This window comes from Juglans regia, chromosome 7 (genome assembly GCF_001411555.2).
Source record: "Juglans regia cultivar Chandler chromosome 7, Walnut 2.0, whole genome shotgun sequence".
Classification (NCBI taxonomy): domain Eukaryota; kingdom Viridiplantae; phylum Streptophyta; class Magnoliopsida; order Fagales; family Juglandaceae; genus Juglans; species Juglans regia.
The window spans coordinates 22,217,121-22,289,209 of NC_049907.1; the positions used below are offsets into that span (position 1 = coordinate 22,217,121).

A 72,089-nucleotide genomic window follows, 5' to 3' on the forward strand; every position below is an offset into this window, starting at 1 on the left:
GCAGGCCCATTATTGAAGACGTGAGCTATCAGAGCTTGGCCCATAGGTGTGCAAAACACGGCGTTAACAATGGCGCCATATGTAGGATTCGTAATAGGTCGTAATAGATCTTGTGTGTCCTTCTCATGCCTGCGACAACCCGTTCCAAACAACTCAAGAGAGGCATGGGAGATGCTATGGAAGTAAGGTTGAAGATTATGGAGGAATGGGTAACAAAGCTAATTGGTGAAGTACAAACACACTACAAGGAGAATGAGGAGCTCAGAAAACCCCAACAGGAGCAGGATGGTAGGGCAGGATCCAGTGACACTGAGCATGTGGGATCTCAAAACACGCAAGCGGGACTTAATAAGGAAGAGGAGCAGAATAATATGCAGGACGAGCTCCATAGCCTCAAAGGAAAATACGAGGAGATAGCAAGGAAGGTAGGTACGTCGTCTATGGTAGACCAGTTGTTCAAAAGCACGGGTCTACCCTCTACTAAAGAAGTAATGGTGGTGCCTTTACCACCAAAGTTTCGAGTATGCACTATGAAGATATCTGATGGAGGAAGGGACCCCTTTGATCACCTGGAAACTTTCAGAGCTCACATGATGTTGCATGGTTACCCCAGGGAAGTAGCTTGTAGGGCATTTCTGTTGATCCTGAAAGGGTCGGCACATGCATGGTTTGGGTCACTAACACCTGGATCGGTGGATAGCTTTGGCAAACTAGCCAGACTATTCCTAACTTAGTTCATTTTCAATCGAAAGAGGAGGCGCCTGGTTGTGTATCTCCTCACCATCCAACAAATAGAGGATGAAAGCCTGAAGTTATATCTATCTCGGTTCAACAAAGAGCGCATGATTACCGATGACTAAGATGAGAAGATAACTTTGGCAGTGCTCCTGGGAGGGGTCTGGCCACAATCCCAGTTTATAGCGGAACTAGCCAGAAGGACTCCCATGACATTGCTAGAGTTCATGGACCAGGCCGAAAACTTCATCAATGCGGAGGACTCCACGAAAAAGGGGGCGAATGTCCCAACCAAGGCCAAGCCCCACGAAAAATGGGCGAAGGACTCCCAAGAAAAGTGGCAGGAAAAAGTCTTGACAAAGGGACCCAGACCACGATATGACCGACCCACATTCCCCATTCAAAAGGAAGATGACATGGGGACAAATAAACACATAAAGTAGAAAAGAAAGGAAGAAAAGGAAACTAAAACTCAACCATGATCAACAAAACTGAAGGTATATTCATATACATATTTTTCAAATTACACTAAAAGCCCATGCATGCTTGAAAAAAAAATGGGAGCTAAAATTATGGAGGAGCATCGCGGAAGGCTAGAGGCATCTGTTCTTTGCCTAAAGTTTGCATATGGCAATAAGACTGGTGGTTTGGATGGAGCGTTGGAAGGTCAGTCTCGGGGTTCTCCTTCAGTTGATCTCACAGACGCTCAAGATCTTCCCTGTACCCATAAATCCAAGCATCATCAAGAAGGGCAGGAGCCAATTTGAGTTGAGACTGGATGAGATTCGCCTGCTCCTGAGCGGCATCTAGAGAAAACTCCAAATGGGCAGCTTCAAATTGGAGCCGCTGAGTAGAAGTCCTTAATTTCTCTCCTGACATGGTAATCCTGATATACTTGTGAAGCATTCGAGAACGAGCCTCACGCCGTGCCTCTTATCCCTTGCTGACATCTTGACCGCCTCTGTATGTCTGTTCAGCCCTTCTTGGACGGATTCTAGCTCACACTCCAACCTCACAACTTCTTCTGGGGAATTTCCATTCTCGGTAAGAAGAAGATTGACCCCTACTGAAGGTTGTCGAGCTCCTTCCTAGTGGATTGCAACTCATGGGCCTTTGAACCGATCTGAAGATCCTTCTCCTTGATCTCCAAATCCCTCAGTTGGATCTCTTTGCCCTTTAGCGTGATCTCCAGGTCCTTCATCTGAATCTCATGATTCTTCGGCCTGATCTCCCAATCCTTCACCTCGATCTCCTTCCTCTGAGCCCGTATCTTTTTACGATAGAATTCATTGTCCTTCACCAGAGAGTCACACTACACGGATAGGTCATGGAGGTCGTCACTCATCTTCTTTGCCTTCAGGTGCATGATGTTGTTCAATGCCATTTGAGCCCTAAGCTCTTCTTCAAGAAATTCCCAGTCCTTAGCAACCATCTAAGTAACAGAAGAAGAATACACTTACGTTGGCAAAGAGAGGCCTGAACTTCTAAACTTGAGCCGCGATTGACTATGTCTAGGCCATCTCAAAACCTGGCCCCATCTTCTGCTCCTTAGCTCCCCCAGAATGGGAACATAATCCTACACCCACCAAAGCCAAACCAATTTGGAGAAGTACGGACGGCGAGACAGGCTCCTCCCTACCTCAAAGACTAATAGATCGAAGGAGGAGGGACCATATTTGGAGCAGCCAGAAGGATCGGCTCAGAGACTAAACAAGGAATCACCTCTGTGATAGTCGGCTTTCCCAGCTCAGAAACTTGGGGAGGGGTCGGCTCCATGATCTCTGAAGAGGTCGGGACCTCTTGGAAGATTTGTTCCATAACCTCCTAGGTGGTCGGCTCAACCTCCTGGGGGGTTGGCTCCATAACCTATTGGGAGGTCGGCTCCATGACTTCTGGAAAGGTCAGCTCCACAATTTTCGAAGGAGTTGGCTCCACAGCCTTTAGAGGGGTGGCCTCCATAGCTGTTGCAGAAGATTGATCGGGAATGGTGCCAAGATCCATCGGCTCTAGGACCCCACCATCCGGCGGCTCATATCGGGGTACCTCCACCAGGCTAAGCATCTATTCAAATGAAGGAAAAACCCCCATCGTCGGACCGGACTCACGAGCAATCGGATTACAAAAAGTTTTGGAGAAAAGGAAGGCAATGGCAATGTCATCCTCCTTGTCTTCCCCTGTAGAACCTAAAAGAGAAAAAAGATTGACTTATAGAGCGTAACAAGGAGGGAAGAATGTCATAGTTTACCAAATCTCAACTATGTTACCTATTGGTGCGTCTGCCAGTGGAACTTGGCAGGCAGGAAGAGAACTCGTCGTGGGAGTAGCTCAGCGAGAACTACTCTCCCCCTTACAAGGGGCCCCAGATGAAGATGGACATGTGGAACTCTCAGAGGCCCTTTGGGCAGGAACCTGGGAACCTAAGCGAATGCCCTTGGGGGCCCTGTGACCTTGTGCTTTAGATGCCGAGGGAGGAGCACCACCGTACTCTCTAAAAGGAGACCCCGCTGGCGGGCAAAGTGATGAACCAGAAGGTTAGTCACGACTCTGGGCCGGTGGAGCAGTTTGGAGTGGCCTGGACGGACGAGAGTGAGGGCCCCCAGCCACAGGGAGAGTAGACCTAGGGGAGCCTTCGTCAGATCTTGGTCGCTTCTCCCAAACACTTTTCGGCGAAGAGGTGGCCAGGCGTTGTTCCTTATGGGGAGAAGGAGGAACCATCAAGAACTCCCGAACGAGCACATGCGAACTGTAATGAAGCATTATATAACGCCGAATATTAATGTCCATCAGCAACATATCAATTTCAAAGAGGGTGCGGTGAGCCACCGCCCAAGACGTCACGGTAACAACCCTAAGTTTTTCTCTTTCCGACAATTTGATGGAAAGAGATTTGGAACTTGGCACTTTGGCCCAGACCGCTAGGATTGGGAACTCCCGACCTTCCAACCCTTATTCCGGGAACTCACAGCTCGGAGCCAAAACAAAAAACAAATGTTGTTGCCAATCTTTTATCGAAGAATAACACTTCTCCAGGGAGACGAAGTGTTTCTTCGAAGATTGGGATTGGAAACTGCAGAGATTCCCATCAAGCTGAGTGATGCGGTATACCAACAAAATGCAACTAGCCATCATCAAGCGCTAGGCATTGGGATTGAGTTGCACCGGTGCCAATCTCAGGAGGTTCAGAATGTCCCTGACAGGGCGGCAGAATTGCAACCGCAGTTCGTTAGAGAACATAAGGGGATAAAGAGCAACTTGTGTCGCCAGTCCATTAGCATCCACCGCAGTGGTGTGAGGACCAGGAACCTCCAGAATGGTCTCCAGAGGGATGTTGTATAACCTACGGTACGCACAAAGGTCATCACTGGTCACGGTGGACAGCCATCGTTTCCCAGCAAGTAGTTGAAACAAGCTTCAGTATCACCTCGGTTAGCCATAGCGGAAGGAAAGAGAGGTTTGAACTATGAAGTTTTGAAAATGAAAGGGAAGAGGATGAAGGTTCAAGGAAGAAGACGAAAGAGGGGTCTAAAATGAAAAGGCGGTAGAGGGAAGAAAAAGAAGGAAGTAATGGGCTTAAATATAGAGGACGGCTGGACATCTGAGATGGCAGCACGAAATCCGAAGGGATGTGTCAGTTATGGGAAATCAAATCAACTATCACCAACAAGGCGCATACCTTACATAGGCCAACTCCGAACAACGCGTTCTGGCACGGGAGTCCATCTGAGGGAACAACTTCAATTAATGAGAGCAGGGACAATCATTAGCTCTACACAAGGGGAAGGTGATGCGTCCAGGGATTGTTTCGTATCCCAATAACCTGGAGAAGTTGAATGGGTAAATATGCACGTGCATATATCAATGTCCTCCATCATTCCGGCACGTGGCGAGGATTTCCATAAAAGCCCCTCGATTTGAATTCAGAGGAACACAAAAAATATTTTCTTCATAATTTTCAACTCCCAAAGGGTGCTAAAAATTCGCAGGATACTATGAAGGGAGTTATCCCTTAGTCTGACCCAGGCCCTAGCCCAAATATGGGGTCTGGGCCGAGCCGTGTAAACTTCAAAGGCCCAACTAAGGAAGATTGGTAGATAGGAAACCATGACAAACATATGGCAATGGAGACCAGACCAACAGATATAAATAGATGCCTCCTACAATCAACAAGAAGGCTAACATCTACATACATTTCTACTACTACTTTCTCTCTTGATCTCCAACATTGAAACTAACTTGAACGTCGAAGGTACCACGGACCCCAAGGTCCCCTTCTCCTCCTTCCAGAGAAGAGTCCAAGTTCTGCCAGCGTGGAGTTAACCAGACCCATGAAACACAGACATCCATAGGTAGGATTAAAATATTGCTCCCATGTGCATTTTTGTCGTCTTATTATTTTGAGGAATCACAATTCATCCCCAAAGAATAATTTCTTGCAATATGATCTCTAAAATGTAAAATTTATTTAATTTTCAACAGCTAAAATTGCAACCATACTCTTATTTTATTTCAATCCTGAAGAAGTACTAAAATAATGATAATTAATAGAGAAATGCTAAACCCACACATGGGGGTTCCCGACAGTAGTTTTTTCTTTACTTAGTGATTAATGAAGTATTTTTTAATGGTGTTGTGATTTTTTTTAAATATTTGAAAGTGATAAAACAATACATGAAAAAAAAAAAAATTGCACTGTCGGGATCCTCGGTGACCGGGTATCCCTCATATGTGGTTGTAGAGCCACTCTAATTAATATTAGTGCATAAGAAAGGAAAATAAAATATATTTTTACCATCCAACTAACAATAAATATTCTTATATCACTACTACATAATTACTTTTTACTGACGGTTGAAAAATTGTGACAGTCTTCAAACCGTCACTAAAAAGCATTTTCCTTGATGGTTTTTGGAAACCGTCACTAAAGACAGATGATATTTTTTTTACGTTCGAATGGAGGGCAAATTTACGTTCGAACATCACATATACGTTCAAACATTGTGGCTACTAATGTGCAAATGTGAATTGTTTTGGCACCGACATTCTAATGCTAGTAATTAATTGTCGAACGTTAATTGTAAATTTAAATTAAATATGACTCTAATTTAAAAATTATGTGATTTTTATAGTGCATAATTTATGAACAAGTCTAAAAAATTATTATATATATTTATATACTCGCAATTTGTAAAATATAATTATATATTTATATATATAAATATATTTATGTTTATATGTATTTGAAGTGCAGTTATTTAGTATTAAAATTGAAAAATCTAACATTAAAGAAGATTGAGAATTGAAATTAAAAAAAAATAGATATATTAAATAATATTATTCCTTACATATATTAAATGTAAAATACAAAATATGATAGAATTTCGTAAACAACCCTTAGACGAACGTGTTGTTCTCGAAATTTGTACTTCGTATCTCCTCAATCAAGCTATCTACCTTCTTGTTGATGATACCTACATGATGGGCTATATCGGTGGCAGATTCCTCTACAGTCACGATTTGTCGATCGTTAGCTGCCATCTCTCGCATATATACTCGTCAGCTGTTAACTACAACTCCTCAAACCAGGCCCGGGCTGCATCAGAGGAATTAGATCCGCTATAAGGGGTGGCTGACGTCAAGGATACCCCATCTTCTGTCCAATGCTACGTCAATGCATGCTCATGTCGAGGGGGATCATTTGATCTGTGACCCATGATTCAGCTAGAGTGGCACTCTCTGAGCAAGTAATAGCCGACTGATGATGACACTATATGAGTGGTTGTCCGTGGAGACGATGCTCGTCTGGTAATAAATCATCTCAAAGATGCGCAGTGGCAAATCAATGGGATCTCCACGTGCCACTTGTATAAAAAACTATGCCCGAGTTTGACTAAATGTGGTCTTATGTGCCATAGGATCCAGGTTTGTTACAACAATAAGCTGCAATATGCAGAAGAAATGTAGCAAATGTATTTGATTGAATGCATTCTTCCTCTCGATTTGCATGCTATCTCTTCAGGTGAGGATGTAGAAATCCTTGTCTCGGTCATAATCCCGAGCCTCACGGTCAGTACCCTCAGGCTCTAACCGATTTGCATCTCTGGTATCATATACTAGCTCAAATGGGCCAGAAGATGATTCAGAAGTGCCTACATCTGTATTGAGTGTGCCTTGTGCAGATGTAGATGTGCAAACCAAGGTTGTGTCGCCAGTCTGAGAGTCAGTTGTAGTCGATGTCTCAACTACTTGAGAAATCCCGAGGAGCTTGGCAATGAGATCCAGTGAAATCTCAAACGAAACACAGCGTACAGTCACGGTGTGAGATGATGCGTCCTGAGACATGGAGCACACCGCCATATAGAACTCCCGAACCATTGAGGGGTATACATTCCCCCTCAATGTGCAGATATTTCCTCAGTCTCTACTGATGAAGACATCTCTGAGGTTCGTCTGCTCCCATTTGAGCTCGTAGAACTTATTGATCAGGACCTCTTGCTCCACCATAACAGTACAAGCCCCGATTCGAACAGTGTCCTCAGTGACTCTTTCCCTCCCTCATTTCCTGGTATGCAAAGAATGTGTCATATCCTAAAAATAGAAAAGGAAAAAAAATTATCAGTACTATTGATGCATCTTTTGTATTAATTTTAAACTGTTCTGCATTAACGTTCAAATATAATATAACATATGTTCGAACATTTTATCTAAATGTTCGTACGTATGTGTTTAACGTTCAAACATAACAATTAAAGTTCAAACGTATAATATACGCGTTCGAACGTATAGGCCATAATGACTAAGAATTTTGAAATGCGTGTACGTTCGAATGTTATGCCTTCCACATTCAAACATATGTGTTTTACGTTCGAACGTAAAATATTGACTTCTGTAACATGGAACAGATAAATTGAAAAGTAGGACATTCGAACGTTAACATTCAACGTTCGAATGTAAATGCCACGGAAAGTAATGTTCAAATTTACAAAATATATGTTCGAACGTGGAAGGCATAACGACTATGTAATTGAAACGTCGTACGTTCAAACGTTTTGTCAAAACGTTCGAACGTTACAACACAAAATGGCTGAGTTGCATTCTCGAAAATCACGTACCACGGTTCTGAGTGGCCACATGCCATCATAGAAATGAAATATATACTTCAAAAAACTTTTCTGCGGTGATCATTTGGCCAATAGCAACCTGTGGTAGCCGGAAAATTGAGTTAAAAATCCGGCAATCACTAATGTTAGGTTTACACAAAATCCTACTAAATCTTTAAAAAACATGTAAGAGGACAAAAGAGGGATGCCTACCTTTTTGCGACGGTTGTGGCAAGGTTTGACTTCGGCAATGACGGTTTAGTGGTGGCGTGCAACGGTGGAGAGATAACGATTTATGGATGAGAATGACGTTCCCGTTTCGATTTTGGGTTTATATACACAAAACGTTTGAACGTCATTATGAGTCATGTTCGAACGTTAGGCAGTTGAATTTTCAAAAATATATTAATAATATATTATATTAATAATATATGTTATATATTATAATATATACTATAACATATAGCATACTATATCTAATATTATATTATAATATATATAGTATAATATAGTATATATATATAGTATACTATATCTAATATTATATTATAATATCTATAGTATAATATAGTATATATATAGTGCATTATATATATAATGTATTATATAGTATATTATATATATAACGTATATTATATATAGTTAATATATAATAATAAAATATTATATTTATAGTATATATAATAATATATACAATATATATAGAATATACTGAATTATATATATATATATAATATTTATACACAATACTATATATATAGTATTATATATACACTATATATAATGCTATATACTATATATAATATATTGTTGTTGTTAGTTTTATTAATTATAACCAAATGTCTATGTTATATATTAATTTGTTCCTCGTTAATTAAATATATAATGTTTTATTTCTAAATGTGGACATCATATTAATAATTTTAAATAAAGGAATTTATTAAGAATTTTAAAACTTCTGAAATAGTGTTAATAATGTTGGATAAATTATTAAAGTATAAAGTAATGGAATTAAATATTAATGAAATGAGGACTGGGCTGGACAGAGAGGTTTGAGCGAGAGAGGAAGGGATTTCAGATCAGAAATTCTGAATATCCTTCTTACCTCGTGAACCTCTTTATATAGACACTTAAACAGTAAGTCTAATAATACATGAATAGTACCAGTCGACACTAAAAACAAGAACAGTATCAGCCGACACTAAAGACAAACACAGTACATGACACGTAAACACAGTACAGCCGTCACTAAAAACAAACACAGTACATGACACGTAAACACAGTACAGGACACGTAATCTTGTATAATCTTCTGGAGAGATAATAGTCTTGATGATTTCCATCTGTCTTAATCGAAAAGCAATAATCTTTTAGAGTCACATATTCTGAGGATCGTAATTTACTAATTCAAGTTTAAATGGGTCTTGAGAATCCATCAGTTGCACTGGATGATAAGGTGAGTAATCTTGAGAGGGAGATGCGGCTTGGTTACTCTGGGAGGCCTGTTGAGAATGAGAGGCCTGATGAGCCGATGATAATGCGGATTGCTGTAATGGAGATAATCTAGCTGGATGTTGCGCTTCTTCTTCATCGTCACTGTCTGATACTTGTGACATTGCTTCGGCTAATTTTTTCAAATCTTTCTTGTTGGTAATGGATGCTAATTGTGCTTAAAATCTGCTTCTTTGGACTAGGACTTCCGGAGTTTTGGTGACTTTCGAAAACATTTTTAATACATGATCATAATTGTATTTTTCCCACCATTTAATAGAAACTTGACGGGCTAGAAACATAATGGTTTTGAGAGAGGGATGAGGTTTGATAACATATTCACATTTCATGATCCAATTTAATTTTGTTTTGAGGAAAAAGAGCAGAAGTGGAGAACAATAATTTAATGCTGGTGGATTGTCATTCTGTGAAATAAAATTTCGGAGACTTTCTTGAAGGGGAACAGGAAGGAGAAGAGTTTCAGGACCATAATATTCCCACCATAGTGAGAACCATCTCGGGAGTGTGGTGATTTCTTGTAATTTGTCAAAATGAAGGAACCATGAATGACGCAGGCTTTTATTTTGTTTTAGAAACATTTTTGTCCATGCTTGCTGGTAATCATAGTAATCATAATAGGGGGGATCATAAGGATGAGAGAACTTTCTTGTTAAATAGCGATTTTTTCCCCATTGTTCTAGAGTAAGAACCTGTTTAATGGTGACTTTATGAAAAGCAATAATCGGTGATGCAGGTGGAGAAGGTTGAGTTTGTAGAGAACAAGGAATTTCAGAGAGAATAATTGAGTCGGTATCTACTAATATGAATTCATAAAAATGCTGAGTTTTCTTAATGTTTTGCGGAATATAATGCCAATCTGGTAAAAGGAAGGCATCAAGTAATTTTTGGGGGTCAGACAAGTGTTGAATTTCGGATTCAATAGGAAAGACTGGATGCCAATGAGACTTGATGATAATAGGAGATGAAGAAGGTTGAGATAATAATGGAGGATTAATAATTTGGGAAGGAGAAGAGGAAGAAGGAGAAACAGCTTTGGAATAGGTTGGTAATTTTGGGGCTGCTAATGGTGAAAATGGATTATAGGAGGGTCTAATGTTTTGTGGTAAGGATCCCAATACTGTATATGGTCTTGGAGTTGCTGAGGGACAGGGTGAAGGATAAGGGGGAGATGGTGGCCTTGCATATGAAGATTTGGACTTTACTGTGGACTTTGAGGAAGACATGATTTTCCCTGTAAGAATTCTTGGGATAGAAAATCAGGAAGAGAATTAGATTCTCCTTTAATATGTTCAATATCAAAATAAAAAATACTTATTATAGCTTGCCATCTGGCAAATATTTGCTTAGCAGCCAGGTTTTTAACATATTTGATCAAAACTTCCTTGGCTGATTTACAATCTATTCTAAGTAAAAACTTTTGATTTAGCAAATCATCTTGAAATTTAGAAATACATAATACAATAGCTAGAATTTCTTTTTTAATAGTACTATAATTCTTTTGAGCAGGATTCCAACATCCTGAATGGAATCGAACAATTTGTTCCGAATCGTTTGATAATTTCTGTTTCATAATTCCTCCATATCCAAGATCAGAGGCATCTGTTTCAACAATTTTAAAGGTATGCGGAGATGGAATTCCTAGACATGGTAATTTCTTAACATGAGCCTTAATTTGTCTTATAATATTAGTATGTTCATCTGTCCAAGGAGGTGGGTTCTTTTTTAATCTTTTAAATAATGGCTTACATAATGGTCTGAGAGATTGATAGAAGTCTGCGACATAATTGAGACTTCTTAAGAATCTCTGTAATTGATTCTTATCTTTTATTTCATCTGGAAATTTATCGGCAAATTCTATAGCTCTGCTAATTGGTGTAATAGTTCCTTGATAAATCTCATGTCCAAGGAATCTGATTTTATCTTGAAATAATTTTATTTTGGGTGATGAAACTACTAATCCATTTTGTTTGATGATTTGAACAAAAGTATTTAAATGTTTCCAATGTTGTTCAATAGATGAAGAAAATATTAATACATCATCTATATAAACTATTGAAAATTGAGTAAAAGGGGTAAATATTTCATTCATAATATTTTGGAATTCACTAGAGGCATTTTTTAATCCGAATGGCATAACGTTCCATTCAAAATGTCCAAAAGGGACTGTAAATGTTGTTTTATATCGGTCTTTTTTAGCAATTTGAATTTGCCAAAATCCACTTTTCATATCAAATTTTGAAAATACTGTAGCATTATAAAGTCGAGATAATAGATCTTTTTTATTAGGAATTGGATATCTTATCCATTGTAATACTTTATTTAGAGGTTTATAATTGATGACTAGGCGAGGAACTCCTCTTTCTAATTCTGCTTATTTTTTAACATAAAAGGCAGCATGCTGATTTACTTTTTCTTTTTAACATAAAAGGCGAGGTTTATAGTTGTGCGCACAACTCCATGGTGATTTACTTTTTCTTATTAATCCTTTTGATCTTAAATCATTTATTTCTTTTTTACAGTATTCTAATAATTCATTATTCATTTGGATAGGTCTGGCCTTGGTTGGAATATTTTTTTCAAAAATTTTTTTTTCATATGGTAATTCAACTATATGTTGTTTTCTGTTCCAGAAAGTATTAGGCAGGTTGGAGCATACCTCATTTTCAATTATAGTTTTAAAATTTTCAATTTTTTGGGTTAATATAGGGTCTTTTAGTTGTTCTTGGATTCTTTTGTATTTTAATTCTTGTTTTAAAAAACTTAACTGGTTTTCTTTTGTTTTGATTCTATTTTGTGTTAAAAAATTAATTTCTTTGGTTAATGAGATTTCTTTTAAAGAGTTAATTTCTTTTGATACTGGAGGAAATAAAAATTTAAATTGGGTTTCTTGTCCAAGTATTTTAGTAGAGATTCCTTCTTCTGTTACAGAGAAAGGATATAGTAGAGCAAGGAAAGGATTTCCTAATATTACTTTAGTATTAATATTTTTTACTAAAATAAATGTTGTTTTAAAACAAATTCCATTATTACAAATGTGTGCATTGGATAATTTATAATTTATGTTTAATTTTGTTCCATTGGCTTGAGATAATGTTTCTTTTGTCTTTTCAAAATATTTAGAGGGTATTATTCCTTCTTGTATACAATTTAAATCTGCTCCTGTATCTAAGAGGGCAATTGTTGTAAAAGAAAATTCTTGGTTAATTGAAATTGTCACCTCAGTATACCATTTTTGAAAATTTATCGTTTCAAGGATATTAATGAAGTTATCTGTTTCGTCTTTTATGGTTAAAGTTGAGCATTCTCCTTGATCTTTATCATGCTCTTTATTTTCATTCTTCTCTATTTTTAATAGTATAATTTCTTGTAATAATTGTTCATTTGAAACTTCTAGTTTAAGATTTGATGTTTTTAAATTTTTAATCTCCTGCTTGATCTCATTAATTTTCTGTTGTATATCTTGTATCGTAATTTCCTTTTTGCTGGTTTTAAATCTTCCTATTATTTCTAGAAAATTATAAGGTGTAGCAGATGTCATTGCTGAAGAATTTTGATTATTAAAAGTATCTTTTAACTTTTCTAAGTAATCTTTTCTTTCCTGAGGGTTATTAATTTTGTCTATTAATTCTAATATAATGTCTTCTTGCTTTGAAAGTACATTAATAGTTTTATTACAGATACAATTATCTTTATTTAGACAATTACAAATCTGTACTTCATCTTCTTCGGATTCATTATCAGAGGATTGTTCTGAAAAACTTGATTCTTTTAATTGATAGATTTCTTCTTCTTCTGAAGAACTATCTTCTTCTTCTTCGCTTGAGTGTATTATAAAAATATTTAATAATCTATCTTTTAATGCTTCAGATATATCCAATTCATTAATCTGTTGTTTGACTTTACAATTTGATTTATACTGTCCAACTTTTCCGCATTTATAACAAACAATCAGTTTTTTCTTTTTACTAGTCTTTTTAGGATTTTTTAGGAGTTTATTATATGTTTGTTTCTCTTTAATCTTTTAATAGGGTTTTTTGTATTTTCGTCTTTTATTAGAATAATTCTTGTATACTTTTTTCCCTTTTTTATGTCTACTTGAAGGGGCTAATAATGGAGTATAACCAAATTGTTCACAAAATGTACCTAATTCTTTCCTAGCAAATTTCTTTTCTTTCTCCATTTGCTTTTTTAGTCTTAAATCATTGCACATGGTTAATGCAGTTCTATTAATTTTACTTATTATATCACCATATGTAAGATTAAGGAAATCAATAGTACCATCTGGTCTTAATAATGATTCTCGTACCTTTTGGGCAAAGTAATATGGAAGTCCGGCTATGAATTTTTCCTTCCAGTATGGCTGTTGGCAATCATGTCTGATCATAACTTTAGTTAGAAATACATCTTTATACCAACGGAAATCAGATAATTGGGGGCATTTTAAATTAATCAATGAATCACTAGTTCTTTCTTTGAACTGAACAGGATCACCAATAAAGTATTTGGTTAATGCATATATTAATGTGTTTACAGCATCTTCTATGGGTAAATCATTTTCAGTTTTAATTATTTGCATGTTTTCATCATATTTATAAGCATTTAATATCTGCGACTTTTGTTCGTATCAAAGATAGTGATCCCACCATCCTTTTAATTGGCCAGCAAACCCTGTGATAATAATGTGTGCTACTTGATGATCAGTCTTTCTATTACTCTTATAGACATTGGCAACCATAATCATTTCTTGGAAATGATTTAATATTTCATATTCAGATAATCCATCTATATTCCATTCATATAATACATCTGGTGCGAAAGCAGATCTCACTATGTGTTCTCTTTCTTCGAATTGCATATCAGGCGGAGTAGGCCTAGGATACCAATTTCGACTAATAGAAACATGTTGTTTAGAATCTCTAGCTGAATAGCTATTAACATAATCTCCTCTAATCTTATTTATTTGTAGGTCTTTAAATTGGTTTTCTATATTACTAATTTCAGAATCAGATAATACATGTGAGTCTGTCTTGCTTAATACATTAATATGGGGTTGTTTTGAGGTAGAAGCAGAATTACTAATAGTTAATTTTTCTAATTTACTAGAGATTTGTTCTAATAAATCTATTTTGTTTTTGGAAAAAGTAGTTTTTAGATGAGATGGAATCTCATGGGGAACAAACAAAGGGGTTTCTTTTTCTTCTTTAATAGTAGGTTTTATAGGAGATATTTGGGCTTCAATTCTTTCTAATTGTTTTCCCATAGTTTTTAAATATAAATTGGTATAATTGTTTTGTTGAATTATGTTATCAAGATTTTTATCAGTATTTGTAATATTGTGTTTTTTTATTGGTGAAGCTAAAATTTGAGTGTTTCTTTGATTGAATTTGATAACTTCAAAATGAGGGTATTCCTCATAAACAGTTTGGTTATTTTCTCCTTTAATCCATTGGTTAGTGGATCTATTTAGAGTAGATAATCGATTAGATTTATATATTTCAAACCATGTAAAGAAATGTATGTTAGTCTGTATTTTTTCTAAATCCTCATAATATTTTTCTTGAATATAGTCTCTTTCTAATTTTGTAAAAGTTGAGAAGAATATGATTCTTTTGTGACTATTTTCCTCTTTCATATAATCTTGTTTAAGGTATTCCTTATTGATTATAAAATCTTCTTTATTCAGGGTATATATTTGGGCATCATCTCCAACTACTTGTGAGTACGTTGGAGAAGAAGGTTCAGGTTCTTTTTCAAGATTACGAGAGGTGGATGTTTTATCAGGATGGTTAACAGTATATACTGGTGTATCTATAATGTTTCCAGGAATAATTCCCCGAATCTGTGTGTCAAGATTCTGGGATCTAGTATCAAAATTTTGAGATCTATTCCGAGAAATTGATGTAAATGCAGATTTGAGTGTCTGATAACTAGAGTGTGCTGGAGAAGAATAATGTGAAAATGATCTTCTAAATGGTTGAAAGGCTATTTGAACTGTTCCATCTGTTTTTTGTTCTATATACTCAAGATCATCTTTAGAATTATTTTCTATCTTAGGTAATGGAATAATATTCTCTAATTGCCATTCATTTGGAAGTGTAATTTGATTCCAATTGATTTGTTTAGGAATTTGTATACTAGAGTTTTGTGTAATAGTTTGCAATAATAATGTATATCCTTTTGGACTGGTAATAAGGGCTTGTGGCTCTAATGTTGTTTTCATTAATTTGTAGTGTATTCTGTAAACTAGTGTTAAAGGATGTGATCCTTTCATCATATGATAACCATTTGTTTTAATATTTAATATTAAAGAATGCAAAATATTGGTATCAAATAATGAAAGGGAATAATTGGGATAACAATTAAAATATACTGGTCCTTCAAACAGACTTGATTCTACCATTCCAAGTAAAGAATCATGAAAATTATAGTGCTTTCCATCTCTTAAACAGAGTAATACTGAGGTATTTAATCCACTTCTAGTAAGTGGTTTTATAGCCACTTGTACTAATCCAATATGTATGAAAGAGTAATTTTGTTCTTTGTGACGATTAATTGTTTCTTTTGTTAATAAGTGTAATGATTCATAATCATTGTTTAGACTAATAGTTTTCTCTACTGTTTTAATCGTATAATTCGTAAGGAATGATATTTTAGAAAAAGTAGACTGCTTGTATATTTGATGATTTGGAACATTAGGAATTGTCCAGTCTTGTAAATTTCTTTCTATATCTATTATACTATAATCTTCTTGGTTGATGTTATTAGGCTCTGTGGGAATAATATTAGTAGGTTCCTTAGATTTGAATAAAGATTTCATTGAAACAGGTTTTTAAGCAAAGATTTCCTATACTCAAAGAGGAATAAGTAGATTAAGAACTTGAGGGAACACCACCGGGACCACCCTTAAAGCCTTCTGCATATATGGGCTGACCATCGGTTTTTCATGGCTTACCAACACAAGCTTCTTAATATACTTCTTCTTCTTTAGTTATGGGTTATCTTTGTAAAAATCTGTATCAATGATTTTTTTTTTTTTTTTATAAAGCAAGAATAGTTAAATGATTTCTTACACTTTTAATTTCGTTTCTTAAAAATGTACAATCAGCTTCTAGATATTCTATTGCTGATTGTCTGCTTTGATATATATGATATTTTCTCATCATTAATGTATAATCTTGTCTCATCTCTTATTGTTGTCTTTTAAGGTCTTTTATGTTAATCATTAATATCTCCAATTCAAGTCTTAAATTATATTCTGTACATTTCAATTCATACAGATCACGATAACCAGTATTATGAGCATAATAATAATCCATGTTAAAATATTCAACAGCAATTAAGATAACAATAAAGCAAACAATAAAACAGATAGTAAAATAAAGATAGTAAAATAAAATATAATATAATCAAATTTTTTAAAAATGTAAAAATTAATTCCCAATAATTGATATTAGATTTTAAGAATATATTATGTTCTTAATAAGTTGTCAAAAATAACATTACATCAAAAACATTAACCGATTTAGCATAAATATGTGATATAATTATTATATTCATAAAATTATTATTGTTATTTTTATTAATTATGTTGTTTTGGCCATTAGCAAATCGTAATTCTCGGTTAGCTGTCTGATATTAATATTAATATTACTATATAGTATATAATACTAATATTAATATAGTAATTACATACTATATAATACTAATATACTAAAATATAGTATTACTATAAAGTATATATAACATATAACATATACTAAAACTTGGTGCTCTATCTCTCATCTTAAAGGCGTAATATTCCCAAAGGCGTAAATCTCAGGTAAAAAAATATGAGAAATGATTTGTACAAGCCCCAAATAGACAAGCCATATACAAACCCTTGTAAAAAAATAGACCCCACTTTAAAAAAGTATAAAAAAAACTATTTTTTATTAGTGGGATCCATTCTTTTACAAAAGGCTTGTATGAGACTTGTCTATTTGGGACTTGTATCTAGCATTAGTCAATAAATATATACTAATAATAGTTTAACAATAATAATAATAATAATAATAATAATAGGAGGTAAAACCAGCCATATGCATGATATCATATAGAATAGGCGGTATAACTGACCATATGCATGAGAAAGTAAATAATATAGAAAAGATATACAAAATAAACTTATTCATTAAAAACATAATACTTACAAGAAGGCTAATTCTCAAAGGAGTTGGAAGCAGAAGAAATGAAAAAATGAATGTTGGTTTACACAAGAGTGAGGAAGACTTAGAGTGAGAGATTTGGACGAGAGAAGAAAAGGCTTCAGAAGAGGGTTTCTGAATGCCTTTCTTTCTTTACAGACTCTTTTATATAGATACTAGAACAGTACAAAACAATAATTCTAATAATACATGAATAATATCAGCCGATACTAAAAATAAACTATCAGCCAGGCGACACTAAAAACAAATCGACATTAGAACAGTACATAACAGTAATTACACGAACAATATTAACATGTGAACTGGAACAGTATGTACAAAGCCATTTGTAGTTTTTCTCTACAATAATCTGTCATGAATAGTATAATAATCTTCTTGGGAGACAATATTCCTAACGACTTCCATCTGTCATGCTAACTAATTGAGAAAATAGTAATTCTTCTGGATCACATAATCTAAGGGTTATAATTTGCTAATTCCAGATCGAACGGGTCTTGGGAATCCATCAGATGTACTGGATGGTAGGATGAGTAATTTTGAGAATGAGAGGCGACTAAGTTACCCTGAGAATGGGAGGCCTGTTGATAAGGAGAGGCTTGATGGGTTGGTGATAATGCAGGTCATTGTAATGGAGATAATCTAGCGAGATGTTGTGCTTCTTCTTCATCATTGCTATATGAAACTTGTGACATTGCTTCGACTAATTTTTTCAAATTTTTCTTGTTGGTAATAAATGCTAATTGTGCCTGAAATTTGCCCCGTTGGACTAGAACTTCTGGAATTTTGGTAACTTTTGAAAACATTTTTAAAACATGATCATAATTGTATTTTTCCCACCATTTGACAGAAACTTGACAGACTAGAAACATAATGGTTTTGAGAGAGGGATGAGATTGATAACGTATTCTCATTTCATAATCCAAATTAATTTTGTTTTGAGGAAGAAAAGAAGAATTGGTAAACAATGACTTAATGCTGGTGGATTGTCGTATTGTAAAATAAAAATTTGAAGACTTTCCTGGAGGGGAAGAGGAAGGAGAAGATATTCGGGTCCATAATATTTCCACTATTTTGGTAGTGTGTTGATCTCTTGTAATTTGTCAAAATGAAGGAACCACAAATGATGCAAATTTTTATTTTATTTTAGGAACATTTTTGTCCGTGCCTGCTGGTAATCATAATAATTATAATACGGCGGATCATAAGGATGAAAAAACTTTCTTGTTAAATAGGGATTTTTTCCTTATTGTTCCAAAGTGAAAACATATTTAATGATAACTTTATGAAAAACAATAATTGGGGATGTAGGTGGAAAATGTTGAGTTTGAAGAGAACAAGGAATTTCAGAGAGAATAATGGAGTCGTATCTACTAATATGAATTCATAAAAATGCTGGATTTTCTTAATATTTTGCAGAACATAATGTCAATCTGGTAAAAGAAATGCATCAAGTAATTTTTGGGGGTCAGACATGTGTTTAATTTCATATTCGACGGGAAGAATGGGTGCCAATGAGTCTTAATGATAATAAGAGATGTAGAAGGCTGAGATAGTAATGGAAGATTAATAACTTGAGAAGGAGAAGAGGAAGAAGAGGAAATAGTTTTGGAGTATGTTCGTAATTTTGGAGAAGCTAATGGTGAGAATGAATTGTAAGACAGTCTAATGTTTTGTAGTAATGACGCCAATACCGTATATGGTCTTGGAGTTGCAGAATGATAAGGTGAAGGATAGGGAGGAGATGGTGGTCGTGCGTAAGAAGATTTAGTATTTACTTTTGACTTTGAGATTGACATGATTTTTCCTGTAAGAATTCTCGGGATAGAAAATTAGGAACATAATTAAATTCTCCTTTAATATGTTTAATATCAAAATAAAAAATACTTAACATAGCTTTTCATCTAGCAAATATTTGTTTAACAGCCAAGTTTTTTACATCTTTAATCAAAACTTCCTTGGCTGATTTACAATATATTCTAAGTAAAAACTTTTGATTCAACAAATTATCTTGAAATTTAGAAATACATAATACAATAACTAAAATCTCTTTTTTAATTGTACTATAATTATTTTGGGCAAGATTCCAACGTCTTGAGTGGAATCGAACAATCTATTCCGAATCAGTTGATAATTTTTGTTTCATAATTTCTCTGTAACCAAGATTAGAGGCATCTATTTCAACAATTTTTAAAGTATGAAGAGATGGAAGTCCTAAGCATGATAATTTCTTAACGTGAGCCTTAATTTGTTTTATAATATTTGTATGTTTTTATGTCCATGGGGATAGATTCTTTTTTAATCTTTTAAATAATAGCTTACATAATGGCCTAAGAGATTGATAAAAATTTACAACATAATTGACACTTCCTAAAAATCTTTGTAGTTGTTACTTATCTTTTATTTCATCTGGAAATTTATTAGAAAGTCTATTGCTCTGTTAATTGGTGTAATAGTTCCTTGATAAATTTCATGTCAAAGAAATCTAATTTTGTCTTGAAATAATTATATTTTTGTTGATGGAACGACTAACCCATTTTATTTAATAATTTGTAGAAAAGTATTTAGATGTTTCCAATGAAGTTCGATAGATGAAAAAAAATATTAGTACATCATCTATATAAACTATTGAAAAATGAGTGAAATGGGTAAATATTTCATTTATAATATTTTGAAATTCAATAGGAACATTTTTTAACTCGAAGGGCATAACGTTTCATTCATAATGTCCAAAGGGGACTGTGAATCATGTTTTATAACAATCTTTTTCAACAATTTGGATTTGCTAAAATCTATTTTTCATATCAAATTTTGAAAATATCGTAGTATTATATAGTCAAGATAAAAATCTTTTTTATTAGGGATTGGATATATAATCCATTGTAATTTCTTATTTAAAAGTTTATAATTGATAACTAGATGAGGAACTCTTTTTCCTAATTTTTCTTGTTTTTGAACATAAAATGCAGCACAACTCCATGATGACTTACTTTTCCTAATTAATCATTTGTTTAGTAAATCATTAATTTCTTTTTTATAGAATTCTAATAATTCATTATTCATTTGAATCGGTCTAGGCTTAGTTGAAATATTTTTCTCATAAATTTTTTTTCATAGGATAATTTCACTATATGTTGTTTTCTATTCCAAAAAGCATTGGAAAAGTTAGAGCATACTTCATTTTCAAATGTAGTTTTAGAATTATCAATTTTTTAGGTTAATAACGGGTCTTTTAATTCTTCTTGAATTCTTTTATATTTTAATTCTTGTTATAAGAATCTTATTTGTTTCTGTTTTCTTTTAATTCTGTTTTTTGTTAAAAAAATTAATTTATCTGGTTAATGAGATTTCCTTTAGAGAGTTAATTTCTTTTGATGCAGGGGAAATAAGAATTTAAGTTGAATTTCTTGTCCAAGTATTTTAGTAAAAATTTATTTTTCTGTTATAGAGAAATGGTAAAGTAAGGTCAGGAAAAGATTTCCTAATATTACTTTAGTATTAATATTTTTTTTGTAAAATAAATGTTATTTTAAAACAAATTCCATTATTACAAATATGTGCATTAGATAATTTATAATTTATATTTAATTTTGTTCTATTAGCTTGAGACAATGTTTCTTTTCTTTTTTCAAAATATTTAGAAGGTATTAATCCCTCTTATATACAATTTAAATATGCTCCTGTATCTAATAGGACAATTGCAGTGAAAGAAAATTCTTGATTAATTGAGACTGTTACTTTAGTATATCATTTTTAAAAATTTATCTTATCAACGATATTAATAAAATTATCTGTTTCATTTTTTATAACTATTGTTGAACAATCTCCTTATTTTTTATTATGTTCTTTATCATGAAAATTATTTACGTTTTTTCATATTTTTAATAATATAATTTCTTATAATAATTGTTCATTTGAAACTTCTAATTTAAGATTAAATGTTTTCAAATTTCTAATCTCTTATTTTATCTCATTAATTTCTTATTGTATATCTTGTATTGTAATTTTTTATTTTTCTGTTTTAAATCTTCCTATTATTTTTGAAAAATTGTAAGGTGCTGAGGATGATGTTACAGAAGTGTTTTGATTATTGAAAATATCTTTTAATTTTTCTATAATCTTTTCTTTCTTGAGGGTCACTAATTTTTTCTATTAATTATAATATAATATTTTCTTATTTTGAATGTGTATTAATGGTTTTATTACAAATACAATTATCCTTATCTTGACAATTGCAAACCTGTACTTCATCTTTTTCAGATTCACTTTCAGAAGATTGCTCTAAAAAACTTGATTTTTTTAATTGATAGATTTCTTATTCTAAAGAGCTTTCTTCCTCTTCACTTGAATGTATTATAAAAATATCTAATAATTTTTCTTTTAATGTTTAGATATATCTTGTTCATTAATCTGTTGTTTGACTTTACAATTTGATTTATAATGTCCAACTTTTCCTTATTTATAACAAACAATTTATTTTTTCTTTTTATTAGTCTTTTTAGGATTTTTTATTAGTTTATTATATGTTTGTTTATCTTTTGTCCTTTTATAGGGTTTTTGTATCTTCATTTTTTGTTAGAATAATTCTTATAAATTATTTTTTCCCTTTTTGTGTCTTCTTGAAAGGACTAATAATGGGGTATAACCAAACTATTCACAAAAAGTACCTAATTCTTTTCTAGCAAATTTTTTTTCTTTCTCCATTTACTTTTTTAATATTAAATCGTTGCACATAGTTAAACTAATTATATTAATAGTATTTATTATATCACTATATGTGAGATTATGAAAGTCAATAGTACTATTTGATATTACTAATAATTCTCGTACCTTTTGGGCGAAATAATATGAAAGTCCAGCTATGAACTTTTCCTTCCAGTATGGTTGTTGACAGTCATTTCTGATCATAACTATAGTTAGAAATACATCTTTATACCAATGAAATTCAGATAATTGAGGACGTTTTAAATTAATCAATAAATCACTAGTTCTTTCCTTGAATTGAACAGGATCACCAACAAAGTGTTTATTTAATGCATATATTAAAATATTTACAACATCTTCTAATGGTAAACCATTTTCTGTTTTAATCACTTGCATCTTTCCATCGTATTTATATGCAGTTAATATTTGTGTCTTTTGTTCATGTGAAATATGGTGATCCCACCAGTCTTTTAATTGGCCAGTAAATCCTGTAAAAATAATATGTGCTACTTGGTGATCAGTTTTTCTGTTATTTTTATAGACGTTAGCAACCATAATCATTTCTTGGAAATGTTTTAATATTTCATTCATATAATACATCTGGTACGAAAGCAAATCTTACTGTATGTTCTCTCTCTTCAAATTGCATATCTAGTGGAGTAGGCCTCGGATACCAATTACGAGAAATAGAAACATGATGTTTAGATTCTCTGGCTGAAAAATTATTAACATGATCTCCTCTAATCTTATTTATTTGTAAATCTAAATTTATAAATTGGTTTTCAATATTACTAATTTCAAAATCAAATAATACAGGTGAGGCTGTCTTGCTTAATACATTAATATGAGGTAGTTTTGAGGTAGATACAATATTACTAATACTTAATTTTTTAATTTATTAGAGATTTGTTCCAATAAATCATTTTTGTTTTTAGAAAAAATAATTTTTAGATGAGATGAGATTTCATAAGAAACAAATAAAGGGTTTTTTTTTTTACTTCTTTAATAGTAGATTTTATAGGAGATATTTGGACTTTAATTCTTTCTAATTGTGTACCCATGATTTTTAGATATAAATTGGTGTAATTGTTTTGTTGAATTATATTATCAATATTTTTATCAGTGTTTTTACCTTCTATCGTATTATTATGTTTTTTTATTAGTGAAGCCAGTATCTGAGTATTTCTCTGATTGAACTTGATGGCTTCAAACTGAGGTATTCTTCATAAATAATTTGATTATTTTTTTTAATTCATTGATTAGTAATCCTGTTTATAGTAGACAATTGATTTGATTGATAGATCTCAAACTATGTAAAAAAGGGTATATTAATCTGTATTTTCTCTAAATACTCATAATATTTTTCTTGAATATAATCTCTTTCTATTTTTGTAAAAGTTGAGAAAAATACTAACCTTTTGTGACTATTTTCTTTTTCATATAATCTTATTTGAGATATTCTTTGTTAATATTAAATTCTTCTTTATTCAGGGTATATATTTGGGCATCGTCTCCAACTACTTATGAATATATTGGAGAAGAAGGTTCATTTTCAAGATTATGAGAGGTGAATGCCTTATTCGGATGGTTAATCGTATATACTGGTGTATCAATAATATTTTCAGGAATAATTCCCCAAATTTGTGTGTCAAGACTCTAGGATCTAGTGTCAAAAGATCTGGTGTCAAAATTTTGCGATCTATTATGAGAGACTGATATAAGAACAGTTCTGGATATATGATAACTAGAATGTGCTGGAGAAGAATAACGTGATAAAGATCTTCTAAAAGGTTGAAAAGCTATTTGGACTGTTTTGTCCTTTTTTATTTATTTATATAATCAAGATCATCTTTAGAATTATTTTCTATCTTAGGTAATGTAGTAATGTTTTCTAATTGTCATTCATTAAGGAGAGTAATTTGATTCCAATTGATTTATTTAGGAATTTGTATACTAGAGTTTTGTGTACTAGATTGTAATAATAATGTATATCCTTTTGGACTGGTAATAAGAGTTTGAGATTCTAATGTTGTTTTCATTAATTTATAATGGATTCTGTATACTACTGTTAAAGGATGCGATCCTTTCATCATCCTGATAACCGTTTGTTTTAATAGTTAATATTAAAGCATGTAAGATATTAGCATCGAATAATGAAAGGCAATAATTGGGATAGCAATTGAAATAACATGGAGCTTGGAACAAGCTTGATTCTACCATTCCGAGTAATGAATCATGAAAATTATAGTGTCTTCCGTCTCTTAAATAGAGTAATACTGAGGTGTTTAATCCACTTCTGGTGAGTGGTTTTATAGCTACTTGTACTAGTCCGATATGAATGAAAGAATATTTCTATTACTGCTTGTCTACTCTGATATACATGATATTTAGACATCATTAATGTATAATCTTGTCTCATCAATTGTTATTTTCTCTTAAGATCTTTTATATTATTCATCAAGTTTTCTAATTCAAGCCTTAAATTATAATCTAGACATTTTAATTCATATAGATCATGAAAACCAACACTATGAACATAATAGTAGTCCATCATAAAATATATCATTCAAAGGAGAATAAAACAGAATAAAATATCAATATAACAAAAAAATATAATAATATAACAATATAATCACCAATGAATTTGATACCAAAGGCGTAAATCTCAGGTAATAAATAGATATTAATAATGGTTTAGGCGTAAATCATAATTTGCTAATTCCAGATAGAACATGTCTTGAGAATCCATCAGATGTACTGGATGGTAGGGTGAGTAATCTTGAGAATGGGAGGTGACTGAGTTACCCTGCGAATGTGAGGCCTGTTGAGAAGGAGATGCCTGATGGATTGGTGATAATACAGGTTGCTGTAATGGAGATAATCTGGCGAGATGTTGTACTTCTTCTTCATCATCTCTAATTGAAACTTGTGACATTGTTTCGGCTAATTTTTTCAAATCTTTATTGTTGGTAATAGATGCTAATTGTACCTAAAATCTGCTCTTTTGGACTAAAACTACTGGAGTTTTGGTAACTTTTGAAAATATTTTTAAGACATGATTATAATTGTATTTTTCCCACCATTTGACAGAAAGCTGGTGGGTTAGAAATATAATGATTTTGAGAGAGGGATGAGGTTGACTTAGAGTGAGAGATTTGGATGAGAGCATAAGAGGTTTCAGATGAGAGTTTCAAAATGCCTTTCTTTCTTTACAGAATCCTTTATATAGACATTAGAACAGTACAAAACTGTAATTCTAATAATACATGAACAGTATCAGCCGATACTAAAAAGAAACTATCAGCCAGCCGACACTAAAAACAAACCGACATTAGAACAGTACAGAAAAGTAATTACACGAACAATATTAACACGTGAACTGGAACAGTATGTACAAAGTCATTTGTCGTTTTTCTCGACAATAATCTATCATGAATAGTATAATAATCTTTTGGGGAGATAATATTCCTGACGACTTCCATCTGTCATGCTGACTAATTGAGAAAGTAGTAATTCTTCTGGATCAGATAATCTGAGGGTCGTCCTGCACCTTGTTTCTACAACTCCAAGGCCATATACGGTATTGTGGTCATTACCACAAAACATTAGACCGTCTTACAATTTATTCTCATCATTAGTTTCTCCAAAATTACCAACATACTCCAAAACTATTTCCTCTTCTCTTTCTTAAGTTATTAGTCATCCATTACTATCTCAGCCTTCTACATCTCCTATTATCACTAAAACTCATTGGCACCCAGTCTTTCCCATTGAATTTGAAATTCAACATTTGTTTGACCCCCCAAAAATTAGTTGATGACTTTCTTTTACTAGATTGGCATTATGTTCCGCAAAATAATAAGAAAACCTAGGATTTTTATGAATTCATATTAGTAGACACCGACTCAATTATTTTCTCTGAAATTCCTTATTCTCTTCAAATTCAACCTTCTCCACTTGCATCTCCAATTACTACTTTCCATAAAGTTACCATTAAACAGATTCTCACTTTGGAACAATGGGGAAAAAATTTCTAATAACAAGAAAGTTTTCTCTTCCTTATAATTTGTCGTATTATGATTATTATGATTATCAGCAGGTGTGGACAAAAATGTTTTTAAAATAAAATATAAATTTGCGTCATTTGTGATTCCTTCATTTTGACAAATTACAAGAGATCAACACACTCTCAAAATGGTTTTCACTATGGTGGGAATATTATGGACCCGGACCTCTTCTCCTTTGAGGAAAGTCTTTAAATTTTTACTTCACAAGATGATAATCCACCAGCATTAAGCCATTGTTCACCACTTCTTTTTTTTTTTCCTCAAAACAAAATTAAATTGGATTATGAAATGAGAATACGTTATCAAACCTCATCCCTGCTATTAATATATAACATATAATATTAAAGAAATACTATACTAATATATTATACGGTATAATGTTATAATATATAAAATAATATATTAAGTATTATATATATTATGGTCTAATATAATAATAACTAATATATTTGTATGTTATTATATACTTACTATACACTAATACTATATATTTATATACTATACTATATATACTAATACTATATATATTAATACGTATACTAATTAGTACTTATCCTAGTACTATTAGATATATACTAATACTATACACTAATACTATATATATATAATGGAAAACAATTCACAGTATGAATTTAATGTATGCATTTATAGCAAGACATATAATCATTTTTATAATCTTTTCGTAAACCATATTTTATTAACTATAAGTAATAATATAAGTAACAACATTAACATTTTTAGTAATTTCAAGTTTGTTAAAATTGCAAAAATTAATTCCCAATAATTGATATTAGATTTTAAGAATATATTATGTTCTTAATAAGTTGTCTAGAATAACATTACATCAAACACATCAACTGATTTAGCATAAATATGTGATATTATTATTATATTCATAAAATTATTATTGTTATTTTTATTAATTATGCCGTTTTGGCCATTAGCAATTCCTAATTCTTAGTTAGCAGTCTGATATTAATTTTAATATTACTACATAGTATATAATAGTAATATTAATATAGTAATTACATAATATATAGTACTAATATACTAATATATAGTATTACTCTATAGTATATTAATTATTTTATAAATGCTAATACTATATATAAATGCTATTAGTACATAATATATAATATTAAACGAATATTATACTAATATATTATACGGTATAATGTTATAATATATAACATAATATATTAAGTATTATATATATTATAGTCTAATATAATAATAACTAGTATATTTGTATGTTACTAGAAGCGTAATAATTATCCATCATAAAGTATTTAAAACAGAAATTAAAATAACAATATAATATTAGAAAATTATTTTCTTGCTCTACTTTACCATTTCTCTATAACAGAAGAAAGAATTTTTACTAAAATATTTGGACAAGAAATTCAATTTAAATTCTTTTTTCCTCAGTATTACTCTATTTAAGAGATGGAAGTCACTATAATTTTTATGATAAAAAACATAATAAAAAATAAGGAGAATGTTCAACTTTAGTTATAAATGATGAAACATATAGTTTCATTAATATCCTTGAAAAGATAAATTTTCAAAAATGGTATGCTGAAGTAATAATTTCAATTAATTAAGAATTTTCTTTTATGACAATTGCCCTATTAGATACAAGAGCAGATTTAAATTGTATACAAGAGGGATTAATACCCTCTAAATATTTTGAAAAGACAAAAGAAACATTTTCCCAAAATAATAGAACAAAATTAAATATAAATTACAAATTATCCAATGCATATATCTGTAATAATGAAATTTGTTTCAAAACAACATTTATTTTAGTAAAAAATTTTAATACTAAAGTAATATTAGGAAATAATTTTCTTGCTCTACTTTACCCTTTCTCTGTAACAGAAGAAGCAATTTTTACTAAAATACTTGGATAAGAAATTCAATTTAAATTCTTATTTCTTCCAGTATCAAAAGAAATTAACTCTTTAAAAGAAGTATCATTAACCAAAGAAATTAATGATTTAAGATCAAAAGTATTAATAAGAAAAAGTAAATCACTATGGAGTTGTGCTGCCTTTTATGTTAAAAACCAAGCAGAATTAGAAAGAGGAGTTCCTCGCCTAGTCATCAATTATAAATCTCTAAATAAAATATTACAATGGATTAGATTCCCAATTCCTAATAAAAAAGATTTATTATCTCGACTTTATAATGCTACAGTATTTTCAAAATTTGATATAAAAAGTGGACTTTGGCAAATTCAAATTGTTGAAAAAGATCGTTATAAAACAGCATTTACAGTTCCTTTTGGACATTTTGAATGGAACGTTATACCATTTGGATTAAAAAATGCTCCTAGTGAATTTCAAAATATTATGAATGAGATAAAATAAGAGATTAAAAATTTAAAAACATCAAATCTTAAATTAGAAGTCTCAAATTATATTTTGTACATTTTAACTCATACAAATCCCAAAAGCCAGTACTATGAGCATAATAATTATCCATCATAAAGTATTCAAAACAGCAATTAAAATAGCAATATAAAAGGCAAAATAATAAAATGCAACAATATAATCACGAATAGCTCTGATACCAAAGGCGTATATCCCAAGTAATAAATAGATAAATAGTCAGTATTAAAAGAAATGATAATAGGTGGTAAAACCGACCATATTTATGATAACAGATAGAGCAGGCGGTATAACCGATCATATGCATGAAGAAGTAAATAATATAAGAAAGAGATATGAAATAAACTTCTTCATTAAAAACATAATACTTACAAGGAGACTAATTCTCAAAGGGATTGAAGGTTGAAGACATTCGGAAAAGAAAATTGAGAGATTTACAAAGTGAGGAGGACGGACTGGAACAGAGAGATTTGAGCGAGAGAGGAAGGGATTTCAGATCAGGAATTCTGAATGCCCTTCTTTCCTCTTGAACCCCTTTATATAGATACTCAAACAGTAAGTCTAATAATACATGAATAATACCAGCCGACACTAAAACCAAGAACAGTATCAGCTGACGCTAAAAACAAACACAGTACAGGACACGTAAACTTGTATGTACAAAAATATTTGTTGTTTTGCTAGACAATAATCTGTCATGAATAATAATCTTCTGGGGATATAATATTCCTGACAACTTCCGTCTGTCATGCTGACTAATCGAGAAAGTAATAATATTTTGGAGTCACATATTCTGAGAATCATAATTTGCTAATTCAAGTTCAAACGGGTCTTGAGAATCCATTAGATGTACTGGATGATAAGGTGAGTAATCTTGAGAGGGAAAGGCGGCTTGGTTACCCTAGGAGGCCTGTTGAGAAGGAGAGGTCTGATGAGCTGGTGAATGCGAGTTGCTGTAGTGGAGATAATCTGGCTAGATGTTGTGCTTCTTCTTCATCGTCACTGTCTGATACTTGTGACATTGCTCCGGCTAATTTTTTCAAATCCTTCTTATTGGTAATTGATGCTAATTGTGCTTGAAATCTGCTTCGTTGGACTAGGACTTCTGGAGTTTTGGTAACTTTCGAAAACATCTTTAATACATGATCATAATTGTACTTTTCCCACCATTTGACGGAAACTTGGCGGGCTAGAAACATAATGGTTTTGAGAGAGGGATGAGGTTTGATGACGTATTCCCATTTCATAATCCAATTTAATTTTGTTTTGAGAAAGAATAGCAGAAGTGGTGAACAATGGTTTAATGCTGGTGGCTTGTCATTTTGTGAAATAAAATTTCGAAAACTTTCCTGAAGGGGAAGAGGAAGGAGAAGAGGTTCGGGTCCGTAATATTTCCACCATAGTAAAAACCATTTCGGGAGTGTGTTGATTTCTTGTAATTTGTTAAGAAATCAACACACTTGCTGGTAATCATCGTAATCATAATAAGATGGATCATAAGGGTGAGATAACTTTCTTGTTAAATAGGAGTTTTTTTTCTCATTGTTCCAAAGTGAGAGCCTGTTTAATGGTGACTTTATGAAAAACAATAATTGTGGATGCAAGTGGAGAATGTTGAGTTTGTAGAGAACAAGGAATTTCAGAGAGAATAATTGAGTCGGTATCCACTAATATGAATTCATAAAAATGTTGAGTTTTCTTAATATTTTGCAGAACATAATGCCAGTCTGGTAAAAGAAAGGCATCAAGTAATTTCTGGGGGTCAGACAGGTGTTGAATTTCAGATTCAATAGGAAATACTAGGTGCCAATGAGATTTGATGATAATAACAGATGAAGAAGACTGAGATAATAATGGATGATTAATAATTTGGGAAGGAGAAGAGGAAAAGGGAGAAACAACTTTATAATATGTTGGTAATTTTGGAGAAACTAATGGTGAAAATGAATTATAAGAGGGTTTAATATTTTGCGGTAATGACCCCAATACCGTATATGGTCTTGGAGTTGCAGAGGGACAAGGTGAAGGATAAGGAGGAGATGGTGGCCGCATGTATGAGGATTTGGACTTTACTTTAGAATTTGAAGATGACATGATTTTCCCTGTAAAAATTCTCGGGATAGAAAATTAGGAAGAAAATTAGATTATCCTTTAATATGTTCAATATCAAAATAAAAAATACTTAATATAGCTTGCCATCTAGCAAATATTTGCTTAGCAGCTAGGTTTTTAACATCTTTAATCAAAACTTCATTGTCTGATTTACAATCTATTCTAAGTAAAAACTTTTGATTCAACAAATTATCTTGAAATTTAGAAATACATAATACGATAGCTAGAATTTCTTTTTTAATAGTACTATAATTCTTTTGGGTAGGATTCCAACATCCTGAATGGAATCGAACAATCTGTTCCAAATCAGTTGATAATTTTTGGTTCATAATTCCTCTATATCCAATATCAGAGGTATTTGTTTCAACAATTTTAAAAGTATGTGGAGATGTGATTCCTAAGCATGGTAATTTTTTAACATGAGCCTTAATTTGGTTTATAATATTAGTATGTTTGTCTGTCTATGGAGGTGGATTCTTTTTTAATCTTTTGAATAATGGATTACATAATGGCCTAAGAGATTGATAAAAGTTTGCAACATAATTGAGACTTCCTAAAAGTTTCTGTAATTGATTCTTATCTCTTATTTCATATGGAAATTTATCAGCAAATTCTATTGCTCTGCTGATTGGTGTAATAGTTACTTGATAAATTTCATGTCTAAGGGATCTAATTTTATCTTAAAATAATTTTATTTTAGGTGATGAAACTACTAATCCATTTTGTTTGATGATTTGAACGAAAATATTTAAATGTTTTCAATGTTGCTCAATAGATGAAAAAAATATTAATATATCATCTATATAAACTATCGAAAAATGAGTAAAATGGATAAATATCTCATTCATAATATTTTGAAATTCACTATGAGTATTTTTTAATCCAAAAGGCATAACGTTCCATACAAAATATCCAAAATGAACTGTAAATGCTGTTTTATAACGGTCTTTTTTAGTAATTTGAATTTTCCAAAATCCACATTTCATATCAAATTTTGAAAATACTATAGCATTATAAAGTCGAGATAATAAATTTTTTTTGTTAAGAATTGGGTATTTAATCCATTGTAATACTTTATTTAGAGGTTTATAATTGATGACTAGGCAAGGAACTCTTCTTTCTAATTCTGCTTGTTTTTTAACATAAAAGGCAGCACAACTCCATGGTGATTTACTTTTTCTTATTAATCATTTTGATCTTAAATCATTAATTTCTTTTTTAGAATATTCTAATAATTCATTATTCATTTGGATAGGTCTAGCCTTGGTTGAAATATTTTTCTCAAAATTTTTTTTTCATAAGGTAATTCAACTATATGTTGTTTTCTGTTTCAAAAAACATTAGGTAGGTTAGAGCATACTTCATTTTCAATTATAGTTTTAAAATTTTCAATTTTTTGGGTTAATAACGGGTCTTTTAATTGTTCTTGAATTCTTTTATATTTTAATTCTTGTTTTAAAAAACTTATATGATTTTCTTTTGTTCTAATTCTATTTTTTGTTAAAAAATTAATTTCTTTGGTTAATGAGACTTCTTTTAAAAAGTTAATTTCTTTTGATACTGGAGAAAATAAGAATTTCGAATGTTATTGGTGACTTTCAAATATAATATATTTATATATTAGTTATAATATAGTGTATATAATATCTAATATAATAAAATATTATATAATTATAGTATATATATATATATATATATCTATAACTAGTAGATTAGTAAATACTAACTATTGAATAATGTCCTCCCTTCACGTTTGAACGTAAAAACTGTACTTTCAAACGTGAAAAAATGCAGGAAATTTCCCGCTCGCTTTCCTCAACTTTGTGATGAGTTTTCCACGTTCGAACATTCCAATTTAACGTTCGAATGTGAATTGATGAAATTTGAGAGGAAATTTATAAATGTTCGAACGTTAAATATTTATACGTTCGAACACAAGAAAAAAAGGTGAAAAATTTTTTGCTCGATTTTCTTAGCTCTATGATGAGCTGAAACGTTCAAACGTTCCAATTAACGTTCGAATGTGAATCAATGAAATTTGAGAGAAAATTTACAAACGTTTGAACGTTAAATTTTTGTACGTTCGAACATAAAAAAAAAAAAGTGAGAAATTTTCAGCTTGATTTTGAGCTCTGTCATAAGAAGTAATGTTCGAACGTTACAATTTTATGTCCAAATGTTTTAGTAGAAAATCCAGCTTAAATTTCTTTATGTTAGAACGTTTCATCTGAAAATTGGGCAGGATATGTTAACGTTCGAACGTACCATCAAATGAAATAGTTTTTGCATGATTACACGCACGGGAGGAAGCAGAGTCATTTCTGCTACTTCTCTCATGCACAAAAATAACCGAGAGAGAGAGAGAGAGAGGTTGAGAGAGGGTGTGGGTTAGAGAGAGAGAGCGTTAGAGTGAGAGAGTGTTAATATTTTGTGAACTCTCCATTGATTTTGATAACGAAAAACTCTTTCTTTTTTTTATCTTTTTGCAATTTTATGATATTTGTTTTTTAAATATATATATATTTATATATGTCTCTGGCAAGCTAATTTTGTATTTTTTTGAAGGATTGATTGTTTTGACAAGTTGAAAGTTTTTTATTTGGAAAAGGATATTGTGAGTGCTACGTATATTTCAAGACTTTAGTGTTAATATATTTATACATTTTGTTGTGATTTTATTGTGGATAATGGTGAATATGAGATGTGTATAATGTGAGTTGATTGTGGACTTTGATGAATTGGATATGGGTAGAATTTTGTGAGTTCAGTAGTGAATTTTGATTGTATATATATGGTGAATATGTATCAATTGGATATTGATGAATTAGAAGGAATTAAATTGTTTATATTGATGAATTAGAAGGAAATCTTTGTGATATAGATTGTGTAATATGATGAATTAAAATGAAATATTGTGTTTTGTTTATGCTTACTCTTAAAATGGAAAATTGTGTTGTGTTTATGCTTAGTCTTGAAATATTGTGATTATTGTTTGTGATTTTTGTAAATATTTTGTGAGTTTATGGTGTTTATTGATGAATTAATATGTTTAGAAATATTGTTGTGGAAATATTGTGAATATGTTGTGGTATGGATTTGAAATATTGTAATTATTGTTTGTGACACTTTATTGAATATGTTTATATGGTTAGAAATATATTCTGTTTAGTTTGTGGATTTATGTGAATTTTTTGATATAATCTTTTTTGATATTTTTTGAATTTGTTCTTTCTTAAGAAAATTATAAGTTTAGGAACTTAATTTAAGTTAAAATTAAAAACATTTAATATACATTTAATATGAGAATTAATATTTAATATTTAATAAGTATATATAATATATTCATACTAGTTTAATTAGAATATGATTATTATGCAAATTATAAGTAAATAACTTAACTATATAGAAGTATAATATAAATATAATAACTATAATTAATAATAACTTATGCTCCATATTCCTACCATTGTGAGATTCCAAATCATTATATTATTAAATATATATATATATAAATAAATAAAATAAAATACTCTTCAAGAAAGAAATCTTGAATCCATCAAATAAGTAAAGAGTTGGAATAAATAAATATACTTATTTAAAATAAAATAGAGAGTAAATAAATAAGGATCAACTAAATGCTTAATTAGAAATTATATACTTATTGTCTATATAAATAAATAATTCACTCAATTAAGTATAACAATTAAAATTATATAATAACAATTATAATAACAATTATATAATAACAATTAAAATTACATAGGTATCAATTAATAAGTAACTAAGATATTTAATAACAATTAAAATTATAATTTAGCAATAATAATCCGATAATAGTTAAGATATTGCGATATTTTCTCTTGACACATAGGTTGCAAAAACAATATGTGTAAGAAAACAAATCATGATATTTTGCATGTTAGATTTTGAAACTTTTAACTTTGGGTAACTTTTAATAAATATATACTATTTCAATTGTTAGATTTTGGAACAACGTGCTCATGATCTCGGATTAATTTTTCCTGAATTGTATGTATTGGCCCGTGGTCTCTCAAATAGAGTATTTCGATACATTGCATGCACGGTTCGAGGTTATAGATTCCATACTCTGAACCATGAACGTAATAGAAAGATTTAAAATTGTGGTGTGCTGGTCGAGTGAAGTTATGGAACAAATGATATTGACTATTATGATGTCATACGTGATATTATCGGATTGAAATATCTGGGTGAGTCTGTAACATATGTCTTTAAATGTGATTGGTGGGATCTAGGCGATGGTCTGGTTTCGATACATAAGGATAATCACTTTATGAGTATCAATACTGTATCTAAATGGTACGAAGATGATCCATTCGTATTGGCTTGTCAAGCTACCTAAGTCTATTACTTGATTGATCCAATGAAAAGTGTTGATGAAGATAGTGGAGAGATAACTTGGCGAGTCATACAAAAATTTATCCCTTGAAATATATATTAAGTAGGAATAAATACAGATTACGAGAATAGTGAAGATGAAGATGACACTCTGATTGTAGAGGTCTACAAGGAAGATGGAATTGGTATTAACTTGTTTGTTGACCTCGATGCACTCGAGTTGCTCCCCATGTGTAGAAATGACGTCCCACCCGTCCGTATTAAATGATCGTTCAATTCAAGTGAGGAAGAAGAAGAAGAAGACGAATCAGAATCCGAGAAGGAAGTGGATAAGGAGAACGAAGAAGAGGTTGATGATGATGACGAATATGTTATTGAGAGAGATTCTAAAACAAGTATGGAAAATACATCCGAAGATAAAGAATTAAAGTGCTAAATATTTTATTCATATAGGTAACTATAGAATATTATACTTTTCATAATTTCGTCTAATTAATTTTCTTTGATATAATTAATCATTTTCAAGGATGCCGCTAAAACGACAATGAAAAAATGTGCCTCCTCCGCCAAGTCCAAATCCCAAACCCATTGAGGACTCTCCACGCCAGAAATTCGCTCCTGAAGATCAAGTTAACATGCAAGAGAACGATAGACAATTGACACCTACCAGAAAGGAAATGTCGTTGATAATTAATTATATAATTAATACTTTTGTCTCAATAACTATATAACTATAATTATACTATTATCTATTAGTTGATGCATTCGCTCGTCGCAGTCATGGCTATACATGTGGCATCTCTCTTAAGAAAAATAGAAGGTACAGAAAACTCAAACTCATCATTCCTGATAATTCCATTGGAGGAGTGGATGATAATGCAGCAGCGTTTTCCTCCTATATTGACACAGTAATCCGAACTTATACTCCATTTTATGTGCGCTCATGGTGAGATATTCCGAATGAGATTAATGAGCACATTCGAAATCGTGTGTTGGTGAGTTTACTTTGAGAGTGCATTTTTTCTACCTAGATTAGTATATCATATTTTTGACCTAATTCACTTATTAGGATAAATTTGACCTCAACTTTGGCAGTAACGAGGACTGTGAATGAGTTGATGGCTACATTATTCCGTGTCACAATGGACGATATCATGACTACTTCAAGAAGTTTGAGACGTTGGAAGAGGTTGCATAGTCCCATTTCCAGCAGATGAAGTTAGACGATTGGAGAAACTGTTGTGATCTTTTTGCATCTCCAGATTATCAGGTATTCTAGATTTATATCTTTTAATTATTTACATTTATATTCGTTCTATATATTATATGTATATGTATATATATTACAATTAACATTCTTAATTAATTTTGTACAATTAAGTTCTACAATTGCATAGAACAGATCCGCTCTGATTGTCCACCATCGTACCGGTTCAAGGTTATTTCACCGTCTTGCTGAAAAAATGGTAATTAAAAATTATAGAATTTATTTATTTTTTTTATATTCATTTATTTAAGTACTAATATTATCTTTTTAAAATTGCTGATGTTGCTCTGTTAGAAACGTGATGATCCTAAAAATATTTTCCACATTTATATCTATGCAGCTGCTCACACTAATGAGCGTAGTGAGTGGATGAATCCTGTCGCTTAGATAATTATGTAAGCGGTGTTAATTTTGTTAAATAAATTATGCAACATGTGAATAATTTATTTTTTATTTATATTTCTTTGAATACGTTACTTATTGTGTGTTTTCTTTCAAATTGCAGGAAAAAATGATGGAGATGCAGTCAGTTTCTGGGGAATCATCTCCTAGTGACATAGACATATTCACACAAGTGCTCGAGCTACAGTCTAGTATGGCAAGATGTTTAAGACGATCTTTTAAGCATAGATTTAGAAGTTGCATGAAGCGAGAATGAGTATATGAGATTGAGACAGAAAGAGTTAGACTCTCACTTAAAGCGACAGTCTCATTTAGAGACTCGTTTGCAGGACCAACAGAGAGACTAGGAGGAAAGAATATGCAGTGAAGTCCAAGAGTAAATGCAGTGGGAGATGATGGTGTAAATGGAGTGTGTTATGTCGTTCCAACAGAATCACGGTAGGAGAATAAAGAAGAATAAATGAATTTTATCAATTTTATCAGTATATATAACTAATTTTAATATCTAATTTTAAAACTTTATAAGACATTGTTAGTTGTTAATTGATGGTGTGTAATATGATACAATTTGTATGTTTTTTAATTTTATGAAATTAATATTTTTGATCTGTACGTTTGAATGTAAATAAAAAAACGTTTGAATAATGGTTCACATTCGATCTAACGTTCGAACGTAATTATATAGAATTGTAACATAACGTTCGAACGTCCGACTCAACATTCGAACATACTCACCCTCAAATGAACAAAACGTTTGAATGTTTAAACGATTAACGTTCAAACAAATCTCTGAACATACCACTTGCGTTCGAACGCTTCTTCTTTAACATTCAAACTAATTTTCGAACATTATACCCATTACGTTCAAACATTAGTCAGTTAACATTCGAACGAATATTTGAAAATTTGTTGTAGTTAATGTTCGAACGTAAAAATGTTCAAACGTAAATATGATACGTTTGAATTATAATCAACAAACGTCAACTTTTGTCATTCTAATGCCAATTGGTCAGGTTGACATTCGAAAGTTTGATTAGACGTCCGAACGTTACTTTCTATGAAAAATCTCAACTGTAACAAAAAAAATGAAACGTTTGAACATTCCACCAAATGGAACACCTCCAACCGTCCCTAAAAATAGTGACGGTTCAACAATAAACCGTCATTAATTGTTTTTTATGACGCACATTAGGTGACGGTCGTGGTGATGGTTTCAAACCGTCACAAAATATATCTTTAGTGATGTTTTGGTTATTTTTTATGATGGTTTCTTCTGTCACAAAAAATAAATTGTGTTGTAGTGTATATATCTTCTCATTGAAAAAAAAAAAAAAAAGCATCCATGCTCATGAGCTTACAAACTCTTGACGTCTTCAGATAATTAATCATTTGAGCTTATAACACATGATAAAATAAACTTGTGAGTGTAAAACTCTCCCTCTTCATTTTGTGTAGTGTTTTTTTTTTTTTTTTTTTAGTTTCTAATTTGGAACATACTCAAAAGTGATTATAAAAAGGAATTGCTGAAGAAATTGCTCTGGAAAACGTGATACTGAAAAATTAGAATCTTCAATACGGAGCCTAAATTAGCAAATTCTTCATCAGCAAACATACGTAATCTTTTTAACAAAAACATCCTCCAATCTCCTCCACAAAAGCTTTAAGATTTTTGTATGAAGACCCACCTTCCTTGGCAGCTTCCCTAGCCAACTCCTTCCATTTCTTAGCATTCCTTCTCATTTCTTCCCCTCGATCCCCACCTCCAGCTACCAATTCCAAGCACCTCTTGATCTCATCACCTTCTACAATGCCATCCTTGTTTGCTGTCACCCTCAAGCCTGTTTTCCACACATCTTCAATCAGTTTTGCGTTTGTTCCTTGATCCGCCCACTGTGGGAAAGCAACCACTGGCACCCCAGAGACCAAACTCTCCAAACTCGAATTCCATCCACAATGTGTCAAAAAGCATGCCAATGAAGGATGTGACAGAACCTCCACTTGAGAACACCATGGCACTATCATTCCCTTTTGCTCCAATTCCTCTCTGCAACTCAATCTCTCTTCTTCTTTCTCTTCTTCTCCATTTTCCTTGGCTCTTATGACCCACAAGAAGGGACGACCGCAATCCAACAATCCGCGTGCCATTTCCTCCATCTGCTGCTTTGCTAGCACCGATATGCTCCCGAACGAGACGTAAATGACAGATGAGTTAGGCTTGGAGTTCAGCCATTCGATGTAGTAATCCTTGGAGCCTTGGAAAAGATCTCCGCCAAAAGCTTTATCGGATGGATCCTTTCCGTCCAAAAAGGCCGATGGAATCAGCGGTCCAACCGCAGTAAGATTAAGTTTTTCGATCAGTCTCAAGGCTTCGGGCTCTAATGCATCAAAGTTATTGACAAGCACTCTCGGGTTGCTTTCTTTTTCGAGTGCTTCGAATTGCTCTTGACATGATGGGAGTATAAAATTATACGTATTTGAATCAAGCAAAAAGGAGGGAAGGTCACGACCATAGAGCAACGGCAGTCCCGGAAATTGAAACGAGTACGAGGGATCAGTGCCGTTTTTCCTGATGTCGTCTCCATAGCCATTGAAGTAGTAGTAGTATATGTCTAAAACCGTGGCAGGTTGAGTCCAGAGAAGTGCTGACGGGAGGTGAAGTTCGCGGGCCACGTTCCCCGCCCAAGCCAGGAGAGGAGTGTACACTAAGTACTGAAAGGGGCGGCCCTCGTTTGCGCTGGACACGATGAGGTCGGTGAGAGTTTTGGAGGCACTGCAGTTGATCGCGGACATGGAGTGCTCTGCATCATCAGTTCCAGGCTTAAACATGTCGTCGTAGCCATCGGAGAAGGTAGCGAAGGACAAACCTTGAGGAGTAGGGGTTTTGGTCATGCGACGGTAGGCGGAGACGCTGGTGGCGAGGGTGACATGCGCCCCCAAGCGAATGAGGCGCTTAGCAAACTGGAGGCCAGGGTTGATATGGCCCTGCGCAGGGAATGTTACGAGGAGTACGTGGCGGTTCTTCTCCATGGTGGTGGTGGTGGTGCAAGGTGGAGCTTGAGGGTGAGGTGTTTGTGTTTGACAGTACTGCAGTCTGGTGGATAGATAGGCCAGGTCTGTGAAGTTGTGGGACATGCAATCTAAAGCCATGTGGGCAAGCTTTAATAGAAGATTGGGATAGGGGTTGTGACGTTTGTAGTGACGATTTGGAGGAAGCTAGGGGACTGTGCTTTGCAATTTGCTGACTTCGCCTTCGGAGGTGGGGAAAACGACAGGTTCATTTGAGAATGATTAGATAAACTAGACATCTCTTTCAACCCATAAAAAAAATATAAAAACACGACTATCATTTCCTTCCTCTTTCTCAAAGATCTAAGTTTTTCTTCTTTCCCTTTAGACCATAATTGGTTTAATGGATTGCTAGCCGCTTTAATTGATTACTTACTCCATAATTTCTCAACATGATCTTTAAAATTATTCGACTGACATTGTTGTTAATATATAATTCTTTCTTATCATTAACTATTTCATCACTCCACATTTTATATTTGATGAAAAACACACATACCATATAAAAAATACTCTATACTCTATAAAAAAAAATTATAAATATCCAATACAAGAATGAATAATAATTAATATATAACATTACTTTATTAATAATAAACTTGCACATTACCGCAAACTTTAGGCAGTATGTGATTGGAAACTTACGACATCTTACGTTATTTTATTATTATTTATAAATAATTTTTTATTAATAATAAATAATTTTTTATTATTTTATTATTATTTATAAATGATTTCAACTACTCTTAACATCTAAACGTTAGCTTCGCAGTCACCACCGGCGCAGACGCTGCACCTTTGGAATCTACCGCATCGGATCTTTCAAACGCTTCCCAGCCTCACCTCTTCCTCACATACTTGCGCCGTGCGTCATTATTGATGAGCAACCAATTTTACTATATATCCAACCTGACCAATCCTAACTTTCTGTGTAATGATTCTGACAAGCTTGTGGAAATGTAGTATGGACTGATGTTGTAATAGGAGTTGCGTATATATTGAATCAAATGGGTTATGTGAGAAAATGTAAATGGACAGGAAGTGTTTGATAGAAATTCAATGAAAGAAAACAGTGATTATATTAGGGTTCTTCGAGAGAATATCTTAAGAGAAATTCTATTTACAGTCTTGAAGTGGGGACTGCATGTGCAGGCACATGCTTAAATGAAAGAAAATATTATTTTATGAAGGATAATTTTGTAATTTTACAAAATTTTAAAGTTAATATCTTAACCTCCAAAAGAGCCAAATATTCCAAAATGTTCAAATAACCTTACAGTCCCTTTCCTGATCTACATATTCATGCAAGGATAAATGACTTGCCTAATGAAATTGCAACACGTGTAAAGTAATAACTGAATGTAAAATAATAATAAACGACGGACACTTAAAACGAAATAAATTGTAAACGACATACACAATAAACGACAACACTTATTTAAGTCTTCCGGCTCCATACAACGTTGTGCTTGCTTGACCCATGAAACGGTGAGTTTCATCCTCTCCCAAACACAATGTTGCGAGTTCATTGACTTAAATCCCTAACCCTTCCCTTCACTTCACTTCCACTTCTGCACTTCCTCGATACTTCTCATCTCTCTATATCCCCCATCGCCACCCCTTGCTTCAAAATAAGGGTGAACATCGATGTAGTTGGAGTTGAATTTTTCTATGTATAGATTCAGATTGGATTTTGACTTCGACTTTTTTTAAACTTTTCTTTTAATTTCATATTTAGCCTATTTTTAAAAAATATTTATTTTGGGCTTTCAAATTTTAATTTTTTTAAAAATTAAAAACTAAAACTAAATCATTCCGTACTAATTTACTTTTATACTAATTATCTAAATTGATTTAGACTTTGAATTTTTTTAGACTTTTCTTTTAATTTCATATTTAGCCTAATTTTAAAAAAAATATTTATTTAGGGCTGTCAAATTTTAGTTTTTTCAAAAATTAAAAACTAAAACTAAATCATTCCCTACTAATTTACTTTTATATTATAATGCATGTCTAATTACATTTTTTCATACTATAGTAATACATATTATTTCTAGTGTCTAATTACATGTTATTATTAATTATATAGTATACATGTTATTATATTATACTAGTGTGTAATTTATTTATAACATTTCTACACTAAACTTATTTCTAGTATCTAATTACATATTATTATACTTTAGTAAATTAATATTATGTGTTATTAATTTATTATACAAGACTTATTAATTATTTGTATACTAGTGTCTAATTTATTTCTAACTTAATCATATACTAGAATTTTTAGTGTCTAATTACATGTTATTATACTTTGGTAAATTAGTATTTTATGTTATTAACTTATTATATTAGCTAGGCTTATTTCAATATTAGTATCTAACATATTTCTATACTTATTGATTATATATGGTAGTAATATTATGATGTTTATTGTTTACCTATACTAAACTATTATTAGCTTATTTACATTACAATATAAGTATATTATTTTATAATAATTAGCTTATATTAGTATATTATTGAATTTAAATATAAAAGTTCTAGTTATATATAACTATATAAATATACTAGTATATATAATAAATACATATACTAATATTAAAAATAGGTCGGATCCGGAGGACAAAGTTTGATCGAATCGGAATCGATCCAGCGATACCTCCAACTCTAACTGAAAAATTAAAAAAAAAAATTAACTCTAACACCAATTTTTCAGAATCTGAATAAAGTCAAAATGAACTCGAAATGGAGTCGAATTTTCAGATTTTTTTATAGGCTAGCACCAAAATAAGCTTACCACATGAATAATCTATATATTTACTGCATGTTGCGGTTCGATTCCATCTGTAACTGCTTTGTCACATCCTCGAACCATTTATTATGATGTTCGATCTGTCCCATGCATGCATACTGACCCAAGGAACATATATAGAACCCAACTTGATTTATTATCATTTTCAACTTTCAGTTCATGCAGTCTGTAACACATATAGTGCCACCTACCTAGTACCTAGCTACAACAGAGCCCATTGATCATGCCATAATCATCCACAAAAGTGCTCCCATAAATTACAATGGGTAATGATACCCTTCCGTAATACTCTATTACTATCTTGTTACTACCAAAATTTATGTGATTTTATTTTTTGAAAAATGATAGCTATAGTCTTGTATAAGTGCTGTGTAATCATTTAAAAAAAATAAATAAATAAAAGATCTGCATAAATTTTCTTTTTTAATAATGAACTATATTCTTTTTTAAAACGACTATAAAATATTTTTACAGTACTCCACGACTGCATGTAGTATTACTCTTATTTTTTTCTTCAGCTCTACCTTTTGCCCTTCAATGATGGAGAGGAGGCTCCACCTAGTTCACGATGGAGATGAGAGGTGTGAAAATGTTAGGGTTTGAAATTATAGTTTTTAATTTTAAAAGGAAAACGAAACTGACAGAGAGATTTGAGTCGCAGAGGGGTGGAAGGACTGAGAGGCATGTTCCTAAAACTAAGATATTTGAATATCTGATAGTCAAATATAAAACTTATGATAGAAGACAGAGCAGAAGGGTAGAAGACAGAACAAAAGAAAAAAAAATCACGTAAGCTTAGGTTGCAAATAAGTAGTAGTAGAATAGTAAAAATAGTCATGTTCATGTTATCTAAGAATGGTAGGTAATATCTATTTTAGTGAAAGATTATTTCAAGATATATATATAGACCGTGAAGACATTCATAAAGCATTCAAATTCTCATAATTTCCACAACTAGGCCCCAAGTTATGTTGGTTGTTGTACTCTTAAATAGGGTGATTTATATTAATCACCCTACAAGTTTCTTCTCCATTCATGGCTAATCCATAATACAAGTTAATTAATTTGCAATAGGGTAGTAATATGGTTGCTACTATTTTACTATCTATTTATTATTTATAGTGTATTTATTTTTTTATTATTTTCTTTTAAGTATTTTTTTAACATCCTTAATCATTAAAAAAAATTAAAATATATATATATAATTTTACTAATATTTACTTTCTTAATTATTAAAAAAATTAAAAATTAAATAATAAATAATAATAAATAGATAGTAAGAAGACAGTAACGCTATGATCATTTTCCTTTCAATATTCGCTGCCCTAGTACTACTGATCCGAGGTTGCAGGTCTCATTCGTTAAAAACAAAAATAAGAATGAAAAATAATATTATTTAACGCCAATAAGTCATCATCTTAATAATTCTCGTAATCTTCTCATAAAAATTATGTAATTATAAATAATTATAAATAATCTTTTAATCTTTTAGAATAATATAAAAAAGTAATTAGTGATTAAGGGGAAGGAAATCTCGAAATACGTAACATCCATCCGTGTGTATATATATATATATATATATATATATATATTTATATTTATATATATACTAGTAGTGGTAAGCACGTTTACCACATATGTCAAATTAAAGAAAAAAATAAAATTTAATTTTAAATATTAAAATAGTCTAATATATAAGAGTAAAATTATTATTTATTTATATTCATTATTTATTATGAAATTTAAATTATATTAAAAATTCAAATTAATTAGATAGTTTTTTTCTCTTAAAAATATTCAGTAAAACTTAATCATTTATTTAATTATGAAAAATTAGTATTTTATAAATTAAAGTTGATTTTAAGTGTATGATAGTTTTTTTCTCTTAAAAATATTCAGTAAAACTTAATCATTTATTTAATTATGAAAAATTAGTATTTTATAAATTAAAGTTGATTTTAAGTGTATGATATAATATTATTCTCTTAAAAATGTTCAGTAAAGCTTTATCTTTTATTTAATGATGAAAAATTCGTATTTTATAAATTAAAATTAATTTTAAGTGTATAATAGAATATTTATATTTTAATTATCTATTTTATGTTAGTTTAAATCAATATTTAAACTTTTACCGTTAGATTAAATCTGAAGATTAAATATGAAGGGTTGGAATTTAAAACCCAAAAACTAACATTTTCTCCCACTTTTCCTTTCTCCCTATCTCTCCTTCGCCATGCACGTTTGCCTAATTTAGTTAATTAGGAATATTATCATATTTAAATTATGTTCAAACTCTAATTATTTATATGGTTTTACTTTCTTAAAAATATTTAGTAAAATTTTATCATTTATTTAATGATGGAAGATTAGTATTTTATAAATTAAATATGATAGTTTATGTATGATATGCTATTTATTTAGTTAATTAAGGATATTATCATACTTAAATTATGTTAAAACTCTAATTATTTATATGGTTTTAATTTCTTAAAAATATTTAATAAAATTTCATCATTTATTTAATGATAAAGGATTAGTATTTTATAAATTAAATTTGATAGTTTATGTATGATATTATATTTAAAGATTAATTATTTAAATTTTAAATTAGTTTAAATCAATGTTTAAATTTCTATTGTTAGATCAAATCTAAGAATTTAAAATGAAGGATTGAGATTAATTTCTTAAAAATATTTAATAAAATTTCATCATTTATTTAATTTATTTCAATGTTTTTAATTAAATTAATGTTTATGTATATTCAAATCAGTATGTTAATCTTTTACTGTTAGATCATTTTGAAGACCCCAAGACGAATGAACTGGGTAAACACCCAGACTCTCTTCCTTCTCCCTCACTTTTCCCTCTCCTCTCTCTCTCCTCCCTCAGCTCACGCTTACGCGGTACACTGCCCCTCTCCAAGTCGAATCTTCCTCTGCCCAGCCAGACACCGCCGTCCGCCGGTGAGCCTCACCGCCCCTTCCACCGGCACCACCTCACTCCGGTGAGTCCCCCCACACCGGTCTCCCACTCTCACGCTCTCTCTTCCTCTCTCTCGGCTGTGCACAACCCAAATGAGTTTGATGTTGCTGTGCCGCCGTGCACCATCCTTCGGCACCACCACCTCGACGGTAGCCTCCTCTCTCACTAGCCATCCGCCTCCAGCGAGCTCGGCCTCCATCTCGTTGCCGTTTGCCCCCATGAAGTCCACTTCTCTCTTGCATGGGTTCTCCACACCCAAGGCGGAGCTCCACCTCCTTTGGCCACCGCACCACCACCGGGACCTCCTTTGGCCACCGACCACCTCTCGTAGCTATCCTCACGTCCAGCCAAGCCACCATGCATGCTCACCTTCCCTCACGAACGCCCACTTCCCCTTAGGCTACCTCCACCACCGTACGCCGCCACCCACGACGTGTGACCAGTCTCTCCGGCATCCTCAGGCCACCACCGACCCATCCCAACCACCCATGGTCCCGATCTACTACTTATGCTCCCTCACTCTCTCACGACATCTCTCCCCCTCACACACGAACAGTTTCCCCTCCACCACAGTGATTTGTGTGGTGATTTTTTTATTTTTTGGTATTTTTGTGGTGATTTTATAGTGATTTTTTTAATTTATGGTATATTTGTGATGATTTTATGGTGATTTTATAGTGATTTTGCTTTGAGGATGCAGAGAGGGATGTAGAGATATAGTAGTTTTGCCGTGTTCACCACTGTTTACGATTATTGTTTACGATTCTGTTCATTACTGTTTACATTATAACTTTTTTTAAGTATAAAGAGATATATATTGAAAGACAAGGAGCTGTCCATTTTATCAGATTGAACATCAAGTACATAGTTGCTGGTCAAGGACATTAATAAGAAAAAGAAAAAAATATGGTTAGTAGTCTAAATTTAATTGAATTTAAAAATCGCAAAGAAAATATTTTTTTAAAAAAACAAAATAAAAGAAGATGAAGATGGAGAGAAAAAGAAGAGAAGAAGAAAAAACCGAAGAACCTCAAAGTAAGAAGAAGGATTTTGTCGTTATTTACAACAACAATAGTAGCTTTGGCCATTTTTCTGAAAAGATCTTTAAAGATTTGCTTGGAGAAAGGGTGAAGTGTGTGTTTTGAAAAAAAAATAAAAAAGCAGACACGTAAGTGTGCATTGCCACTGCTCCCTAAATTTACTCCATTAATAACGTTGGATGGCAAAGATGAGGAGGAGAAAGTAATTCAGACTTGCAGGACGAAAGCTGTCAATGGACGTAGCTGCTTGCAGACATTGAGTCGACTGCATTAATAACCCCCGTGAAGTTCTGCATGCATGCGTACGTGGCATCATTCACCATGCAGGGATATTGATCGATCGATCTGATCTGCGCATGATAGCTCCAAATCATGAGCCTCCAGGACATGAAATCGATTATATATGCCATGGCATTCGTCGGCCCGTCGGCAACCTCGAAACTATTATTATAGGACTGATTTAGATAATGAAATATAATAAGATTATATAAGATAATTTTAGATAAATAAAATAAAATATTATTTTTTAATATTATTATTTTAAGATTTAAAAAAAAATTAATTATTTATTATATTTTGTATAAGATTTAAAAAAATTATAAAAATGAAATGAGATAAAATAAGATAAAATGAAAATATTTTTATATCAAACGAGATTTATTATTATATTTTTTCAGGTCCATAACCCTACGTCCAACGTATCACTCTTTTGGGTGTCGCCTTTTTTGTCATTGCAATTTTATTAGACAAATCCTCCAATTATAAAAGATTAAATAAAAATAATTATATAAATTAATCTAATTTAATGTAATTTATTAAATTATAAAATTATTTTATTATAAAATAATTCTAATAGATCACATAAAACAACTTCAATTTATATATTTACTTTTATATAATTATTTTGTAGTTAGAGTACTCTTCATTTTATTATATATCGAGAGGAACGATTTCTAGATTCCCGGATTATTACTCGAAAATATTTCTAATTTATTGTTTTTGTTTATTTTTAAAGCAGGGAGAAGTATAATACAAACGAAAGTTATCTAGCAAATATTTATTTTGGGTTTGAAGTTTTTTTTTTTTTTTTTTGCTTATTTCTCCATTTATAGTAATTATTTATGAGTTTTTAAAATTTAAACTTCACTGAATTTGTATTTCCGTCAATATGGTGTAAATATTCATCGAGAGCGTCCCTCTATGACAAGTTAATATAAATAAAATAAATAAAAGAAGAAAAACTTGCTAACTCTGAATTAAGGATTAATATATTATTTATATATATCAAGTACCCGGTTGTACCCGGTTTTCGGATTCTGGACCAAGTCGGGATATTATGGGTAGGTTTGAATTCAGAAATGAGATCAGATAATTTTTTATAAAATATGAAAATTAAATAAAATATTATTAGAATATTATTTTTTAATATTATTATTATTTTAAAATTTAAAAAAGTTGAATTGAGATTTGAAAAAATTGAATTGTTTATTATATTTTTTGTAAAAATTTAAAAAAATTATAATGATAAGATGATATGAAACACTTTTTAAATTCAAACGACACTTACAACTTAGTCCAGATGATGAACACTCTTAAGTACTGATCTTCACACGATGGGATTGGATAAGTGATTTTTTTTGTTTTGTTTTGTTTTCATTTGATTTATTACTATTATTATTTAATTTCTTTACCAATGTAATGGACACTTTAATTTGTTTGTGAAATTAGAAGTAAAATAAAAAACTCTTCTATCTCATGCCTAATTTATTGAATAAATTTTGTTTGATTGGGATAGTAACTTTGGAAAATATTGTAAGCAGATCAATGGTTTAATTAAATTTGTCTTACCTGCTGGTTCTTAGTACACATGGCTGCGAGTAATGCGACATACATTCGTGAAGTATGCAAGTATATATTGTACAGTCATTTTGAAAAAAAGTAGAATTTATTATTAAAAAATTAATTTTTTTTTTCATGTGGATCCCATATTTATTCATTTTTTTTAAGTGATTGTGCGATACTTGTACACTCACGATTACAATTATCATTGCACGTGATATGCATGCAATTAATCCTACTCCATTGATTAAACTTTTGTATATGCAAGCATGCACGCACTTAATCCTACTCCATTTATTAAACTTTTGTAGCAAATTTAGATACATTTGACTCGGCATATCTAAATTTGTTACAAAAATGTATCAAATCAAAAATATGATTAAAATTAAATGACAGAATTTAAGTTGAAGAATATTATAATTTCTCAATACTAATAAACTAATAAAAATACTGGATACAGGCAGTATGCGTAACTGCTATGCAAATGGTGCCCAAGTGAAAAATGAAAATGTTCGTTTTGGGTTTGGATGAAACGGCTCATTTTCCATTCTCCCTCCCTCTGAATCGAGAGCTCCCATTCTCCCTCCCTCGTCTTCCCCATTCTACCCTATCTTTCTTTCAATCTGTTCTCCCCTGCAAATCGTTCCCTTCCCCAACTCTCTTCGAAGACCAGCTCTCTCCCTTAGACTTATCGTTCCTCACTCTTCCTTAATTACATTCCCTTTCACAACTCCTGCAAGAAAGTAATTGAAGAATTATATGAATGAACATGAGCATGATAGTAGATTAAAGGTGAAATGAGTCTACAATAAGGAGCCATGATTTCACTAGTTGTGACCCACTGATGTGAATTTTTTTGAGTAGTTTCAATATGGTCGTATGATGCATCATTTCTCTCTTAGTAAGTTAATATTGTAAGAGGGTTGGGAACACGGAAAAGCTAGAAAACAACAATGTAAAAGCAAGAAGAAGAAGACAGGGGAGAAAATACAAAGAGACTTTGCACATAGTTGTTGGGTTCAAACCTGGAAAACTTTTCAACTTCCTTGACTAATGCATGATGGGTACGTGTACTGACTCAATCAATGTATAGTCAAAGGAAAGCAAATGCTAGGAAGGATCCCTAGACGTTCCATCTTCCCGATCATATATTTATTTATTATTGTTTGTTGGTATTCCATTTTCCCCATGAAGAATAAATAGCTCGGAAGTCGAAATTAACATTAAATTTGAGATGAGATACAAAATTCTCATCTCATCATTATAAATTTTTTAAATTTTTACATAAAATATAATAAACAATTCAATTTTTTCAAATACCAATTCAACTTTTTTAAATTTCAAAACAATAATTATTTAAAAATGATATTGTAAACTTTCATCTAAAATCAAAAATTCTCATATCATTCTTCAAACCTTGCATTCCTGAGCTCTGGGTGGATGGCCTGGAATTACTTCCTAGCTTCTTCTACTTTGATGAACTATTTCCCTAAGCTGAACAACGATCTGGGTGCCATTTCAGTTCAAGTTTCTTATAAGTATTCCTAAACTCTGAAGCAAAAACACACGAAGTCAAAGCATAATGTGAACATGCTCTGAATCTTTTTTTGAAGAACAAGCCTCAGATCACCACAAGAACGCAAGATGGGTTTAGCATATTTCGTCTGCTTGAAGAACAAGCCAAAATTCATGTAAAAACCTCTTTTCAAAATTTTCTTTCCTGCATTTATTTTTTTCTTTTTTTTTTTTTAAATATAATGATTGGCGTGGCATAGCTGACCGCCCACCGTTTGCGTGGCCTGATTGTACGTAGAAGAATTAATAAATTAATTTCTTACATAAGACATGACTTTACGCAAATAAACAAATAAAAAAAAGAAAAAAGAAAAGAAATACAAATGAATCTCTTGTTTCTTGAAATAATGGTGTTCGTGTTTAATTTTTCAATAGAGATTTGACATGAAGTTAAAGAAGTTGGTTCAGTACATTGTTTCATATAGTTGTCCGTGTGAACAAAAATCGTCATGCATAACGTGTCATCCACTCTCAGGACTTTTATTCTTTTTTATTATTTGGTTCTGTGAATTGGAAATGGATTTGTATACCTTGTGCTTCAACGGTCCAACCTGTCTCTTCCAATTACCTTGTGCTTGAATGGTTGCTGTGACGTATACAGTAGTCTGACGGCTATTTTATCTTTGTTAATTGAGAAAGAAAATTTTTATTATGTGTATTTTTTAGTTTTTTTTATATAGATTTTTTTAATAATTTTTAATATTTTTAAAAAATAAAAAATTCATAATATTATTAAATAATACTTAATCAAGAAATAAAATAAAAAATATTTTTTTATAATTTTTTATTTTACTTTGTGATTAAGAAAGTATTTTTTAATAATTTTTTTATATTTTGATTAAGAAAGTGTTTTTAATGATATTCTAAATTTATTTTATTTTTTAAAATTATTAAAAAATATTAAAAAAATCTACATAAAAAATAACTTAAAAAAAACACATGTAAACACATGCTACAACTCCAGCGGGCGCCCCCAGCGGAAGCTGTAGCATCATCCATTGAGAAAAGAAAGTTACAGTCACGAGTGTAAGTACTGTGTAATTATTTTAAGAAAAATGAATGAATATGGTATATACATAAAAAAAATTAATTTTTTAATAATAAATCATATTTTTTTTAAAATGATTTCATGACACTTACACATTATGATTGTGTATAGCATTGAAAAGTAACACCTAGAGTCGAAGACGTGAACGTTCTCTGCATGCTTTGCTAGGGTTTACCATGTGCGGCGCGAGTCTTTGTGGGCAGTGATGAGCAGCCCTCCGATGGCCTTTGGTACCGGCTGGTTGGAAAAGATCCCGGTAGGGCCCCCTCTGGTGGGGCTGGAGCTTTTAGCCGGTAATGAGAACAGCGAGAGGCGTACGTTTGTGGAGGTGTTGCAGCGGCCTATCCCTCCTCCAAAATTTAAACTTTCAATCCGGCGCCTTGAGGTAATTAACGGTGATATTGGTCTCATTTTTTCGGATCTTGAGATGGAAAAGGCAGCCGAAGATTTAAAGTTTGCTTTAGTTCTTAAGTTTTTGTCCTCCAGACCTTCCATAGATGTTTTACGGAAGAATATTATCAAAACTTGGGGGTTTAGTGAGGTGCCGATGATCAGTTTTATGGATGACTTTCACGTTCTTTTACACCTTGCGAATGAAAAAGATTACTTCCATGCATGGGCACATGAAGGCAGGATGGTGGCAGGCGTTTCGTTCCGTTTGTTCAACTGGTCCGTGGGTTTTGATCTGAAAAAAGAGCCATCCATTGCTCCTCAATGGATTTTTTGGCCTGGTCTCCCTTTGCATCTGTATAGGTTGGACTGTCTTCAAAGTTTTGCCACACGTTTTGGGAAGTTTTTGGGAATGGACAATGCGACGGTATATAGAACTTGAGCCACAGGAGCACGGTTGTGTGTTGCAGTCGATCTCAGAGACGAGCAGATAAAAGGTTTTCCTATAATGTTTGGATCGCATCAGATATGGCAGTTGGTGGTCTATGAGAAGCCAGGTTTTTATTGCAATAAATGTTAGAGGCAAGGCCATACGGAGGTGGCTTGTAGAATGGGTCAGCGTGTAAGCCGTGTTCATGTCGGGAAAAAGAACAGGAACGTGGAAGGGAACAAGGATGATGCCAAAATGTGGAAGGAAGTGGGACGGAAGATCTCTGCCGTGGTGACAAATCAAGAAGCTGACCTTGCGAAATTAAATATTGAGACACAACCTGAGTTTACGAAAGCCGCATCCAGTAAGGCAGGGGAAAAAACAGAGGAGGGTGAAAAAGATAATGTCAACCAATCTCTTTTGATGGGAAGCAAAGAAGGGGCGTGTGTTAGTGGGTAGGGGAGATCATCTTCTCTTGTTCCTGTTTTCCCTGATGTGAACAACCCCCCATCGGATTTGATGAACAAACATCACGACATGTGCGACGCCCAGTAGGAGTCTATTATTCAACTTCCTGTGGAGGACATTGGGGTTGGTAAGTTACTCGAGGATGCTACTGCTGTTTTTCAAATGGATACTGGCCAGAAATTGAATGATATTAACGCCCAAGACAGTGAAGACGATTGTGAGGATGTTTGGTGTGATAGTGTTCCGCAGGTGCAGGTTGAAGGTGAAAAGGTGCAAGAAGAATTGCCGAGTTCGCATATGCTGGTTTTCCAGGGGGAAAGGGCGCGGTTCTATGATTATGAAAATGAAGAGGGTGCTCTCCCTGCTGTGATGGGAAAAGAAAAATGTTATGAGTCGGATGCGGATCATATTACGGCAAATGGGATATCAAATCCGAAGGAGGATAAGGCTCTGAGAAAATCAGAACGGGTTCATACCCGCTCCCAAAAGTTGAATTTATGACTGATAACATTTTTTTCTGGAATATTAGAGGGTTGGGCAGTGCTAGAGGAAGATTGAAGAAGCCGCTTTTTCAATTTAATGTTTCTTTATTTGCTATCTCGGAACCTTTTGTTGATGATACTCGCATGGCTTCTCTTGGGTGTTTTTTAGATTTTAATCACTATGCTTCAAATGCTAATCAGGGTGGTAAGTTGTGGGTGTTCTGGAATATTCCTAACATTTTTGAAATTGTGCTTTGTACGACCCAGACTGTGTCTGGTTGGTTCAAGTGGGATGCTCACAGCGTTTTTGTTACTTTTGTCTATGCTAAATGCTCGTATGTTGATAGAAGAGAACTTTGGCATGATTTAGAAGAGTGGACGGATATGGATCAGCCATGGTTAGTTTTGGGTGCTTTTAATGTTATTCGCATGGATTCGGAAAGAGATGGTGGGAACCCTCGGCCTTTTATTTCGATGTTAGAGTTCAATGATTGTATTGATCGTTGTGGTCTGTTAGAGACATCTTGTTCTGGCCGGCGCATGTCGTGGTGTAATGGACATGGGGGAGTGTCCAGAAGTTGGGCAAAATTAGACAGAGTGCTCATGAATAATTTTTTTGCCAGTCTCTTTCCTTCTATTCATTTCAATTATTTGAGCTGTAAATCTTCTGATCATTGTTCGATGGTTGTGTTCTCTGATCATCCACCTATTTGCTATGGCCCTTCTGCATTTCGTTTTTTGAATATGTGGTGTTCACATGATGGGTTTCTTATGTGTGTGAAGGAAGCTTGGAACCAGCAGGATGCAGTGTTTGGTCTTCTAAAGCTTTCTGTTCGTCTGGAAAGAACCAAGATAGCGCTTCGTGCTTGGAATAAAATGTTTTTGGTAGGGTGGATGTGAATATTCGTGCGCTGGAAGAGAGGTTAGATTTTTTGGAAAGCCAGCTTCAATCTGGTTTTTCTGAGGAGATTGAGGATGATTTTGTGGCTACTAAGACCGATATTGAAATATGGGAGAAAAGGGAAGCTTCTCGTCTAGGCCAAATTGCTAAAAAGAAATGGTTGATTGAGGGAGATCAAAACTTGAAGTTTTTTCATTCAGTTATTAACTAGAGGCATAACAAGGGGCTTATTAATAAAATGGTCGTTGCCGATGGGAGAGTTTTGAATACTGCTAAGAGGTTCATGAGGAGACTGTGGTTTTTTTTCGTAATTTCCTTTCCGATGTCTCTGCGGTGGAACATTGCGACTTGTCGAGGCTTATAGAGAAGAAAATTTCAGATGAAGAAAATCTTTGGTTATGCGCGGCACCTTCAGAATTGGAAGTGAAACAAACTGTTTTTTCGATTCCAAAGAATAGAGCCCGGGGCCTGATGGCTTTGGTTCGAGTTTTTATATGTCTTGTTGGGATATTATCAAAGAGGATGTGGTAGAGGCTGTTCGAGATTTCTTCAGGGGTGTTCCCCTATCCAGGTTTTATTCTTCCTCTTTTATTGTTCTTATTCCAAAAGTGCCTGAGCCTTCTGGTTTTGATAAATTCCGTCCTATTAGTTTGTGCTCTGTGGCTTATAAAAATTTTTCAAAGATTTTTGTTAATCGTCTTAATTCTGTGCTTGATAGTTTGGTCTCTCATGAACAAGGTGCGTTTATTCCTGGGCTTAGTATTTTTGAGAATATTACCCTTGCTCAAGAGATGGTTCAGTCGCTGCATAAAAAAACTGTTGGTGGTAATGTTTTGATTAAACTTGATATGGCTAAGGCATATGATAGGGTGAATTGGGATTTTTTATTGCATGTGATTCGTGCTTTTGGTTTTTCTGATATTGTTTGTTAGATTATTGCTAATTGTGTGCAGTCCCAGTGGTTTTCTGTTATGATGAATGGTACCTTCAAAGGTTTTTTCCAGTATGCTAGGTGTCTTCATCAAGGGGATCCTCTTTCTCCTTATCTTTTCATCCTCATGGAAGAAGTGTTGTCACGGCTACTTAGGAAAAATTTTCAGGATGGTCGGATTGGCAAATTTAGCCATCCTATTGGTGCTCCTTTGGTTTCTCATTTACTTTATGCTTATGACATCCTTATTTTTACTAATGGGGGTAAGAGGTCTATTAAAAATTTGATGCATACTCTTGATACTTATGAGAGGTGGTTTGGTCAAAAAATTAGTAGGGATAAATCTGTTCTTTTTCTTTCTAAGCTGATTTCTAATTTACGTAAGAGGAGATTGTTGAGTCTTACGGGTTTTAAGGAAGGTACGTTTCCTTTTATTTATTTGGGTGTGCCTTTGGTTTCTGGTAGATTGACAACCCAGGTTTTTGATTCGTTAATTGATAAAATCAAGAAAAAAGTTACCAGTTGGAAGTTTAAACTGCTATCGCCGGGTGGGAGATTGATTTTAATCAAGCATGTTTTAAATAGTATGCCTATTCACTTATTGTCTGTTATGTGTGTGCCTTCCATATCTTTGTCTCGTATTCAAGCTTTGTTAGTAAATTTGTTTTGGGGAGAGAATGATGGTAAAAGAAAATATCATTGGAGGTCGTCGAGAAATATCTGTTTGCCTACCAGAGAAGGTGGTTTGGGTGTGAAAGATCTTAAAGAGGTTAAAAAATCTCTTCATATGAAGTTTGCTTTCCGTATTTTGTCTTCTAATAATCTTTGGTCTGATTTTTTTCGTGCCAAGTATCTTCGTCATAGCCATTTTTCTACTTACAAGGTGAGGCCGACTGATTCTAGATTCTGGAGATCGATTGTAAAGATGCTGTCGGAAGTTATGGATAATGTGAATGTCCTTGTGCGTGGTGGTAATGCTTCTTTTTGGTTTGATAGATGATTGGCTTTGGGTCCACTTTCTATACGGGTGGAAGATGTTACTAATAACAGGCTGTGTCTTCAAGATTGTTGGTCCAATAATTTTTGGGATGAGGACTTTCTTAGGGAGCTGGTTAGTGAGAAGGTTGTGGAGGAAATTCTACAGATGCCTACTAATGTTACTCATGGTCCGGATTTGTTTGTATGGAAGCCTTCTACTGATGGCAGGTTTTCTACTCGTATTACTTGGGAGGTGGTGAGAAAGAGAGGTTAGGACTTACCTTGGCATGATTGGTTTTGGCACCATCTTCTTCCTAAACGAATTTCTATATGTTTGTGGAAAATTTGGTTGGATTGTCTGCCAGTGGACATTTGGGTTCAAAGTAAAGGCGTGTCTATTGCCTCTGCGTGTGATTGTTGTGATAGGAGGTGTATGGAAGATATTGACCATATTTTTTCTATGGGGGCAGTGGCTTTTGAGGTCTGGCTTTATGCCAGTATTGCTTTGGGTATTCCTTGTAGGCGCAGTCTTCCGTGGAAAAATAGAGTAGCTGTCTGGTTTTCTTATGCTAAAAAATCCTCCTTTAAAGGTACTCTTGTTGGTTTAATTCCTTGTATCATCACTTGGTGCCTTTGGAAGAGAAGATGTAAAGCTGATGGATGGGAAGTATGATTCGGCTAAGATTGTTTGGAGAAGTGTTCGGGTGTGGATTAAATCTTTGGCGAATAATATCAATTCAGTTAGTAATTTATCCATGCACGACTTGAACATTTTGGAAGATTTTAATTTAGAGAGACCTCACACTTATATGAGACCTAGTAAAATTGTTAAATGGTCCAGGCCTCATTCGGGATGGGTGAAGCTTAATTGCGACGGGAGTTGCGGAGGTAATCCTAGTAATTCGGGAGGGGGCGGCATTATTAGAAATTGGAATGGTTTGGTAATTGGGGCTTTTTCTGCTCATTATGGGGTGGGAATGAATAATGGCGCTGAAGTGAAAGCAATTATGGATGGTATTAGATTGTGCAAACGGCTCCATATGGTTAATGTGATTATTGAAAGTGATTCACAAATTGTTGTTGATTGGCTTTGTAAGGGTAAATGCTCTTTGTGGTATCTTTGGATTTTTGAGAGGTTTTGCGCAAGGAGTTTGAGGGGATTAATTTTGTTATGGCTCATCAATTTCGAGAAGGTAACAGTGCTGCGGATTTTCTTGCTAGAGAAGGCGAAATGGGTATGAATGTCACGTATAATGACAATCAAGATTTTTCCAGGTATTTAAAAGGTATTGTGCGGCTGGATTTTTTAGGCATTCCGTATTTTCGTCGTTAGTCTGTGTTCCAGGTCTGTTCTACTTTTTCTGTCTCTTGTTTTTGTTAGGCTTGTTTAGATGTTTTTATTGTTTTGATTTAGGCCTGTTAGTCTTTATTTTCGTGTTTATTTTTGTATAGGCTTGTTTAGACTGTGTTGTCTTTTTTATTCTTCTGTTTCAGTTCTTTGGTTGGTTTGTATTTGGGAGGTTTTTGTTTTTATTTCTTATATGTTAACTCCATTATACTTGGCTTGTAACCACGGTATTCCTCCGCCATAAATGAGGGTTTATTAATAAACTTGGGACAGGGCCACTACCATATGGCTACCGGCTCTTTAAAAAAAGAAAAAAAGAAAAAAAAAGATTGTGTATAGCATTACTCTTATTAATTAGTTCGCGTAATTTGGTCTAGATTCTGACTTATCTAAGATGATGACCAGCATCTTACTCATTTGATTTTGGCCTAAAGCTGGATTGAAAATATATGGAGAAATGATAGTTATAGTGGAGTATGCAAGTGTAATCATCTTAAAAAAAATGAATAAATATGAGATTCACATGAAAAGAAAATTAATTTTTTAATAATAAAGCTCACTCTTTTTCAAAATAATTGTACAACACTTGTACACTCTATAACTGTACGTAGCATTACTCTTTTATCTATGTTAAGTGGTTCGCATTTGCATCGATCTACATTTTGGTCCAGATCTGAATTTTGTGAGATGATCAGCATCTTACTCATGTGTAGCTGATTTTGGCCCACAGATGGATAGAAAATAAATTTTAAAAAATAAATAAGTTTAATTTTGATACTTATTCAATGAATAAAAGTTATTAATTTAATGAATATCTCAAAGAATAATATATAACACTAATATACTTAACAATTGCACAAAAATGAAAAACGTCAAACCTGATTATATATATAAAAAAGGCAATTTAATCTTAACAAAAAGAGTCATTTTGCAGTATTTATAATTTAATTACAAGTATCCAAATTGAACTTTTTTTTTTAAATTAACAATTACATAAAATCCATGCAAATACATACTATGACAAAAACATTATTTTTATTCATATAAAACTAAGGTTATAAATTCTTCCTTCTTTATCATTTTTATTTTTAATTTATAGAAACCTAAAACGTACATAACGAATATAAATAAAATTTTCCTCTTCATATTTTATTTTTCAAGTAAAAACCTAAAATATAGAAACAAAAAGGTTTCAAGACTAGTGCTTTACCCTCCATTGTGTAAGGGTGCCGTATCAACAAAGTTGATAAAAATGGCAGGCCTAGATATACTAGGTCTAGCCCATTAGTGGCTCATCATCAAGAGGTAAGTGAGAAAACGAATGAAAGCGACAAGACAAAATGGAAAAACAGGGTGTTAGAGAAAGAGGGAGAAAAAGGAAATGAGAGGAAAACAAGTTAGACACACAAGAGTAGACATAAAGCGGCCATCCATCACCACTCCCCAGAGCCAGAATAAAAGGAATGAGATCGGATGAAGAAGGCAATTCGAAACTTCTGAACAACGATTATGAGAACATAGAGGTCATCTTAAACCTCACGACGATAGTTCCAAAGAGATTATCTTCTCTAGGAAAAAGTTGTCTTCGACATCCATTCTACATAGAGGAATAAGAGTTCATGAGAGACTACAAAATGCTCATATGATAGTGAGTTTGCCCTCCAAACGACCCATGGACATAACCCTGTGCCGAACCATGTAAATATGTTTATCTTTATCTCTATTTACATTTCCAGTATTATTTTTCTATTTATTATTATGGATGTACATACGGGTACTGTATCAACGCCCCGAATTGCCACCATGGGCTTGAGATGACATCGATCGAGGCCCAGGTCACCACCATGACTCTTTCTCCCGTTTCAGTCTGTTGTCAAATTTTTGACATTAACAGTTGGTGCCGTTTGTGGGATCATCTTATCCTCTACACCAGAAGTGGAAGAATATTGATTTCTCGGCTTACAAAAAACAAAAGCAATCATATCTAAACGAGCAGATAAATCTACTCTCATATAAGTGTTCTCAATTTTAAATCTCTTATTTTTTAATACTGCTGCTAAAAAAACAAGAAGTGAGAACTGAGTTCACGCTTGACACTATTCGTGGAAGACAAGCACCCACTTTGCACGAGGTGAGAACCAAGTACATGGGCCGGCTGCCCGCCACCCCTTCTCTGGTGGTGGACAACCTATCATGGTGGACTGAAGTTCCCTGTTACGGCCTTGCTGCCGAACACCCTCACAGTGAGAAGAGCCACATCTAGCACCCTTTCGCTCACGGCGAGCCACCACAACCACCGTCGGCATTTTTTGTCATGGGCAAGGGAGCTCTAGCCGCAGAGGCCTTTCCCAACATATTCTCACCGCTAGGTTCCTACACCCCGTGATGGCTGGGAGCTTGAGAAACTGTCTACGATTGCTTAAACAACCATTGCCAGAATCGCCTGCACCTGTTGGCACCTTCCGTTACCATCGGAGGCCTTGCTTGGCGCAGACTCCTTGCCATAGCCACCAAAGCTCGCCACCTGAGCTGCCCAAGCCCCAATGTGCCTATAGAATCGGCCTAGCACAAAGTGCCTTTGAAGGCGGACGATGGGAATTGCATCTCGACTAACGGCATTTTCTACCGCCAAAAAACGTGGTCCAAGATAGCGAGGGCTCCTCCATCGCAAAGATTCTTGCAACTACCACCGAAGCAAGCCACATGAAACCAATGAAACCTCTGCCCAACCGTGAGCTCGTGGAGCCACTGGCAACCACTAACTAACCCGCATGCATCTTATGTCACAGGCGTGGTAGGCCTCGACCACCGAGCCTTACTTAGCCACAACGCTCCTCGGTCACACCGAGTTGCTCAGCCAGGAGTTCCTTAGCCACAAGCTTTCCTCGGCCTCAGTGGTTTCCTTAACCACCTTCCTCAGCCATGAGTTCCTTAGATACCACTTCCTTGGCCATGAGTTCCTCGGATAACACTTCCACGGCGTAAGCGGTTTGCTCAACCACCTTCCTCGGCCACAGTGACTTCCTCGACCATGAGTTCCTTGGACACAAAACTTTGCTTGGCAACAATACTTTGCACAGTCACAAGGAGTTCCTCAACAACACCTTCCTCAAACACAATGACTTCCTCGGACATGAGTTCCTCGAACACCACTTCCTCAGCCTTATTGGTTTGCTCAACCACCTTCCTCGACCACAGTCTCTTCCTCGGCCATGAGTTCCTTAGACCTAAAAATTTGCTTGGCTAAAGGTGAGTCCTTTAGCCACAAAGCTTTCCTCAACCGTAGTACTTTGCTCGGCCACAGGTTGCTTGTCCACAAATTGCATGGCCACAAGTGAGTTCCCTGTCCATGGCGTGTCACTCGCCCACTGCCGATGCTCACCCATAGTACGTTGCTCACCATGATTAGTCACCCACCACTGTGCCACCAGTATTGACTTGTAGTCATGGCCCACGGACCTACCGATGCCACCTAACTAATAAAGCTTGTCGGCCGTATTTAGCAAAACACCAAGGAAATTAAAGTTATGTGAACAATGTATTTCTCCCAGCAATATCATTCAAAAAAAAAAAAAAAAAAGAGGACGAGAAACACCATGCAAAGATCCTTCAGCAGCGAACAATCTCAGTTGGGAAAACTAAAAAACCAGCAACAGACAATCTCAACCAAGCAGAAATTGGAAACAACAGCTTGATGGATCTGGTTGGCCGATCTCATAAATATTATTTAAATTTCATTTACACTAACAAATTTGATTTTTGTGGGAACCCCTTAGAGTAGTTGAGGTTTGTCTCCCGCTGCAACAGTGCGAACGAGCTCTAACTCCCTCAAAAGCAGCACAGTCGAGCCCTGACTCCCGCAACAGCAGTCTAGACAAGCTCCTTCTCCAGTCCCAGCAGTGTGGTCGAGCCCTAACTCTTGCAACAACTACACGGTCAGGCACTGTCTACAGTTGCTGTAGTGCGGTTGAGCCCTGCCTCTGGTAGCAGTTGCGAGGTCGAGCTCTGTCTCCCATCGTAGCAATGCAGTCAAGTTCCATCTCCAGTCACAACAACGCAATCGAGCACTCTCTCTCATTCCCGTAGTGCGGTCAAGCTCTATCTCCAGCCAGAGCAACGAGGTCGAGCATCTCTTTCAGCAAAGTCGAGTCCCTTGACTCGCTCGAACATCGGACAATGACAGTCCCTTAATTGCCCGGCCTTCATGCAAGTGAAAAACCCAAGTCTCTTGACTCACGACAAACAACGGTGATGATAGTTCCTTGATTGCTTTGACCCTTGCGCATGAAGTTGAGTCCCTTGACTTGCCACGAACTATGGGCGATGAAAGTCCCTTGAATGTTTGGCCCTCTCTCACGAAGTCAAGTCCCTTGACTGCTAGCCCTCATGTAGAAAGCCAAGTCCATCTCTTGCCTAGCATCTTCTCCTGCAAATGCCGAGTGTTGACACTTGTGCCACAACCGCTGCTAGCGGGTTACTTTTGTGAACAAGCTTTTGAGCTATATAGCCGCCTCGTGTGGGTTACCTTTAGAAGCAAGGCGATGGGCTCAACAACTACCTAAGATGGACCCAGCGGGTCGACAGGCTCCCTGATCATTTAGCACAGGTTACAAAAAATGAGCTCTAACACCAATACCAAAATGGAAACAACAACAGAAAATTACATCAAGGGCCAACACCATAAAAAACAGAAGCGTTGGGAAGAATATAAAATCTTTGCTAATGATAAATAGTCTCATCCAACCAATCAGACAAACATTAATGCAAACAAACTTCAAGCTAAGCTCCGTGCTCGCAACTAGCATAGCGGAGCACATCTCTCGCCTTCCTCACCAAGACGAGCTCCGCACTTGTAACTAGTGTGATCGAGCACATCTCTCGCCTATCTCTCCAAGCCGAGCTCTGCGCAAGCAACAAGAGATCGACAACATTTCCCCTACCTCTCCAAGCCGAGGTCCGCGCTAACAAATAGCACAGTTGAGCATATCTCACGCCTACCTCTGCACTCGCAACTAGCGTAGTCAAGCACATATCGTGCCCAGATCTCGAACCTAAACTCTAAGCTTAGAGATCTTCATTGCTAACCACTAACAAACAGAAAACAAGGGACTAGTTCCTAGAATTTATTTTTTTTACAGTTTTCTATAGACTATCTCTATCACGATTGACTTGAAAATTCTCAAGCTCTACTTGTTGGGAAAAGTAACTTGAATAATCGCGAGCAATTAAATGTGATAAAAATAGCAAGTCCAGATATACCAGGCCCAGCCCATCAAATGACCATCAAAAGGAGGCAAGTGAGAAAATGAAAGAAAAGGACAAGACAAAAAGGAAAATCAGTGTGTTAGAGAAAAAGGAGAAAGGAGAGGAAAGCAAGTCAGACACACAAGGGAAGACATAAAACTGCCATTCCTCACCACTCCAAAGGGCCAGAATAAAAGGGATGAGATCTGACAAAAAAGGTTGTTTGAGACTTCTAAGCCACAATTACGAGAACACATATGTCATCTTCAACCTCATGATGATAACTCTAGAAAGATTATCTTCTCCAGAAAAAAGGAGTCTCTGACCTCCATTGTACAAAGAGGAATGAGGGACCATGAGAGACTGTAAAAAAACTCATATGATAGTGGATTTGCCTTCCAAATGACCTAGGCATGTAGGTCCTGTGTCGAATCAAGTAAATATGTGTCTCCATCTCTATTTACAGTTTCAGTATTGTTTTTTCTATTTACTGTTATAGATGTATGTACGGACACCATATCAACACCATGAACTACCACCATGGGTTTCAGACGATACCAATTGAGGCTCGAGTCACCATTGTGAGCTGAGAATGACTTTCTACGGTTTAGACTTGTTATGCAATTTTTGGCACTAACAAAAACCATATTGATCATCCATTGTCTAGCTCTGACCTAGTGGGTTTCCAGTTTTCCATCACATATGAATGTAGTAGGGAATCTAATTCCAACACCAAATTAATGTTCATGCCTGAGAACCACCGCATGAAGTTCAACGACCAATTGATTGAACAATCTTCAATACACACTGTCTTTCTCCATGTATAATTGTACTTCGAATACTCTTTTCAATTGTAAAAAGGAAAAATTAAACAATTTTGATATTGTTGAAAAACATGTTACCCTAAACAGCCTTATCCACTATTTTGTAGAGTACTGCAGCAATCTCTTATTTGCAGAACTTTTATTTAAGAAATCCTGAGTAAGCTTAGGGCGCACAAGCCTCATACAACATTATTGAGAAAAGTAACTCTAGTCCTACCCAAATCATTTTTCAAAGATGATTAACTAAAGTCCAAGGTATAGATACAAATTATGGGTTGCAACTTTGAGACATGTGCCCCTTTTCAGTGGCTTCTAGCTACCAAAATACCCTCCACTACTACCCTATGGCAAATGGTAGATGACACTTCCATATTATAATATAGCAACATTAATTTGAATAAAATTCGTAATAAAATGAGAAAAAGAGAATATTTCATTGTATTCTCTTTGTTACCACAATAAACCTTTCATTGTATTGTCTTTGTTTCCACAATAAATTGACTTAGTGTTTTTCACATTAAGATTTAGGGATACTTGGCCAATAACCATTTGTGCTATGTCTTGACCTGCTAGTTATGATTGTTAATTCAATAGAAAGGAAATAAATACTTTTCATCTTATAATGGTTATTGATTTCTCATTGCTCATCACTTTGGCTTTCCCACCACTTAACCCTTCTACCATAGAAAGATTATTCATCTCATTATAGCTATTGTGTGAGGACCATGCCCTTCAAATGAAGGAGCTCACTTGGATGGGCTAGATAAGACTGCGTAAAAGATTCACAAATCACGAGAGCAAAGGAAAGGACCTGACGAACAATAAAGACAACAAAAACCTATGGCAAGTAATCTTGAGGTAATCATAACCTTGTGCAAGCAAAGGTTCAAGTTAAGGAAAGATAGTGTAAGGAAAGGCTTAGGCATGAGTGAAATGGTTAATGCATCATCTAGGTGAGTAAGGGTGTAAGTCATGAGCAATGGTAGATAAGCAAGATGGTGTTTCGTGTGAACAAAGAGGCGGCCAAGCAAAGAATAGGAAAGTGAAAAAATGTACGAGCAAAAACGAATATAATTGGCGAGCAACGTGTAGCACGTACACATGATAGGGCAAACAAAAAACAACACGTTGTGAGGATAGTTGGGCGCCCAAAGAACTGGAGAGCCCAGAAATAGCATGGGAGTGCTTAGAAATGATGTCTCAAACCACAAAATGCCATCTAAATGAAATCGAAACGAAAGAAGGATTCACTATTTGCTAACCATGAGCAATGACATTATTGTCAAGTGGACAACATTCAAGTGCCGCAGTCTAGGAAGCCAACCCATGGCTCTGTCACTCACCAACAAAGCTTCTGAACTCTGGCAAAGCTAATCACTTCAGAAGTTTTCCACCGTCCCAATCCGGCATACACTAAGACCCCTGAGGAACCACCGACCAACAGACCAACCCCACCAAAAGCTACAGAGAACCCATGAAAAAATTTCTTCCAATTTTTATTCTCCCCACCAGAAGTCACCTTCACAAACTAAGAACTCTCTCTCTCTCTCTCTCTCTCTCTCTCCCTCCTTCCCTATTTTCATGAACCCTAAATTTCTAGAGATTCAAACGCATGCACGCACTCGGAAGATAAAAGGGTACCACTAGGATTCCTACATCTCAACGATGACCAGACTCATGAGGGGTTTACGCTAAACTAGCAAGTATCCGCCTTACCAATACATACAAAATGGATGGATAGAGTAGTATGGAAGATAGGGGTGGCAATATGTGACCTGAGCAGTTAACCCAACACAAACACAACCCAAAACTAGTGGGTTTGGGTTTGATGTTAACGGGTTCGGGTTAAAACGGGTTGACCTATTAAGACATGATTCATTAACAGGTCAACCTGCATAACCCATTAGTGACCCATTTAGACCCGTTAAATTTTTTACCAAACATGACAATTATATCATTTTTGACCTAAAAAAAAAATAACCTAACCCTATTTCGTATTTCCTATCTCTCTCTCAGTGCTCAGTTGAGGTAGTTCTCACGAGTCACGACTGCCTCCCACACTTCCTCTGGATTGTAATTTTGGTGTTTTTATTGTTTGAATTGTAATTTTAGACTTATGTAGTTAGTTTTGTATTTTTTAGAGATACTGCGATTTTAAATTTTATGTGAAATTATGTTAATCAAGTCAAATGGATTATTTGGGTGAATACAATCCATTTACATAAACAGATCAAAATGGGTTGTGTCATGTCGATATATTTTTAATTAATTCAAAACGGGTTGTATCTTGTCAACCCATTATTTTAATGGGTCATGTTAGGGTTTGGAAATTTAACCTGTTAAGTTTAACGGGTCATGTTTGGGTTTACCCATATCTTATAATATACACGACTTGACACGACATGAACATGATCCGTTAACACGATTTGTCATTCCTAATGCAAGCCCTATGTGTATGTGAAGAAGAGTCCTCATTACCCCCTGTGAAGAAGACATACAACCCTACTCATGGGCCGTCATATAGAGATTTGTTTATGCATTTTCATAATTTTCTATGAGAAAGCTTTTTATTTGGATTTCCTCCAAAATGTTATATTTGAGATTTATTAATTCTCTCTACAAGAAGGAAGTAGATTGCTTTGTTAGTTAAAGTTGCTTGTGAGTTCGAGGTCAATAATTAAGAAAATATTTAAATAATAAAATAAAAATTTTACAACTAATAAGTAGAACGTTTATTGAATTAGAAAGTTGTAAAATTTATAAATAAGTAATATGTAACTAGTTGATGTTTATCCATAATAATAATATTTTATATGCCTATATAAATTACTAATACATACACATAATATAATATTATATATCAATATTTCATATAGCTAAGAAGTGTATTCAAAATATAGGCACAAGTGACTAGGTATAAGTAATTTGGTTACATACTATATACACATATTCTCGCTGGTGGTCCTTGCAAAAATTGAGATTCCTTCTAATTGGACTCTTGTTTTTTAGTAACTTTCCTGTGGTCAAATTTACTGTTCACTACTGTTAATTGTAATTGTATTTACTATTCACTATTGTTAGCTATTGTCGAAATAATTGTAAATGTGTCTCCTTGATCTATAAAATGAGAACCTGACAATATGCATATATTTATCAATGTATGAATAAGTTTTAATCGATTCGAGCTAAGAATTCAACTTGGGAATAAACGAGCAGGCCTTAATAAGGCTTAAGCGAGTCGAGATCATATTTAGTCATGTATGTGTCATTTACAAATTGAGCGAGTATCTATTTTCATGGGCGAGTTTGTTTTTTTTCACGAGTTGAGTTCGATTCGAGTTTAACCAGATGAGTATCGAGTATGCAATTGAATCGACTGATTCATTTACAGCCCTACTTGAAGTGTGACGTAGAGAGCTAGAGTGTCTTAGTATAGAGGAGACTGTGGCACATACATTAAAAATGCGTGTTTAAATGATGGATGAGTAGAAGTGCCTCAGTCATCAGTGATATTTGTGGCTAAATGGAGGACCTGACGTTATCATATTTATGAAATTTTGGAAATATATTTGAAGATTGGAATATTCAGATGGCTTACTTCGTTGAAACATTTATTAATTAAGATTGCTCAAAAGTTTTTACATGATATTAAATCCAATGCTTGCCTTTTCAAATTTTTAGAACTTATGAGTTACGAGTAGTATTACTTGGTTTCCTAGACTTATTGGAATTTAAAAGTATACATGTGAAATTTTTTTTTTGCTACTCGGGATGTTGCTTTCCCCAACATAAAGTACTGGATGCTAGTTTCTGTTTCTCGATAAGTTGGCCTCTTTACCCAGTGATTATCATTTTCCTGTATGTTTTATTATTGAGATTTTTCGAAATCTCGTTGTGTAGTCCCACCACAGTTTCGCTGCTCAAAATTGTAAACTTTAATCCAATGAGTAGCATGGGTAAAGCTCTAAAATTTCAAACTAAGCTTTGAGCTACCTTAAGTTGAAATTTGTTGATACAAGTGGTATCGACCAAATTAAAGCTCTCTGACTTTAGTAATTAGAGCATTAGCATCTACTAATTTTCCATCCCAATAGCTAAAGTTCGCCTAGTAACATATATTTTGCTATGACCTATCTCACTCAAAACCTAATCTTTTTTTGGATTGTTTATCTAAATTCTATATAATAGTAAAATATTATTAATTTTAGACTTTTTGAATGAAAAATTCTATTCATCATCTCTCCACACCACACACCACACTTTTTATTTTTATTTTTTCTCTTACCAAATATGTGATGTATGGATGATGAGTAGAAGAATTCAACTAGTTTAAAAGAACAAAAAAAAGTTAAAATAAATTAAAATAAGTGTGGTGTGTGGGGATGATGAGTAGCAAAGCTCTAAAATATATTTTGTATTAAGTTTCATAATTTATAATGTGCACATTTTTTTATGGTATTATATTTGATAACAAATAGATACTTCGTTCATTATAATTAAATTAATATCTACATTTTCCATCTAACTATTTTTTTTACCAACATTTCTTTTATCCAATAATCATATCTATAATTTTATTTTCACTTCTTCTTATGCCAAACTTTCTTTTAAGTAGCTACGTATAATTTTTGTCTTGGCAAGTTGTCTCATTGGAAGTTTATAAATAGATCAGGTGCCCTAAAAACAACTTATTAATTGGAAAATCCAACAAAAATATCCATAACAACAACCAATGTTTATACCATAACATCATGATCGAAAAACATAAAATCGAAACCATAACAACAATACCCAAATCAAATCTTGTTTAATTTACACTGAACCAAAACCAAATGCACAACAGGACAAGAGGAAATCATTTACAATACACAATATTTATGTAACATTTAGAAATTAAATTCTCCCAACCTTGTCAAATGTTTATAACTGAAACCAACAAACACTGTAGTTGGGAAACCCTCAAACCATTCAGGCATAACCAATCTATTTTTACTATTTGGATTGGAAACCACAGTTTGAGATTAATAAAACAAAGTCATTTTGTACATTACCTAGCTTGAACATGATTGGAATCGGTACCCAAGTTAATGTGTTTGCCTCGGCACACAAAAAGAGAGAGATAGAGAGAGAGAGAGAGAGAGGGGGAAATAAAACAGTGCGATGCTAATAAGAACTATCGTGTGCTTAATAATAAGCGTGGCAAAGCTGCTACGGGATCACAACGACAAAAAAGGATGTTGGCAAAGGAGGGAGGGAGAGAGAGAGAGTAGCTGACTCACCAGCAATGGCGGTGTGAAGCTCTGTGCAGTGATGCAACGTGTATTAATCGTGCACAAATGGTCTCTATTTATAGACCATGAGGAACTGGTTATCATATTCTTCAAATTTTGAAGATTGGGATTACCAATCCAATGCCAATGTTCTAATAATTTGAGTCAGAGTCTCTAAAATGAAAGTTCTAGTAGATCACAAAGTATTGGTTAATGGTTAGAGAAATATTATTTTTCTACAAAGATTTTATCATATTTTTTAATCACACCCGTTGACTATACATTTAAAAAAGAGCAATGCTACATACAATTTTAGAATATGCTAGCCAGTCACTCCCTTTGAAAAAAAAACTTAAGTCAACTACTAAAATATAATTTTTTTTTTTTTTGTGGATCTTAGATTTATCCATTTTTCTCAAAGGAAGTGCATAGGCTTACATGGGACTTGCACTTTTTTTTTTTAAGAGTTAAGTAGTTAAATTGGGAGATGAAAAGGCCTATCTTAGACATTGATCTCTCAATCTATTTTCTAGTCAACTTTTAAAATGTAATACAAGTTCTGAAATTGTGATTACTTATCACTAAGAAAGCAAGAAAAAGCCTTCCTAACTATTGTATTCAAGAAAATATTTTAGGAGACCACACACATCACACTCTGTTTTCCAATTCTCTCCTCCAAAAACTAAACATAATTGCAGGTAATTTGTTTAGAGATCGACTCAAGCTAGTTAGTAATTCACACATTTACAATAGGAACACTGACAAGATATTGTGTGCGGGGGGTGGAGGAAAAGACCATCAGGATTCCTTTCAATCCTCCTTTTCACCTCCACTCTTCTTTGAAGCTGCTGTTACCTGAGAATACAAGAACGTCCCAAATATGGCAATGGCGGATCCAAGTGCATTCATAGGCCTAACCGGATTCCTGAACACCAAAACAGTAAATACAATCACCACCACCCGTTTCATTATGTTCCCAACAGAGAATGTCAAGGGGTTGATTTCTTCTAATGCTTGGTAAGAAGATTGGTTATAGAGATGGTAAAAGACACCAGACAACAAAACCCATATGTAAAATATAGATGGTTTGCCTATGGCTTGAATTGCTTGACCCTTCAACAAAGATTACGACTGGAAATAGATACAACAACGAAATAATAGTTATCCAACCATACAAATTCAGCCCATTAACCTCCTTGAAGCATTGCAAGCTGCGTTTCGAATAGATGTTCCTCAATACAAACCCAACATTGCTAATCAAAGCATCCCACAACCCTTGGAAATTGAAAGACACTTCGGTAATGGTAGCTAAGGCGCAACCAAGAATAATAGGGAGGATTGAGAGCCAGACCTGGAAAGGGTACGTATTGCCAAGGAAAGACGAGACCACGACCGAGAATACAGGCTCCGAGGATTAAATGACATGGGTGAAAGAAATAGCTAACATAGAGAATGAAATACAGGCTGAGATGTGGCCTATGGTGTGGAAAAGTGTAGGTCCGAGAAGGGCAATGAGGAATGGCTTTGAAATCTTTGGGTGAGGCTGGAGCTTTAAAGACCAGAGCATGAACATACAGACAGACCCGACAAAGAGTTGAAACGAGGCAAGAAGCCATGGGAATGGAAAAAGATTCAGTACTTTCTTGTTGTAGATGTTGAAGACAATGTTCTGAAAGTACCATAGACCAAACACAAGTCCTAGCCGCAGGGTCTTGTTATTGGTCTTGGGGTCGGAGGCAGCACTTTCACCTCCAGAATTGGCTTCTGATGCTGCTCTGGAGACTTGGGATCTGGGTTTTGAAGAAAGCTCACAAGGTTTTGCAGAGAGACTGCTCGAATTGCCAATCTTGGTGGTTGAACTTTGAATCTGAAAAGAAAGGCCAACCGGGTAGCCGTGGATTTTGCTAAGTTGGAAACTTCGGTTCCCAGACGGGCGAACGGAGTGGTGAGGGAAGCCGATACGTGGGATAGGCTTCTTTGATGTGGAGTTCTGTTGAGAAGATTTGGATTGAGAAGTAGAGAGGCATTTATAGGGTATTGATGGTCGGATTGGGAGAAAGTGACTGTGGAGACGGAGGATGAATACGTGAGATTGGGAGTGAACATTGAGAGAGATTCTGTAAAAGCAAGAATCTGAAGATCGAGGACGAGATTTCTCAAGTATCGAGCAAGCTTATGAATGCCTTTCGTTTTGGATATCTGATGATTCTTTCTTCCTTCACAAATTTGCAATTCCAAAAAAATAAAAAATAAAAAAATAAAAAATAAAAAGAAAGAAAGAAAAAAAACGTATATGCACTGAGACTTAGTTTGCTTTCAAAACTAAAATTTAAAAATAAAGAAGGAAAATCAAAATAATTAATTTGAGTTGAGATCTAAAGTAATTGTCTCACCCATTCTCTATAATCTTGATTTTTTACTGAAAAATTAAAATTATATAAAAAATATTGTTGAGATAAAAGTACACATATCCTAGCTAAAACTTGACCTTTATCCAAAATCTTTTCTTAACGCCGTAAAATTCTAAAACCTTAGATCTCTCAGTCTCCCAAACATCAAATCTAAAAATTATTTCCTAAAATCCTCAAAATCTAAAACCCTTATATTGATGTTTGCAGAATCTCAAACTTAAATATTAATAGAATTATCTCTTGATGTATGAAGAATTCTAACATTAAAATATGAAATTATTTAATAGTCTTCAAAAATCCAAAACCTCATCTATTAAAGCCTATAAAACCTTAAACCCGGCTTTCGATTGTGCTTATGTACACCTTCAAAATCTAAACCTTAAGTCTTATAAAAATTCATTTTCTACAGCCCACAAGGTAAGCCTACAAGATCTAAAACTCCAAATGTCAAGAAAATCATTTCTTAAAATCTACAAAATTTAAGACCTCAGATCCCATCAAAATCATCTTTCAAGTATGCAAAATTCCCAAATCTCAGATTTCCAAAACTCAACCAATAAAGTTTGTAAAATCTCAAACATGACTCTGATACCAATTGTAACGCCCCGGTCCCATAGGTAGGGGTGGGCAGTGGGGGTCCACTCCCGTTCGCCAAGCCTGCATGGTAGACCATTAGTTGGGGCGGGGGAAGGCTGACCCTAGCCGGGCCACTCCCCGCACCCCGCTCTGCACCCATCCCATAATAGTAAGTCTCACATTGTTTAAGTTTGATTATTGTATTACTTTGGCCTCCTATATAAAGGTAGACCTAGGAGGTCAAGACAATCCAGAATACAACTCTAATGAGTTTCTATATTTTTTAATTATAAATTTTAATTTATAATTTAAATTATATTATAATTTGGGTCTAAAACAAATATTTTTTATAGACCCAATGGGTCATTGAGTTGAGCGGGGGGCGGGGTAGGGGGCGAAGAGTTAATTCCCGTCACTTAAACTCACACTCCAACAATATATTTATGACTCCATATTCTCGATGCCATATAAAAATTATTGTTTCAAACCAGCTACCTCAATATAATTAACCTCCCAAAATATCAAGTCATTAGAACACGATAAAACCTTGATCATCTCACCCATGCTCTATAAACTTGATCATCAGTTGAAAAATTTAAATTCT

At 33.6% G+C, this 72,089-nt stretch overlaps 1 protein-coding gene and 1 pseudogene across 1 annotated transcript; both read right to left on the bottom strand.

The window, feature by feature from the left end:
- Positions 1–38,343: 38,343 nt before the first annotated feature.
- On the bottom strand, positions 38,344–40,219 carry LOC108982337 (crocetin glucosyltransferase, chloroplastic-like). Its single transcript, XM_018953677.2, has one exon. It carries the CDS (start codon positions 40,012–40,014, stop codon positions 38,491–38,493), a length of 1,524 nt encoding a protein of 507 aa, XP_018809222.1. The 5' UTR covers positions 40,015–40,219; the 3' UTR covers positions 38,344–38,490.
- A 28,683-nt stretch (positions 40,220–68,902) lies between these two features.
- LOC109008419 lies at positions 68,903–70,705 on the bottom strand (annotated as a pseudogene).
- Positions 70,706–72,089: the final 1,384 nt, after the last annotated feature.

Excerpts from the sequence above, each read along its gene's own strand:
- LOC108982337 (XM_018953677.2), bottom strand. The coding sequence starts at position 40,014 with ATGGCTTTAGATTGCATGTCCCACAACTTCACAGACCTGGCCTATCTA.